General features: G+C 39.8%; 1 pseudogene; it reads right to left on the bottom strand.

Moving 5' to 3' along the window:
• Positions 1–21785: 21785 nt before the first annotated feature.
• On the bottom strand, positions 21786–41988 carry LOC132834204 (cartilage intermediate layer protein 1-like; annotated as a pseudogene).
• Positions 41989–72089: the final 30101 nt, after the last annotated feature.

The raw sequence follows: 72089 nt of genomic DNA, 5'->3' as shown, positions 1-72089 counted from the left end.
ATAAATGTGGGTAAGGAAATGGGTGAGAAGTCATAATATTCATTTTCAGATAAACACAAAAGAAATTTCTCCAAATCATTTTCTCAACGTCTGTAGAAAACCTCTGATTCTCCAAAAATATACGATTGAATATCTTGAAAGTGTATTTATATGAATGCCCCTGATAATAGCCATGATGCTTTTATTGGTACAGTAAATCATCATGCCAGAATGAGGTGGAAGACTGGACTCCAAGGTAACCAGACACTCCCTCAGCATCTGCACTGATCTGTGTGGAGACAGAGATCTGGACAAGTGTGAAGGCAGCATGACCCTGGCTAACAGCTGATTACTCAGTACTAGGAAGCTGAAAAGCCTAATGCAAATTGCAAGCCAAATCTTGGATAATAGCAGTTTGAACATTCACAAGACATATTGGAGCGTTCTGTTGCAATGTGGTCTGGAGCTGTTCTGCATTCCACTAAATGACTGTGCATCGACCCTTTGAGTGTTGTATTTTCCACAGACCGGAATGTCTGCACAAAATATTTTGCTTCAGTAGCAGCAGTCATACTATATGTATATATCACTGCAGTCCTAGTGTATACAGGGAACAATTCCAGCTCATGCTTTTGTCCACAGGTTTATAATCCCTGTTTTCCCCTTTGCCCGAACCACTTGTTCCTCTTGATTTTGTACTAAGTTTCATCTACCGTCTCCTTCTGAAACCAATATTTTTTTAAAAATCTCAAATAGATGGAGTCATCCTGATATTTGTGATAGAGGGAGTCAGTGATGAGAGGTTGATGATGAAGCTGGCTCTTCAAGAGACTGTTGACAAAGTTAAGGGGACCATATGTGGAAATCCTGACAACAAGATATCATTTTAGAAAAAAAACACTTGTGTGCCCAAAATGTTATTTGGCAGCTGCGATGTACAGTGCATGTCTGAATGAAGGGAGTCTTCAAAGAAGATTCATTTTCCCTTTGTTTCTAAGTAAGGAACTCTCCTTCTCTGGCTTATTGCTGCTGCACCGTTAGAATTCCAGTTGAAAAAGTAACACATTTGTTTCTTTCAAACGAATTGAACAGTTGACAATTAAACTTGATGCCCAGCTACACAGTAAGCAGTAGCAACAAATCTTTATGTGCTGCTGCTCCTGTAATGCAAGAAATGCCATCTTTCCAACCAATGACCAATTCAGGGGGCCAGTCTGGGCAGGGTACCCACTGTAAATACTTAGTTTGACCACGAGAGAAAATAGGTTCCGCTTTTCTTAAATCAAACCAGCAGAACCAACAATTAGAATTTGAAACGAATTTGAGGGTCTGAAATGGAGTATCTCATTTCCAGTGTCTTTGGGGTGACTAATCCAGAGTCAATCACTGCATTATCACAAATTATTACTGAATGTTGCTGTTTCTCGCTGAATGTGCAGTGTAGGCATTGATGCCTGCATTGATCTTGATTTTCTAACTATTTTAACACTTATGAATTGTACATAATGAAACACATGCTCTTGATTGGCATTGCAAAGTATGAGACCTGTGGCTTGTATATATCCAATGTAAAGTCTCAGCTATTTAGCTCTGCCACCTCCCTCAGTAGTTTTAGCTAACTATTGCTCACTTGGTGATATCAAGGTTGGACTGCTGACTCTGGAGTTGCTGAAACCTAGTTAGAGTGGGAGGTTTTGCTGCCACCTCTGGTTTTAAACACACTACAGCTATTCAAGAAGACAGCTTAACACTGCTTTCTGCAGGATGCTTAGGGATGGGCAATAAACAATAGCCTGGGTCATATCCCATGAGCAAATAAATTAAACATATCCCTCACAACAGTCATAAACGCAACTTTAACCTAATGTCCTATCAGGAGATTGAATGCACCACTAGATTCATATCCTGACCAATTTTACCCTCCAGCAGGATCAATAGGTATATCATGTCACATTGGATATTAGACCGAATACGGTGTTACTTTGGCCTCTTGACTTAGTTTAATAGTGGTTCTATTTTGTGTAAAATTTTAATTCTGAAAAAAAAAGTGCTTTTATATTGTTCTTTAGCTAAAGAATCTACTCCACAGTTTAAAGGAAGACAAATACCACAACCCTGGCACCTTTGAGAAATTTAAAAAGGGTGACTCTAGATTACTGCATAGATTCCTTGGGCAGTTGGGGTGGATACACTGGTGGAGCCAACTTCTGGACAGATTTCACTCCTCAGCCAAGAACTCTGATCTGCAATTTACACAGGAAAATTGACAGAATTGCTAAAACACTGCTCAAAAGTCTCACGTACTATAAACTGAATTTGACTCATTCACTCACAACAGAACAGAAGAAATAGCAGCAGTAGATGACCATCTGGCCTTTCAAGTCTACTCTGCTTTTCAATAAGATTATGGCTGATCTACCCATGGATCCAGTTCCACCTACCAGGCCGCTCAACATAAATCTTAATTCCTTTGCTGTACAAAAATCTATCTTTGCCTTAGAAACATTCAACAAGGCAGCCTCAATTGCTTCACTGGGCAGAGAATTCCATAGATTCACAACCCCTTGAGAGAAGAAGTTCCTCCTTAACTCAGTACTAAAGCTACTCCCTCTTATTTTGAGGTCATGTCCCTTAGTTTTAGTTTTGCTTGTCAGTGAAAACAACCTCTCTGTTTTTATCTTATGAAATTATGAAAATAATCGGTATGTTCCTGTAAGATCCACCCTCTCGTTCTTCTAAATCCCAATGAGGATAGTCCCAGTCTACTCAATCTGTCCCTACAAGCCAACCCCCTCAACTCTAGAGTCAACCTAGTGAACCTCCTGTGTACCCGCACCAGTTCCAGTACATTCTTTCTTCAGTAATGAGACCAAAACTGTATACATTACTCCAGGTGTGGTCTTACCAGCACAATAAAAGAGTGAACGTTGTCATTGAAGGACAAAAGTTTCATTGTCCCTTTTTCCAGCACGACATATCAAAATGAATCATGGCTCCAATCTTGGATCGTCCAGTGGAATTAATAGATAGAAAAACCATCTCTCTCTCTCTCTCTCTCTCTCTCCCTGTGTGTGTCTCTCCCCCGTGTGTGTCTCTCTCACTCCCTGTGTGTCTCTCTCACTCCCTGTGTGTCTCTTTCTCTCCCTCTCCCTGTGTCCAAACATGAGTGTTCCAAACATAAATGCTCCAGAGGAAGGTAATCAGCAATTTGTGAAAGAGTGTGGTGCTGGAAAAGCACAACCGGTCAGGCAGCATCCAAGGAGCAGCAGAATTGGGGTTTCGAGCATAAGCTGTTCATCAGGAATGAGGTGGTGGCCCAAGGGGGCTGAGAGATAAATGGGAGGGGTGGGGTGGGGCTCGAGGGATGCCTTTTGGATGCTGCCTGACTGGCCGAGCTTTTCCAGCACCTCACTCTCGACTCTGATCTCCAGCATCTGCAGTCCTCACTTTCTCCTAATCAGCAATTTGTGCCAGGGGTATCCACAGTCTGGGCCCTAATCTCTCAACTTCGCTCTTTAAACTGTCCTCGCTCTCAAGCCAGTCCTTAAAAACTTACCCCTTTAACCAAGCTTATTGTCATGTCCTATTATTTTCTTCTGTAAAATTTTGTTTAATATTGTTTTTGTGGAACACCTTACATTACATTAAAGGTGTCATACAACTGCAAATTATTTTGTTTGTATTATGATAAATAATATTTATCTAGTGCCTTTACACAGCTTATCTCTTGTAGATGTTCAGATGTTCCCACCCTGCCAACATACCCTCAAAGAGGTTAACACTGAGCTCGAGGCAATGAGACCATGCATGCTATATTGAACACTGTGGCTCTCCTACACTTAATCACCAGATAGGCAAATGCACACAAACTTTTCCCAGTTTCAGTCAACAGCAGATTGGTGTTTTTCTCTTCTAAGTGCAAATTTGTCAAAACAAAACCCACACTTGAGCATATGACACCTCTCAGTGTTTGTGTAATTGTCCTTTCTACACCCTCTTTTCTCTTCTATGGGTCTTCATCATAATTATGGTCAAATTACGAAAGGCAAATGTCAGCACATTCTGATGCCAAGCATTCCTTGGACACTGATAAAACACATTAGCTACAAAATCACGAATATGTCAAATGCAGACTTCAGGCCAGCTCAAAACAAATGTCAAATTACCTTTAACTGCTTTGTGGACTGCGTACAAGCTGATTTTTGAAATTACAAAGTGAATAATAAACTGCTACACTGTACGAGAGCACATTTATTCTTGCCCAATCAGCACGCCTCAGTTAACAGGCTACATTTACGAGTACTTTACCCAAACAATAAGCAACAATAGTCCTGAAGTCCAAGTGCGGCCACATACAGAGAGAAATTGTTTTGAACAGACCTGACTGAATCATATTTTTAAAAATCACGTTCTTGTATAATTATCAGAGAATTGTACAGAAGTAGGCCATTTGTCATACTCATGCAGGTTCTTTAAAAGGCACACCAAATTAGTAACACCTTCTTTCTGCTTTTTCCCCATAGCACTTCAAATATTACCTTTTCAATTACAAACCCATTTCCCTTTGCACTGAAGCACTGATTCTACTTTCACCATCATTTCAGGCAGTGCCTTCCAGATACGTAAGGCGATACGTTAAAAAGCATTTCTTCACATTTCCTCAGTATTTTACTCATTATCAATGTGTCATCTGGTGCCTGACCTTCCAAATGGGGAGTGGTGGCAGTGGTGTAGTCATTGGATCCAGACACCCAGCAATGTGCTGGGAACAGGCGTTTGAATCCTTTTGTCACAAATGGTGAAAATTAAAATTCAACAAAAATCCAGAATAAGTCTTCAGTGTAGAGGTGACTATATAAACACTAGTGATTGTCATGAAAATACATCTGGTTCACCAACAAAAACAGAAGTTATTGAAAAAGCTCAGCAGGTCCAGCAGCATCTGTGTAGAAAAATCAGAGTTAACATTTCAGGTTTGGTGACCTGATGAATTTTTCCAGCAACTTCGGTTTTTGTTCCTGATTTTGAGTTTCCACGGTTCTTTTGATTTTTATCTGGTTACTAATGTCCTAACCTATAATCCTAAAAATGTAACCACCCTCTTGCAAATTAGGGATTTGCAATAGATGCTGGCCCATTCAATGGTGCTCATATCATATGAACAAAGGAAAAGAAAGTTCATTATTTTAGTTTATCCTATTATCCATAATTTTGAACACTTCAAATAAAGCTCCTGTTAACTTTCTCTGCTCTGAGAACAATGTCAACTAGTCTCACTAGATTACTGAAAATCCCTCATCCTCACTTTCTTAAAACATTTCCTGATTCAAACACTCCCTGCATTGAACATCACTCAATTGTCAGTCCCTTGACTCAGGAACTGTATTTTTTTTTCATTATCAAAAATATACTTTATTCATAGAAATCTTTGGTGCATGTACAGTTGATGATGCCATTCAAATGTAGACTGTCTTTATTTTCCAAGATCAAATTGAGTCAATGTTCACAATTCTCTATTTTAATCGTCCAACCTCTTGGCATTTAGCTGAGGCATCAGCGGGGCTCCATTACTGAATGGATCCTGTTATTCTTCGGCAAAAGGACCTTACACAGTGAACTTTCCCCACCGCACCTTAGCAGTGACTGCCCCAAGCTTTAGCATGTCCCTCAGCACATAGTCCTGGACCTTGGAATGTGGATGTTTGTAACACTCAGTCAGGGTCAACTCCTTCAACTGGAAGGCCAGCAAGGTTCGGTCAGACCAAAGAGCGTTTTTCACAGAGTTGATGATCCTCCAGGCACAGTTGATGTTTGTCTTGGTGTACATCTCAGGGAACAGACCATAGAGCACAGAGTCCCACTGCTTGGGACAACCCTCGACAAACACCACTGCATCTGTCTGCAGACGCCCTTCGCATATGCACATTCCAGAAGGAGGTGTATGGACAGTCTCGCCCCTTCCACAGCTGCTTTGAAGGCAGCGTGCGGTGGTGCAGACAGTCCGGGCATGCATAAAGGATCTCACAGGCAGAGCCCTTCTCATCACCGCCAAGCAATGTCCTGGTGCTTTTGGAAAATTCTGATGATGATGAGGTATTCTGTAAAATGACTGACAGTCTGCGCAGGGAACCACTTGACAGGATCTGCCCTCTCCTTTCTCCAAAGGGTCTCAAGGATGCTGCATGCTGTCCACTTCCTGATGGTCTTATGGTCAAAGTTGTTTTTGCACGGTGTGCCTTGGCGTCAAGTTTCTGGAGCACATCAGAATGGTAGCCTGACTTCCACATCAATACTCTTTACAGAGAGAGTCACTGAGTAATATTCGAGTGCACAAGCCTTCCCTGATCTTTCCCCTTCTTTATTAATTCACAACTTGGAGATCATTTTTTTATATCCAACTGTTGTCCTAACAAAAATCCTTTGTGCTCATTCAAAAAAACAAAATTGGTAAATTCAGTTAATCTGACCTTTCAGCGCTCTGCTGTGAACGACACATGCCACTAGTTGAACCTAGCTGCAGGTTACCTTGGGCATTCACCCAGAGTGTTAGTGGGTCCTCCATATAGAGTGGTATAAACAGTACCTTTGCATAGCATGACATTGGACATGTCTCATGTATTAAAATGTTGCACCAAGACATACCTCAAGAAAATTTTGAAAATTTTAAAAAAGACCTGTTCGGATAAAGTACTGAATCCATTTGTAATATGCACCATTTTCAAATACTTTTTAATTATAAATCAGACTTGTGGTTAAATAGAAACCAAAACAATCAAAGGGACAATTTAAAACTGCAGTGTAAAAATTTCAGCATGAATTCTGCATTGGCTGAGTGCTCAAATTATCCATAGAAAATAATGTCTGGAAATTGGAAGTATCAAATAATATCAATAGGATTGACTGAAGTGTTGAATTCTGTAACATTTCTGATGGAAGCTCAAGATTGTGTTTTTAAAGTATTAATCAGGATCTACAGTTCAGTTGAAGAGGACAGAGGATTTTTGTAATACGTGTCTTGCAAACTTGCCACCAATATCTATTCTTAAACATTTGATCTTAGATATGTTGCATACAAAACACAATACAATTAGACATTGCATGCAAAGTAAACATGGGCTTTCTAACGAGCAATGATGGGATCAAACCTACTCCTCATCTCGCTGTGGATTTCCTCTGGCTGTTTACAGCTGGAAAAAAAGACCCCACAGTGCCCTCTAACTATCAAGGGCAACTCAGTCTAGGGTTTGACAAAGAGGCTAAAAAGGGTCTGTGAGATGCTTGACCTTTTTGGCCTGTCCTCAGGCCCTGAGAATATCTTTGCCTTTTTAAAAAAAATTCTGCTCCAGGGTAAGGATTCAGTGGACACTCTGTCCCCTGCACAAAAGCCCAGGAATGAAAGCAAGGAGTGGAGAGAGAGAGAAAAAAAAACTCAATCACAATCCTCTTATCAACACCTTCAATCACTTATCTGATAGCCGGTGTTTGGCTAGTGTTTGGCTGGAAATTAAAAAAAATTGACAGAAAAGATTTAAAAAATGTGAAAACAAAGCAGTGCTGATTAATGTGTGTGAATAGCCCAGCAGCAAATGTCAAGGCAAGTTATTGTAATTTATCAGATGTGGGTGCTGTCATAAAAAAAGGTCTGTGTTCAAAATGTCATAAATAGTGGAAAGTCAATTATTATAAAATGCAAAGCTTTTTAATTAGTTTACTACTTGGCTGATAGGCCACAAAATTCAGTCAACGATATAGTTTGCGGCTGGATATTAATCAGTTAGAAATCCCATTTTTTCCCCCCCAAAAAATAGAAGAAGAAATAGATTAACAAATTAGAAAACATTATTTATTTTCAGGATAACTGACAATTCTGCTTTATGTACAAAAGAATGGTAGTTATTCTACGTGTGAATTACCATTTAACTGTCTTCCCTAGAGATCATCTCATCAATCCCTTCCCCCTCCCTTCATCCCAGAATAAACAGATTATCTCACTGGTGACAGGGAGGTCCAGACGGTCTTTCACTTGTGCAGGAGGAGTATCATAACTCACAAGTGCCTGTGTCATTCACACTTGTGAAAGAACCCCATAACTCACCGTCATTGCTGAGATATCCTTGATGTCTTTTGCGGCCCTCATCGGCAATAAATTTCAGCAGAGCTCTAATTTCAGCACTTTGAATACTGCATCATCTGTAGTAATTAATTCAACAATAGGAAACAAGGTAATCAATAATCAACACAAAGATGTGTATCATAGATGAATAAGGCATGTCAGAGGTATCCTTAATCTTATCCTGTGCTGCATTTTTCACTTTCAAGATGCATTACTCTCTGATAGAACCCCTGTGTTACAAAAAAAATGAACTGAAAATAATAGCATGAGGAATGTTAAACAGGGGGAGGCTTGCAATCTATGGCCTATCTATTAGTAAGATAACATGGGGCAATTTGGAGCTTTTTAAAGATTGGATGAATGATTTGCTTTCTTCTGTAGCTGCAACACTGCTAAATGCTAATAAATTGGTCTTCCTTCCCAATCTTCACCATTCTATCCATCTGGCAAAATCTCCAGACGATAAAACCCCTTGTCTTGTGGCCTCCCTCTCCACTTACCCTATTCCCAGTGGCAAATCCTTTAGCTAACCTAAACCGACTGTTTAGAATTCCCCACCTACTTACCAACTATTTTCCATCTAATTGTTTTCCCTTAATGGCTCCTTACAATACTATTTTTTGGCTAAATTTTTAGTTGGCATCTTAATTTGTCTTCCCATCACCACACATCTATCTTCTGTGAATCACCTTGGAGACGTTTTTAGTTTTGAGCTAAAAGTGTCATGAAAATTCAAGTTGCTGCTCTCGAATGTCATTCTGTTGACCAAGCCATAAATTTCAAGAAGAGAGTTTACGACATATTACAGTGATTGGTGCTGGAAGAGTTAATCCCCTCATTCCCTCCCACTCCAGACAGTCGTGCTGTAGGAAATTCCGCAGCTGGGCTCACAAGTTTACAGCTAAATAAATGAATGCACACTTTCAAAGCAATCATGTTTTGTGGCTTTTAGACATGGTGCATCAAATTATATCTGGTAGTTACAGGGCCATCAGGGAGTATCATATATCAGCCTTCAAAAGAACTTAAATGCTAGATATGGTACAGTTTACACTTTTTTCCTGTACATGCCTTCTGCAGACGTTTTGGGTCAGAATAGCTAATTGTGCACCACAGTGGGCAGGAGCTTTGTGGATAAGTAATTAGTGAGAAAAATTCTCTTTCTTTTTCAGTTTTTGGAAAATGTTTGTGTTCGAGTGTGTGCGTGCATGCGTTAGTGTTGGTTGAGGTGTGTGACTGATGGAGTGGGACTGCAGAGTGAATATTTTATTACTTTGTACTCAGTGACAGCATCAAGATTGTCATGTTTGGCACAGGTCAGATGTAGTGTGGTGTTCCGTCATGTTATCCGAATAGTTGTTTCAATTCTATTTTAACAGTATATGAGTAAAAGAGAATGAAAATCATTAAGTGAACTCTTGCTGCTATTAACGATGTAACAATTTCATTCTTGGGGCTGCTGCAAGCATATTTTCATGAGTAATGCATGCCTGAGCTAATCCTCAATTAGTTTTAGGGAACTTTCAACGCGTGGTATAGGTCGGATGATGTAAGACTGCCTTCAGGAGTTAGCTTCATGCTGTTTTAACTTTGCACCAACCACAGGCGCACTCAACCACTGCATAGCTAAATTTCACAGGAGTGCAAATGACTGTCAGGAACATTTTGCAATCTTTTATGACTAAACCTTTAAAGGTAAGCAGACTATCCTAGCATCAGCTGCCTGTAATAGGACTTAACTAAAATTTGGGAGGTTCCCACACTCAATTTCATGATGAGTGGATGTTTCAGTATCAGCAATAATACTGCAATCTATTGGTTGCCCACCACCACTGAGTTGAATATCTCTGATGGTCTGTCATCCTTGCTAGCTCACTGTTCACACATTAGCCTGAGGGAGGAAGAATGAAGTGTTGACATTATGACATTGCTGGATCAAAATCGTGTAAGTTTGAACTGTTGGCAAAGCTCACTCTCAATATACACCAGCCACACCCCACTCCCAAGCACAGCATATACATTAGTTTCCCTTTCCAGATAAGCTAACCTTCAAAGAGTAAGATTGTCCAATTAGATCCAATTGCCTTGTATTGGAAGGACATTTTGGACATTGGCCTCACATCCACTGGGATCTGCATTAAGCCTGCTAAACTTGACTCAGATAGAAGCTTTAATGGACAACCAAAATAACTGACTGGCTGTCCATCTGACTTTGAGATGAACTTATTAGCTCAGTTCTAGAGGTTGAGGTCTCAGTTCACTGTCCAAGTTAATGTTTAGTTTAGAATACTTAGACCATTAGATATATGAGCAGAACTACACCATTTAGACCACCGAGTCTGCTTCCCTATTGAATCGTGGCTGACGTGTTTCCAAACCTCACAACCAGAAATGCACTCAACTTGGCTCTCCACAGTTCACCAGAGAGGGTGTATAGAATAATGGAGGTAATATAAAAGTTGTAAATATTGATGGTGAGATAATAATGCCAGAATCACTTGAGTTGGTTGAAAGTTTGGGGGAGGCAGGATCGAAATGAGGGCATGATGTGTCTGTACATCAGCTGTAAATAAAGAGTCTTGACATAGAAGACTCAAGGCAGCAACCTTTGGGAGATTAAACAACCCCAAACTTGATTACACAACAAAAGCACAGCAACGGCACAAAAGTAAGCATTCTTGAAGAGGATCTCAAGGTTAAGAAAGTAAACCAAAAAACTGAAGACATATGAAGATGTCAGGAAGCACATAATAGCAGCACAGTGAGTTGGACCACAGACTCAGAGACCAGGCAACAAGGAACAAAGACTCAAAATCGAGAACAGAAGTACAGGCACAGCAGGAAATGCAAGAATTCTCCCAGGGCTGACAAGAAACATGGAATCTAACCTAGCATTCCCACCAGAGTGACACAACATGCCATGGAATAGAAGAGAAGGTTCACCAGATACAGAATTACTTTAGGCATGGACAGGAAACACCAGAAAGTGGAGAGCAGTGTTTATTCTATGTTGTTACCATTGCTAATGATGTATTAACAAGACAGAGCATTGATGAGATTACAACTTAGTCTCAAGTGGCAGTATAGACACTTTGCTCATTTATCAGTGTTAGTTGGAATGTAATTATTGAACAAACAAAGTTTAATAGTTAGAAAGAAAAAGTCAGGTGAAAGAATAGATTTTTTTATTAATGATCTTTATCATTTGATGGAGACCTGCATTTAGGAAAATTTAAGAACAACATTAATTCCTGATGAACCACTGTCAAGGCTGCAGATGAAATGTTATCGAACTCCTGGAGGAGAGACTTTTTAATACTGGAGAAATCAAGTCAATTCATGAAGCAAACTGAGCTCAGGAAACAAAATTGGGCATGATTTTGAGTCAAAACTGAAGGCTTGTGGAAGAAATTGAGTGAGGCAATTCAATGTGTAGGCCTCAAAAGGGCAAGAAGTCTTGGTCCATCAAAAAGAGGAAAAACAAACCAAAAGGCCACATGACCAGGAAGAACGTCCAAGAATGGGAGCATAGCACCAAAGCTATTAACTAATTGGTGACTCACAAGCAGACTGCGAATCCCTAAAGCAACTGTTTGAATAACCAAAATGAACAGTCCAAGACTTTCCTGGGGGAAAAAAATGATACTGAAAATAAGTATTAAGACCTGGATTGATTAGAAGTTGATGGACATCTAGATGACTTTAAATTAGATCAAGGAGCTAATGTTTCAGTACTATCAGCTCAAGTTAAATAGCTCAAACAAATTACATTAGAAGCATCATACATTAACTTACATGGTCCTGGAAGAACTTCAACACAAGTAAAAGGCTCAATCATAAGAAAACTCCAGTAGAAACAATTAGCAATCCTTGAATCTCTGTTATTCAGAACAAAGAATTTTCTCTACTAAGTAGAAAGGCATGATTAAAGTTGAGATTAATCTCAAAAGTTGATGAATTTGTTAATGTCATACCTATGAATGAATTGCAAAGTGAGTCATTAAAATTTCAGGAGGAATTGTGTCAGTTATAAAACCAACTATCATGTTTCTCTACGAGGTTACGTTAAACCAAATTGCTTATTTACTCCACAAGCCAGGCTTGTCTGCTACTCTTAGACAAAGTGAATGTCAAAATAGAAACTATACACCAAAGATTCAGTCCATCGGTCACTTTGGCAACAAGATGGTGTCCAAAGATGGTTAAGATCTCAAAACCAAATGGCTCTGGGAGAATCTGCTTGTGCTTATCTCAATAGTGGGATGCAAAGATTCACCCAATAGCCTCATTGTATGAAAGCAAAACAAAACTAGTCAAGAATGCTCAATTTATCAAACTTGATGTGAACACCGGATTCTGGCAGTTATGTCTGGACAAAAAACAAAATCTGGATTGCAAATTACATTCATAACATCTCTTTGACACTATTGTTTTAATGGATTTGAAATTATTTCCCTCCAGAATTTTTTTCAGAGAATTACGTCCAACATATTAGAAGGCATTGAGGGTGTAACTTGCCAAAAATGTGATTTACTGATAGATGGATCTACAAACCAAAAAGAGTCAGAGATAGTTATGAAAAGGTTAATCTGAATTTGCCAAGTCATTCATGTCACTGCAATTACTATGGTTTTCTCAAAAGCAAAAGCTGTAAGAGAATTTCTGTAAATGAAGAATAGCAAAAAACATCAAAGATTCTTTGATATGGCAAATCAAATAGGTTAATTCCTGTCAAACTTTCATGATTTCAGCCAAGCCTTGAGATAATTTTATAGCAGGATTAACAATGGCATTCCAATTTGGACCAGCAAAAGTGATTTTGAAAAGATTAAACAACTCCTCACCTCTTCAGGAAATCTTGACACCATAAGATCCACAATTACTGACTATAGTAGAGTCATACAGATGTACAGCACAGAAACAGACCCTGTTGTCCAACTCATCCATGCTGAGCAGATATCCCCACCTAATCTAGTCTCACTTGCCAGCACGGCTCTTATCCCTCCAAATCTTTCCTATTCATATACCCATCCAGATGCCTTTTAAATGTTGCAATTGTACCAGCCTCCACTACATCGTCTGGAAGCTCACTCCATACACGCACCATCCTCTATGTGAAAATATTGCCCCTTAGGTCCCTTTTATATCTTTCTCCTCTCACCCTAAAGCTATGCTCTCTAGTTGTGGATTCCCCCACCACAGGGAAAAGACCTTGTCTATTTATCCTATCTTTGGCCCTCACGATTTTCTTCCAGGACAAGTGCAGGAAGAAGGTCAATGAAGGTTAGTCTATTGTGATTATTGATAGAGACAGACAACATTACACCACAACAACAAAAGAAGTCTTAGCAGTAATATGGGCATAAAACATTTTCAAATTATGTAATGGGGCCTATGTTCCCTTTAAGCTACAAGGCAGCTACTCAGAAGGTCTGCACGTATTGATCAGTGTGCTGATTAGCTCAGTTAGTTGAATAGCTGGCTTATGATGCAAAATGATGCCAACAGTGTCTATACAATTTCCACACTGGTTGATGTTACCATGGAGGACTCTCCTTCACAACTTTTCCCCTCACCTGAGGTGTGGTGACCCTTAGGTTAAACTACCACCCGTTCTCTTTAATAAGAGAGCAGGACTATGGTGACTTTATTTTTTAGTAGTTTTCGATTGAAGATCAGTCATACAAAAAGTTCTTCTACCTGCGATTCCTCAAAAATGGCCTGCAAAGACATTTGAGAATTACAAAGTGTTGGGGAACAATGTCAGTAATTAGGGATGAAAAGGTTCAAAGTCAGTCTGGTGGTCAGGTATCACACATTCTCTCAATGAAATGATTTTTAACTGCATTCCTCATGTAGTAAAAAACTAAGAACAAAGTAAACCATTATAACCTTTCTATTTCTCATCAAGGTCTAGGATTACCTGTAATGGATTACTTCAAGTAGAAGGCATGACTCTGCCTCTATTGGGGGTGGAAGACAAGAAGACAAAGAATTGGGTTATTTGAAGATACTGGTCATCTGCTTGTCACCTCAGCCAATCCTTGGTTTGACAGCAAATTAAGGCCTTATGTTATTAACTCATAGCTGCATCTGACTCTCAACTTGCCACCAGCCCAGTTACCCAACATCCTAGCAAGTAAGAAAAGTAACAACCTGTTAGGTCAACCTGTCTGTCCTATTGGTGGTTCTCCATTTGTCCCAGTATAGGTTTAATAAAAAGGAAAGAATTGGTAAACAAAGGGGTGGCGATAGAAAGCCAACCCCTTCTCCCCAACCCCACTGTTGCCTCCAAGTCTCTGGATTCCTATCTGTGACCCCTTCTTGTGAGTCCCAAAAGAAAAATGATCTTCTCATCTTTGTATTCCTCTGAAGACCAGAGTTCCAGCAATGATCTCTCATGATCAGAAACAGCTGGACTCCAATTGCCTGGCAGCTTCTAGCAAGGTGGGACTTCAATGTTGAGTCCTGTGATTCTCCAGCTTGGTGAGCTTTCTCATTGGTGGAGGTGGAGAGTCAGTCACCATCGCGCATGTTTGCCCTGACAGTTAGACTGCAAAGCCGAAAATCTCAGCTTACTGTAGAAGTCTTCATTATTGGTATAGATTGCTATTCAAGGTGGATTGAAGTCAATCATTCGTATCACATTTCAGTAGCTGCAGACAACGAATATCTCAGAAGAATTTGATCTACACATGATATACCAGACATTTTCACACCAGAAAAAGAACTACAATTTACAAATGAGTGACTTTGATATTATGCATATCACTCATTCAGCTCATTAATCTTAAGCAAATGGAAAAGCTGAGCGAGGTGTATGTGCAGTTAAAGCTTTGCAGAAGAAAAATGGAGACCTCAATCTTCTTCAATTGCTTGTTCCTCACCATTGGAGTCACGAATGGGTAGAAGATTGAAACCACAGCTTCCACCTCTTTCAAATGCATTAACATCTACACTTACAGAAAATGACCACAAGAAACTAAGATAAAGAACAAAGGAACAACCTAGCCTGAAACTGGTAGCATGGGGAGAAACAGAAGAACAAAAGAAACTGGACCATACTGCTTAGAAGGAGAAGAAGAAAGCTCTACAATTAGCTCTGTAGCCAACCAAGAGAAGGATACTTGCAGTGATTGGGAGAGTACAGAACATCCTCAATCTACAAAAGCAAATCCGAACCAGATCGGAAAGTTGACAGACATCAAACCTCTGATTTCTGACACTTTGTTAGGGAGGTATATAAAATGCAAATGTGACAGGGATAAGACTTGGGGAGATGAAGAGTAATTGGTTTAACACTAGAAAGATACATCATGATGATGTCAATGATCATGTAACAATGACGACAGAGGCACAGCTGTAAGTAGAGAGATCAGAAAGGGAGCAGAAACTCATGTGAAAATATTATATAGGTATATATTAAGCAGTAAGTATGGCGGTTTTTGCATAAAGTATGACTTTGGGAAATTAGACAAGCTACACAAGATAGGGAGAAGGATTTAATTAGCAGTGGGGAGTGTAAGGTGTGGCAAACAACTTCCTGAAATTTACTGAAAAAGGCAAATCCTGTTCCTTTTGACTCCTGAATAAATAGGTTCATTTTTAAAAAAAAGCAAACTTAGCTTTGCAGAGGCAACATTCCATGGTCTTCTTATGGACTTCTGGTTTGGACGCCAAGCACACAAAAATACAAACTGCAGTTACAGGAAGCATATTGCTATCAACCACTGGCAAATATTTTGGAGGAGGCTACAAGAGGCCTTAGGAGCCTTCATGTGCATACCCAAAGGCCAAGAGCATGATCTTCCCTCTGGGTTTCTGAACCTCACAATCAACCAGTGAGTCAGAATCACACATAACCCCTTTTCATGATAATGACCAATCCCTTCACATTTCAATCCTTATCAGGGCAGTCCAAGAGGTCTTTGTTTCTTCCTTGAAAAGAGATCAAACTAGTCCAAGTCCACAACCACCTTCCTCCACCTGGCTGAATATTGAAAAACTTCTCCTACAACTCCACTCACTTACTTCAAATATAACGCTGTTGCTGTGTAGATCAGCTTGGGCCCTGGCTCTACCTACTTTTCCATAGGATACATAAAGCTTTTCTTATTCACTCAGGCTCTTCTCCATTACTGTTTTTTTTTGGTATGATGATGATGTATTGGTCCCACTTCCAGCTCTCATCTTGAATTGGAAAATCTCATTGGCTCTAACTCCAATTCCCTTCCCTCTCCACTTCACATAGTCCATCTCCAAGTCTTCCTTTCTCGTCTTGATATCAACTTGTTCCATTTCTGGGATTAGGCTCACAAGTAATATTCAGTACAAGCCCACGGACTCCAAAGTTAAATTGGGTAGCTTTCTGTCAGGACAATTCCATTCTCCAAGCTTATCTGTCCCCTTCATACTTCTATGCTGGCGTGTTCAATCTGTCTTCCTTTTGCTTTACTAAAAGATTCTCGCTCTTAAATCATGTCCAAATAATTTCACACACTCTGCTCTCATCTCTTCCTCAGCTGAGAACCTCGATAAAGTCCCCATTCTTCTCACCTTCCATTCCAGCCACCTCTTATTCAATAGACCATCCACCACCATTTCTGCCAATTCCAGCCTAATGTCACCACCAAACATACTTTGCCCCTGCCCTCCCTTCTCAGCATTTTAAAGAGACAGCTTTCTCTATGACACCTTTGTCACCATCTCAGTCATTCCTAATACTATTCCCAATGACATGCTGCTATATGAGTCAGAGAGATGTACAGTATGGAAACAAGCCCTTTGGTCCAACTTGTCCATGCCAACCAGATATCCTAAACTAATCTCATCCCATTTGCCAGCATGTGGCCCATATCCCTCTCAACCCTTCCTATTCAAATACCTATCCAGATGCCTTTTAAAATGTTATAATTGCACCAACCTCCACCACTTCTTCTGGCAACTCATTCCATCCATGTACCACCCTCTGCGTGAAAAAGTTGCCCCTTATGTCTCCTTTATATCTTTCCCCTCTCAACCTAAACATATGCCCTCTAATTCTGGACTCCACCACGCCAGGGAAAATACTTTTGTCGATTTACCCACTCCATGTTTCTGGGTAATCCAAGATGGAGGATGACAAAAAAAAATGTGGCTGGAAGAGCTACTCCTTTTTTTTTGAGGTATTTGAGGTGTTGGAGCTGATTTCCTTGAATTCCAGGAGCAATAATTATGGTTTTATAAACTATTGGATTGTTTTGGATCTTTGGGGAATAAAAAGATCAAAACAATGGCACTTTAAAAACAAGGAAGAGACAATGGTCAGTGAGAGAGATAGACAGGGAGAGAGAGAGAGAGAGAGAGAGAGAGAGAGACAAAGTATAGAAATGCAACCAGCATTCCATCTGACTATTTTTGTCTGTCTACAGGAGCCCCAAGGTCCATGTGCGAACCTAACCGGAAGTGGATGCTGCAAACAACATGCCAACCAGATCGCTGAGTGCACACAACCTTGAGGAAGCATTGCATGCAGCATTGAATAGTTACAATCTATATTAATAACTCGGATGACAGAAGTGAATGCACTCTTTTCAGATGATACAAAAGTTAGTGGGAAATCGAGTAGTGAGGGTGGCACTAGGATTCTATAAAGAGATAGAGAAACCTTAAGTGGGTGGACAAAACTTGGGAGGTGGAATATTACGTGGGAAAATGTGAGGTCATGTATTTTGTCACGAAGATTAGAAGAGCTGAATATTATTTGAATTGGAAAAGATTGCAGAAATTTGCACCATTGAAGGATTTGAGGGTCCTTGTGCATTAATCACAAAAACCTGGCATTCAGCCAAAAGGTTGTGGAGGTCTGATAATGGGGAAGGCATGTGGACTATTTGCCCTTCGTTTGGAAAGGAATGGAGGATAAAAAATGGGGATGTCTTGCTAATGCTGTAAAAGGCACTGGTCAGCCCAAAGTTGAATTACTGTGAACAGTTTTAGTTCACTTGTCCAAGAAAAGATGCACTAGCAATGGAGGTAATCCAGAGAAAGATTGATCCCAGGTATAGTGCCTATGAGGATTTTCTCTGGGTGCTCCAGTTTCCTTCCACATTCCAAAGATATGCAGGTTAGGTGGATTGGTCATGCTAAGTTGCCCACAGGGTCAGTGTTGGGACCACAACTTTTCACTTCATACATTAATGATCTAGATGAAGGAACTGAGGGCATTCTGGCTACATTTGCAGACAATACAAAGATAGGTAGAGGGACAGGGAGGCTACAGAAGGATTTGGACAGGTTAGGAGAGTGGGCAAAGTAGCAGCAGATGGAGTACAACGTGGGAAAGTGTGAAGTCATGTACTTTGCTAGGAAGAATAGAGACATGGACTATTTTCCAAATGGGGAGAAAATGCAGAAGCCTGAAGTGCAAAGAGATTTGAGAATTCTAGTCCTTGGATTCTGTCAAGATAAAATTGCAGGTTTATTCAATAGATAGGAAGGCAAATGCATTGTTGGCTGGGGAGAAGGTAGCAAAGAGTACAATAGTTGGATGAGGGTGGGGATGAAGGTGATAAGTCAGAGAGGAGGGTGGAGCAGATGGGTGGGAAGGAATATTTTGCAGGTAGGACAGGTCATGAGGATGGTGCTGAGCTGGAAGGTTGGAACTGGAGTAAGGTTGGGGGGAGGGGGGAGGTTGCAGAATGAAGAAACTGGTGAATGTGGACTTCTATTGTACTCTTTGCTACCTTCTCCCCAGCTCCACCCCCCTCCCACTTATCTCTCCATCCTGGAGGCTGCCTGCCTTCACTCCTGATGAAGGGCTTTTGCCCGAAATGTCAATTTTCCTGCTCTCAATGGGCTGATTGGCCTAATTTCTGCTCCTACGTCTAGAATCCCTACAGTGTGGAGGCCGGGTGATTGATTATATTTAAAATGGAAATAGATAGGTTCTTGTTTGTCAAGGGGAGGGGGCAATGGTTACAGTGAGAAAGCAGGAGATTGGAGTTGAGAAATTTAGCAGCCATGTTTGAATAGCAGAGCAAATTCAATTGGCTGAATGGCCTTTTTCCTCCTACATCTTATGGTCTTCTGGATTTGTAGTTTGGGTGAATTAGATATAGGAAATGCAGGTTTACAGGATAGGGTATGGGGTGAGTCATCGTAGGATGTTCTTCAGAAAGTCTCTGTGGACTCGATGGGCCAAATGGCCTGCATTCCACTGTAATGATTTTCTGATTTTAACATTCACTCAGGGTACTTTCCCCCAAAGCAGACAATTAAAGGCCTCAGGAAGAATTCCATCACCAAGTCAGATCGGTGGGCAGGCTGTTGACGTTGGACAGTCAATCAAAGGCGTCCCAGCCTCAACACAGTGGCAGGATACCATGGCAACAAAGGGAAGGGCATATCAAAATGGAGACACCTCCTCTTCAAATAGTTCGAACTTTGGAGCTCGAACACCACTGTATGGGCTGGGGATCCTGTCTATAGGGAACAATATGTTTGCCCAATTCGGGCAAGTAAAGAGAGAGTCTCTGAGTTTACCTGGGCCATTGGTCCCATTCTGTGTTGCTAGAAGGGCCATCCCTATGCAGGGGAATACCAATTTGTTTCTGTTAACTAGCCCAAATAGGCTTTTAATTGGGTCCATTGGCTATGTATTACTTTCAGGTGTACCCTCCTCATCATGACATTAGGAAACCAGCCAGAGGTTGAGGATGAGTGCAGAATAGGCATGCAGGCTTCAAGTGTGAATTCTACTCTTGACTGCTGCTGGTTCCAGTCTCAATAAGGGCTAAAAATGTACCTCTACTGCCTACCTCGAGTACCTTTGTCCCTAAGATGGTGACATCATACACTTTTCACTGTACTCCTGCAGGGTAAAAACAATGACTGCAGATGATGGAAACCAGATTTTGGATGAGAGTGGTGCTGGAAAAGCACAACAGTTCAGGCAGCATCTGAGGAGCAGAAAAATCGACGTTTTGGCCAAAAGCCCTTCATCAGGAATACAGGCAGAGTGCCTGAAGGGTGGAGAGATAAATGAGAGGAGGGTGGGGGGTGGGGAGAAAGTTGCATAGTGTACAATAGGTGAGTGGGGGTGGGGATGAAGGTGATAGGTCAGAGAGGAGGGTAGAGTGGATAGGTGGAAAGGAAGATAGGTAGGTAGGACAAGTCATGGGGACAGTACTGAGCTGGAAGTTTGGAACTGGGGTGAGGTGGGGGAAGGGGAAATGAGGAAACTGGTGAAGTCCACATTGATGCCCTGGGGTTGAAGTGTTCCAAGGCGAAAGATGAGGCGTTCTTCCTCCAGGCATCAGGTGGTGAGGGCTTGGCGGTGAAGGAGGCCCAGGACGTCCATGTCCTCGGCAGAGTGGGAGGGGGAGTTGACATGTTGGGCCACAGGGCGGTGTGGTTGATTGGTGCGGGTGTCCCAGAGATGTTACCTAAAGCACTCTGCTAGGAGGCGTCCAGTCTCCCCAATGTAGAGGAGACTGCATCGGGAGCAACGGATACAATAAATGATATTGGTGGATGTACTCCTGCATCCCTGTACTTAAGTACATGTGACAATAAAACCTAAATCTAAAAGCCAAATCTAAATCCGTTTCCATGATGTGTACCTGGAGCTCTGTGGGAAACAATGAACATGACAGTGTGACATATTTCGTGCCAAATCAACAAGTCAATGCCATCAACCATATCCAACACCCTGTGACCACGTTTGCACCTATAATGCTATTGCATTTCTTGACCAAAATGTTAAGATATTCACTCAGTCAATTTCTACAAACCTATTGATCCTTATTTGCTCAAACATGAACAGCAGGGATAATATAGATAAAGAACTTAAAAGCGAATAATATGGATAGGGCTCAGATGGCATGAGTGTGACTTGGGCACTCCTGTTGCACAAGATATTAAATACAGCAACCCTAACCCTGCTGAAATGGTTCTGTATCCCTTACCTCACCTCGCTTCCAGCATTCCATAGAAGCTAATGAAATTTTACATCCAAATTTAAATTGATAGACTCAATTAAGTAGTCAATTCATTTAATTAGAAGTGAGTAGAAAATTAATCAAAATGATTAGATTTGCATAACGCATTGTAAAAACACTTCAAAAAAGTTTGATAGGCATTTCAATATATAGGAGAAACATGCCAATAACAAGGTTATAAGAGTTTCTACTGTATCATGTATCATTAGTTGAGACACTTCGTAGCAGTTTAAAAATGCTGTACATACTTCTGAAACCATAAAATGCTGAAACATCTTATAAAGGATTGCATGCATATGTAGATTTCATTTAGTTTATTATCCAATCTACCTTTGAATTTCATCATAGGAAACAGACTGAAATCTGTAGAATTACTGGGAATTACTGATAGAGTCCAGGAAGGATAGATTGCTTCATACCTCCCTCCAGGGATTTGAACACTAGAAAGAAAAACTGGTTATGCTGCAATAAGCCTTTTGTTTTTCAAGTTATTCTATTAGTGATATGACAGGAAATCATTATTAGAACTAGAGAGCAGCATTCAAATTTCATTGAAGCGCTCTGGAATTGGAACTGATTGATGTTTATCTGAAATAAGCCACATTGATTAAACTGGCAAATGTCAGCCCAGTTTCTCAGAGTAAACAGTTAATGTTAGTTTCCAATCCTAGTAGTTGAATTGCGCCCTATTTCCACTGAAAGTTATATAGTGATTACAGGATTTCCTGATTCATGAGAGCCTACAATAATAAGAATTTCACAATTGTTCCAACTCAGGAGGAGACTCTTGTTCCCATCATGTCTGTGTTGGCTCTCTGCAGAAGAAATTAACCAAATACTACTCCTCTGATTTCATCCCGGTAACCCTGCCATCCTCACCTTGTCTGACCTACATGTAACTCCAGACCCACAGCAATGCAGTTCACTCTTAACTGTCCTCTTGGCAGTTAGGGATGGGCAATAAATGGTTGGCAATGACAAGATCCCATAAGATAAACAAATAAATGGATTTCCTAAAAAACATCAAGTAACATAAACTATCAATTTCAAATTAAGGAAAGTCCTGCAAGTACTATAATTCTAACATAAAAATGAGGAAAATGGCTTAATATTTCAAATTGCACAGCATAGAACATTTAGAACATAGGTAAAGACAAAATATATTAAGAAAGTAGCTCACCTGATTTTTTTTTCCTTTTTAGAAATTGTGCATAGAACTTACATTTTTCATTTTTTTAATAGTACAGGTAAGTTCAAAGAGCAAACCAGTTGCATAGCATGTCAAAGGTAGGTTATGTTGCATATTCATAGTACCAAACATGTATTTCTAGAAGAGTAAACAAATAACATTCATAATAATAAGAAAAAAAAATACTGATAACAGGCTATAACTCCAAAATTTTCAATGTGCTTTTGACATCCTGCTTCTTTTGTGATAAGCTGGGAGGACGGTTTCTGCTGTTGGCAGGATTACACAGTCATTGTGTGAATTGTTCAGATATTGCAGTTAGTGCAACTCTGCTGGTAGCCTGAAAAATTTGCTTGTGCATACATCTCATTTTGCACTGGCCATTTGAAATATCAAGAAAAAAAAACTCTTGATAGTCACAAGAAACCTCTGGATGAAGGTTAACTTTTACTTATCGTTTCAGAGTGGCCAACTGCCCCTGACTGCTACAAGGAGCTTTTCGTTTCAGTTTGATATTGAAACTTCTGGCATCAAGAAAAAGAAAATCATGCAACTATCTCACCTCCTGGTTTTCCATTCAAGGATGAATCTGAGAAAGAACATATCTCTGGTCAGTAATCAGAAGTGACCGATAAATGAAGGGAACATATTGGCTAATTATCATAAGACTCATTAATAGCTTGGATTTTTTTAAACATGTCAACAGAAAACCCCTTGACATAAAACCTGCACCTCTACTAAACCGAAGTATACTGAACTTGTAAGAAAGATGATTTTCCAGAAGTTCAAATGGTTGAATGCCCATCTTCAAATTTGGAAAAAGGCTTTGTAATTTCTGCTGGCACAGTATGATATTGGGCTGACTGTGGGCATTCATTTTAAAGACATGAGATTTTCTCTCGAGAGAACCACAACCAAACATCCATTAATTCTGCTAGTAATGAAGATACTATTTTCTCAGAAAATTAGTTCATCTTGTTAACAATGAACAGGACTCTCAAAGTCATTTAAGAGACACAAAAGTCAAAATTTAACACTTTGCACAAGTCAGAATCCAACTTTGATTGGGACAAAAATATGAGATGACAAAGTAACTTAATTGGTTGTTTCAGAAATAATTGGCTGATAATTCTTTAGATTCTCCTTAGACTCATGGTGGTGCCACAGGGCTGAAGAATTGCATTTGGTTTCACACCCTTGTTCGAGAAAGCGAATAAAAATAAGCCCAATTACAGGCCAATTACAACCTGGTAGTGGGGAAGATTTTCGAAACATCAATTTGGGATAATGTTAATAGTCACTTGATTGCATGCAGATTAATAAGTAAAAGCTACAACCTGATTTGTTCAGGTCAAGCCATGTTTCAACTAACTTGCTTAAGCTTTTCAATGAGATAAAATTTTAACAGGAAAATAAATACAAATAAAGATAAACTATTTCCACTGGTTGGGGATTCTAGAACTAGGGGGCATTGTCTGAGAATTAGGGCCAGACCATTCAGGAGAGATGTTAGGATGCAATTCTACACACAAAGGGTGATAGATGTTTGTAACTGTCTTGCATAAATTACTCTGGATTCTGGATCAGTTGTTAATTTTAAATCTGAGATAGATAATTTCTGTTAGGTGAAAGTATTAAGAGATACAGGCCAAAGACATGTAAGGAGTTAACCACGGTTTGAAATTGATCTCACTAAGCAGTAAAACAGGAATAGCCTATTCCTGTTTTTAATATTCCTATGTTCCTAACAGAGAAAGTTAATGATGAGGGTGATGCTATTAATGTGGTGGACATGGACTTTCAGAAGGCATCTAATGAAGTGCCACTCAACAGGCCTCTGAGCACAGTTAGAAGTTGTGGAATTAAAGGGACAATATCAACAAAACTGAGACAATGTCAAAGAATTTTACAGCAAGACAAGTGGTAAATCAGCCTCTGGTATATGCTGGCTCTCTGAAAGAAACCCAGTTTGTCATGTTATCCTGTTCTTTCCTCATAGTGCCACAACATTTTTCTTTTTGTGTAGGGATTCCAATTTACTTCTGAAAATTATTGTTGAAATTTATTTCAGGTATCCTTTTGAACAGTGCATTCCAGATCATAAACAGTCACTGCATAAAACGGAATCCTCAGTTTTCTCTGAGTTATTTATTAATTATGTTAAATCTGTCCTCTGGTTCCTGATCCATCTAATATTAGAAACTTTTTCTCATTATCCCCTCTATCCATATCTATCGTAACTTTGACTATCTCTTTTTTATTTTAACTTGAACAAATCTGCATTTTGATAAATAATTTTACCGTCTCTTCTCTCTCCACATATCTGACACCCCATATCCTTGGTACCATTTCAGTCAATCTATGCCGTCTCTGAAGTTTTGACTTATTTTCTAATAAGTATTCCTCTTAAAGAATATGGGGCAAGGACAGGTATATGGGAGTTGTGTCATAGGTCAACCATGATCTCCCACAAAATGGGTTAAATGGTCAACTACTCTTCCTATATGTGCTGCCATGCATTGAACGCATTGCCCCTTTGAGGTCTATCTGATGTTCTTTCTCTGTATTAATGAAAATTGCTCCCTTTCAATTTTCTCTACTGTTCTCTTTTGAACTTTCCACTATTGCAACTGTTTCCACAATATTCTCAGGCAGTTCATTTCAGTTATTTAGCAAAATAATTGTTCGAAACTCATTTTATATTGATAACACTGCAAGGCAGATTCAGAAAGCACCATTTGTCAAGCTGGCTTAGCATTATTTAAACATGGTATTGTAATAACTTTCAAATGATCAACATTTAGTTGTACATAATAAATCAGGCTCATCCTTAAGTCATGGAACCTAAAGGTCCATTGTGCTCAGTTTGTGCCATTTTTCATTGAAAAGCAGCTGTATCAGAAAGCCATTAATTTTAAAGTCTCATTCTGTATCTTTTGGAATTAACTGTGTAGCAAAAATGTAGATGTTTCCCATCCAAAGATTCCCACACTTATTTGGCCAGATTTCAGGATGCTTTCAAAAGCTGGGAGTTTTCCAAGCAGTCATTAAAAAAAATCCAAGATTTCCCAATCAGCAGAACTTCAACAACAAACAGCATAAAACTCTAATCCTGAGTGACCTATATAGAAGCATTTGCTCATTAATTTAATTTTTTTCTCTCTTGGCACATTCCCAGAATACACCCTTAAAGCAACATGTCCTTAAATCTTTCAGGAATTAAATTCCAACATGCTTGATGATCAATACTAACGAAAGAATGTTAGATAGAAATCATCCCCAGATTTGTTCATGGTTTAATAAAGAGATGCAGCCAAGGTACAAGACAGCACTAGCTATGAAAGTGTATTGGGATGGAAGCTTAATTTATAAATCATTGTTTTAAAGTATAATTAGAACTGTTTGATAAGTCCCTCAAGATGATGTTATTAAGAATCTTTGGCTGTAGTTGTTCCACTGACTGGCCTCTGTGGAACATTGAGCACCACAATGTTGCAGTGTGTCACGCACTGGACAATCCTGGGTCAGAGGTCACAGGCATTAGTTTGCAACAACAGCAGCTTTAAAGGTATAAAAGACAGTGAGTGCACAGAATCATTGCACACTGTTCTGGGTGTTGGGTTTACACATCCAGTATGCTCAGCAGCCAGCTGCTGTAGCAAGTCTAGCCACAGATTAAAAACACTCATGTGTTAAGAATGAAAACAAATCTCTGCTTATGTGTTACCCTCCTGCAGAAACACAATATGAGATTCTCATCGTATGGATCACAAATTTCACCTCACTTTTTATTAAAAGCTGAAGCTCTGTGTACTGCTAACTCATTTTGCTTTCCTGTTCTCTGCTATTTCGAGATTTGGATGGGGCTAGAAAGGGAAGGGACTTGTTTGTTTCAGAGGATCTATTTGTTTGTGAGCTTGCCTGTGGACTTCGCTAAAACAACAAAATATAGGTCCAGAATGGGTGGGTGTCATGGGGGATGGATTGGGTGGGTGGTAATTGGGTGATCTGGCTGCATGTTTCACTTCAACAGCATTGTCTGTTCTTGGTTAGCTCTGGAAGTGGTCATCCACGGTTGATTTGAAGTCATCCATGACTATAGGGTAGTTCAGGGTATCAAAGTTATCTACTGACACTCACAGTTGTGTTGTGTTTTACTTATTCATGCATTGTCACTGCACTGTACATTGTTATTATTATTTACTTTATGAATGAGGAGCTTGAGTTTTGTTTCCAGGTACATGGATGGGATAGGTGTGGAAGGCTATCGACTAAACACAGGCAGATGGAACGAGATTAATTGTGAAAAGTGGGCGGCGTACACAAATTGGGCTGAAGGGCCTGTTTCCATGCTGTAGACCTCTACTCAAGCATGGTGATACCGAAACAACTTAATATCACTCCTGCAGGTTCTTGTTCTTTATTAAAACCTATAAACTGTTCATTAACTAAGTAACTGGATGGAAATGAGCTGAAGACTTCCAAGACCGATCACAAATGAAGTAAAAGATACCTGTCTTGTCTCTGCTATGAATGTTTGGCAAGAACAGTATTTCTTGCCGGCTCATTTTGATATAAAAATGTTTAGTTAATGCAAAGTAAACTGCCTTGATAGATGACGAGCAATGTGGCCATAATCTACACTATCTCACAATGTTCTCTCACAACTGATCCTGGATTTCATGTCAGGAAATCAACATGTTCTAAGATTAGAATACATAGATTTCTAACAATTGCTTTCAGCTTAGTAATTAATCTTGTACGTGTTGTAAGAAATTTGTTCCAGCAAATCTTAAAAATACTACTAAGCAGATGATTCTTCATATTAATTATTTTTCCCAAATTTCGACTGATTTGGTGTTTTGAATGTTGTTCCAAAAAACTGGTACAAATCCTTCCACTGGGCACCGCTATGGATCAAGTCAGTCAGACCACAGTGTTTAGTTTTATTGACCCAATCTGGATTCCATAGCTCCCCAGAGACAACAGGAACGTAAGGGCTACAGGTATTATCATTCTTTAACCTTTATGCTATAGTAGCAGCTCATCAAAGATTAATTTAAGCTGCAATTTTGTCTGTAGCTTTTGCAAAGGAACATACAAGTCAATACTATTTAACCAAACATTTTGTTTAAGTGTAAAGCTTTAGAACCCAGCTCTTTTACCAAGCTTTCAGTTTGCACCATTTAATATTTCCTTCTTTGGTTTTCCATTGATTTTTATCAGATGTTACTATGATATGCCCTGGGACTATGCTCTCAGTTAATTGTGCTGCATGAATGCAAGTTTTTATTGTTTGATTTATTTATTTGTACACAAACATGCTATGCCATTTATTGCATAAAATCAGATGAATTTCAGTGCGTGTCACAAATCAATAGCCCGAATTTTGATATTTACAAATACTCATCTTCATCTTGTTCACCAAGTTTTGGATTTTAGCCAAAAGAAGTACGAAATTTCAGCTATTAGTATAAATACTTTTAAAACGTAGGTTAAACAAAGAACTTACATTTAGAAGCCTAAGGGGAGGTGGTGTTATGGTAAGTTTACTGGCCTAGTAATCCAGAGACCCAAATTATTGCTGGAGAGACATGAGTTCAAATCCCCTTACGGCAGATTATGAAATTTCAACGTAATAAAATTCTTGCTTACCTAATGATGAAAGTGTAACCATTGTTGGTTGTTGCGAAAACCCATCTAGATAATTGTTGCCTTTTTGAGAAAGAAATTTGTAATCCTTACATGGTCTGGCCTACAGACCATCTCAAACCTGTCGCTGCTTAATTGCCATCTGAAACAACTCAGTCAGTTCAACAGGCAATTAGAGATAGGCAATAAATGATCAAAAATAAAAATAATCCACAACCTCAAAACATCCCAAAACACTGCACCATTGGTAAGTTACTTGTCATATTTAGTTACTGCTTCTACATGAGAAAGACTAACTTTGGGTGTATGAACAAGCAAATAAGATAATCTGACGTTTGTTCTCTTCTATTTCTAATGTTGATCAGAATGCAAGAAGCCCTCCTGGCTCTTCTGTCAGTAGCACTCTCAAACCTTTATTGCATGGTTTGCAAGTAGATAGAGGTTTTCATGTGATCAGGTGAAAAGAGGGTTATTTGAGGTTATCTAATCACTCAAAAACATACACTGCTTGAGTCCATGACTTTCTTTTACATAAGAAATCTTTAGTTATGACACCAGATCTATATACATACAAGGACCTTCACCTGAGTGTAGTGCTTCTGCCTCTCTTCAGATCTCCCGAGATATCATTACATCTTCAGCATGTATCAACTCAGGAATCTGTTCCCCTGATACATATCCAACCTGCATTTTGGATCCACCAGCAGATCATGAGGAATCCCACCACTGTTATCCAACAGAATAGTTTAATATTTTCCAGTAATGTTGTTAACCTCATTGCTGTACAAACAGTGCTCTGCTTTAGCAGTCCACCTGAAGTACAGCACACCTGACAGTACAGCTGGCCGTCAGTGTTACCGTCAGTGTTATCAGCACTGTCAGTTCAGTTGATGCACTGGAGTTGGATTTGAATGCACAACCTTCTGGTGTGGATGTTACCAACTGAAATTAAACTGAGAACCTGACAGAAAGCTTTGATGAATTAATAAAATCTGATTTCTCTTTCACACAATTAAAAAAGTATGCTTTCTATTCTCTCTTTTAACTAAACAAAACAACGTGTTTCTATATCAGAGATATTTCCACATTTAAAACATTCCTCTTTGTAGCAATATTGCTCTTAAATTTATAATCTTGTTGATATATATTAAATGTGGATTTATTCAGTTCAGTTGTATCAATTACTCACTGCACCTATTAAGGAAACAAAATCTTAGCAAAATATTTCAGTGCTGTATATTTACAAAAACATTTGCCACCAAAATTAAGTATCAAAAGGAGTTTTAAATAGTGGTGCATTTATCCAATTTCATAACTGAGAAATTTTAGATAATGTTTGGATTAAATATAAACCATCATTATTAAAGGTCTCTGTCAAGAGGGTAGATTTAATCCAACAAAATATATAAATATTAGCAGTAGCACATACGATTAACAAATAATATTGAGAATTATGTAGCTGTAAAAGTCAGGCTCAATGAGCTCTCGTTTTATTTTAGGTTTAAACCATTGATTACTCCAGATTAGATTGGGCTTCAAATGTATTTTTGCTTTTAATAAATAGTGACATCTGTGCGATGGAATGCAAGGTGCCCTTTTACATATATGTTCTGCTGCATTACACATCTGACTGTCTATTGATCATAAGGCTGGCATCAAAGCAATGAAGTTAATTATAGGAAAACATTAAACTATTCCGTTGGATAACAGTGGTGGGATTCCTCATGATCTGCTGGTGGATCCAGAATGCAGTTTGAATTTGTATTGGGGGAAACAGATTCCTGAGTTGATACAGACAGATATCATGTACAATGGATGTGGAAACATCTGTGAAGAAGACAGACGTAACATCTCAAGTAGAATTTAGCATTTTCTCCATCTTCCATTACCCCATTTCCAAATGACTATAATTAAAATGTAAAATATTAGTGTGTGCATACAAGCCACATGCAATTCCACAGTGGGGAAACTGTCCATTGATAGAACCTTCCAACATCCAATAACCTTACGTTTTAGATCCCTCTTTTTCTTACCATAATAATGCAGTCTGGTTGAAGATTTGTAGCTCGGGTGTCCGTTGTTGTGGTTCTGTTCGCCGAGCTGGAAGTTTTTGCTGCAAACGTTTCGTTCCCTGGCTAGGGAACATCATCAGTGCTATTGGAGCCTCCTGTGAAGCGCTGCTTTGATGTTTCTTCCGGTATTTATAGTGGTACCACTATAAATACCGGAAGAAACATCAAAGCAGCGCTTCACAGGAGGCTCCAATAGCACTGATGATGTTCCCTAGCCAGGGAACGAAACGTTTGCAGCAAAAACTTCCAGCTCGGCGAACAGAACCACAATAATAATGCAGTTATGGGTGGTCTATAAAAAGTCTCCTGGTCAAACAGGGAGGCTCTGCATCACAACCAATGCTTTTCTGCCCAATTCCATTGCTATTTTCATAAAACTTAAGAATGAAAAAGTGTTTTTCAAATTTAGATTTCACCATTAAGATTGGCTTCACTTTAGCATGCACACATCACTATTATTAGCGGAGACTATCTAAATCAAGGAACTAAATGTTCTGGCACAAGCTATGGGGTGCCTTGCATTGATGCTTGGGTGGGAGTTAGGGACATTTTCTTTCTTGTGGGAAAAACAATGTTGTGTTTTACTATTGATTGTTTGAAGGTTTATGTTAGTGTTGGACTTGCCTCTCTGTTCGACATGAATGATCCTGCAGGTTTTACCATGACCTTTTCAAGCATTGTAAGGGACATTTCCATATGGTTTTGGTAATTTCAAAGTCTTGCAAAGACTCAGTCAGGTGACACCCTGTGATCATTCTTTCACATGCCCAACAATCATAACTCCAGCCACACCCCTTTCTGTACCAGCTGCTTTCTCTTGCAGCCTTCCCTCATGCCATTGGTTCCAACAAAGAATACCACAGCCTCAAACACATACACACAGCTGACTAGTACAGGCCACCTTTAACAGATAGTGAACCAGATGCCACAAGATTTGCATGTATCGTTCATTTCATCTTGAAAGCAGGACGTAATTGACAAAGGAGATATTTTTACCAATATATATTCACAGCAAGCAAATATTTCACAAGCACAAATAAGTTGGCCAGCATGAGGCATGGCCCACCTCAAATGAGCTACTGTCTATATCTCTGCATCTCAAACCTATTGTCAGGAAATCAAAATATCAGTTCTTGTTGAATTCTGTCACCCCCTGCTCCCCATTTCCCTGTTTTTGGAAGATTTATAAAACTCTGCACTATCCACCCCCTCCCCACAATGTGTTTAAAATGTGGATCACTTCAGTGATGATGACTGTATCATTGCACCATGTTTCTAGAGGAATAAGGCATAAGTTTAGAAGTTCATGACAGACCAGATTTCTTTAAGAAAAGAGTTGTTATTGGAAATCTAAAATGCATTTCAGCATGTCAAAATTTGAATGTTTAAGATGGGTTAATGTTTCATGTTTTAATGTTTCATGAAGTCTATTATCACAGGGGTGTTAATTCCTGTTATTTCCCATCACCTCTTTGGTGCTCAGGTATTCTGTTTAAATGGCAGTTATCGGTTTTAGCAAAGCAAATTTCACTGGTCAGAAGTTTTGCCATCTATTAGCTGTTGTGGTGGGTAATTCTTGAAATTGCCGGTCGGACAGTTTTAAAGATTTGTGCAATTGCTGAGAAGGCTCATTAAAAATCCTAAAGCACCTGTAATGTTACCATTTGTAAACGGATAACTGGGTTTGTGATCCATTTTTTTGTTAATGGCCTTAAAGATGGTCACAATATTTCTCTTTCTATCAAGTCCTATAAGCTTAAAAAAAAATAATGGTACCACACAAAACATTAAATATACTTTAATGGCAGGCTGTATAAATTTCATTTTTGGGAGGGTGTTTAATCATGATTTAAAATACAGAGGAGACATAGTATCATTTAAGGTGATATTTATCATTTATTTTTTACTACCACAACCATCAAAAAGGGAAAAATGACTGAGTGCACTATGCTGATCTATGATAATAGCAATGTGTCATGCAAATGAGTGAGATGACATATCAGAGGTACTTGTGTATCTTAATAATTCATATGTGATACACTGAGTAAGGGACTTGCTACCATCCATCAGTGACAGGACAGAAAATGATTTAACTAGAAAAATCAGCCGGAAAAGCTTCAGTGACCACTTACAGCACAGTGAATAATGAAAACTAGCAGATCAAAAGCTAATATGTTACTGGAGACAGTGGAATAGAATAGACACTACCAGGAAAGTGATGTCCCCTCTGCCAAAGTACAAACACAATGCTAATCAGTCCCAAGCACAAGAGGCTGGCGCAGTTGTTAATCACATTTGTTTAGCTTTAGTTGGACAGTGGCTGCCAATGACCTGTCTGCTCCAAAAATGTTGCATGTTTGTGAATCACGATGGGTTAACTCCCCAGTTCCCAGCCCAGATGACCATTTTCTAAGTCATGTATTGTTTGTTGACTATCAGCTTAACTCAGCTGGCTTTCTGCCACTGGGTGGACAATTAAAGCCAAAAGTATTGGCAATCCTGCCAAAGACCAAGGGTCAAGTAGCAAGAGGACGCCTTGATCTGTTTTCTCAGGCCAACATACCCAGTCCCTCGGCACTCAGGTTTCATAAAAGCAAATCATTAATGAAGTCATTTATCATGCACTGAGATGTCACCCAAATTAAATATCGGAAGGAATATTGTTTCAGTTTTTTTAACAGTAATGCCTTTTCCGTTTTCATTACTGACAAGTTTGAGGTAGCATTTTGAATTAAATAAAAACCACAGTTATTAAATGAAACAATTGAGGACTGTTTTAACCCAATACCTGCATGCAAAAATGTTAGTGCTACCACAACTGGCAAAGGATTGAAAAGCAATTAAGTTTGATGTAGCAGTAATCAGTAAGACTAAATTAACTCTTGTTTTATTTTGTTTCAGACTCAGATGCTCCAGATCAGACTCAGCTTTAAACTTGCTTTCTGCTTCTGTTAAGTATCATTACTTTTGTGATGAGGTACAGATTGCTTTTTGTGTATTATCACCCTAACCAACTGCCTATTGAATATAAGGCTGTCATTGCAGCAACGCAGATAATTGTTGCAAAGCTAAAAACCTCCTCAGTGCAGCAAAAATTGGGATTCCTTGTGTTCTACTATTGGGTCTATGCTGTATTTTCAAGTGGTATGTTGGGAGAGACAAGTTCATGAGCTTTGGGGTCTGTGTTCACTGCCAGACTCGATGGTTTGAGTCCATTCCACTGATCCACGTCAAAATGTCCAAAGTAGAGCAGGGTGTGTGTGTGTGTGTGTGTGTGTGTCTCTGTGTGTGTGTGTGTCTCCGGACAGTGTATTGACGGTCTAACTAGGCTCATAAACTTGCACGCAGTAATCAGCATTGACCTAAAGGTTCACAAGTAGCTGGATTTTATTGGCAGTGATTATAAAACTGCTTCCAAAAGAATGTTTCCCAGTCTCTTGAGTTTAAGAAGGAACTTTTATGTTGGGTGTGTTCAAAGTAATTACAGTCCAAACAAGTCAGGGTTAAATCAATTTGTTGGGACAGGATAGAGGAAGCTTTGTTTTGCATCTGTACTGTGCTTTATAAACCTTGGAAGCTTTAACATGCTCAAAGTGTGTTGATGTTTGAAGGAGAGGTAATTTTCTCCTTTTGTTTTAGCCCCTAGATTTACTGACTCTCTAGTTTGAATGCATTATGACAAATAAACAACTGAGCTGCCAATCAGATAATGTGCTAATGAGTTGAGTTGCCCATTAACCCCATCAGCAGATGCATCAGTGTAGCTGTAGGCTGCAAATTTGAGTGCTAATGGAAGGGAGATAGTAGTAGAAAGCTCATCTTACCAATGAAATGTTTCAGAGTGTCGCATATCGTCTGACAGAAAGGTGAAAATGGGGATTGTTGTACATCACAAAACCCTGATTAAATTCATTATGAGTCTGTACCCCTCATTCAGGCAAGTGACACTGCTGACCAGCCATGGAGGAAAACTGCCACAGTTAGAACAATAGAGGGATACAGGACAGTAGGAGGAAGTCATCCAGGACCAATTTCAGGAGATCTCAGACCCAACTCCATGTAATAGACTGCCTCAACAATTAACAAAATACTTCAGATGATGTGAAACAAACATAGAGAATGCTAGAGGAACTCAGCATCCTGAAGATTCACATCAGATTTAAAATGTTAATTCTGTTTCTCGTTCCACCTATTCTGCCAAACTAGAGTCACAGTGATGTACAGCACAGAAACAGCCCCTTTGGTCCAACTCATCCATGCTGACCAGTTATTCTAACCTAATCTAGTCCCATTTGTCAGCATTTGGCCCATATCCCTCTAAACAGTTCCTATTCATATACTCCGCCTAGATGCCTTTTAAGTGTTGTAATTGTACCAGCCTCGACCACTTCCTCTGGCAGCTCATTCGATACATGCACCTTTTAAATCTTTCCCTCTCATTTTAAACCTATGCCCTCTAGTTTTGGACTCTCCTACCCTGGGGAAGAAAAATCTTGGCTATTGACCCTATCCATGCCCCTCATGATTTTATAAACCTCTATAAGGTCACTCTTCAATCATCGATGCTCCAGGGAAAATAGTCCCAGTTTATTCAGCATTCTCTTTGTTTGTTTTAATATCCATTTCAGTTTTAACCTGCCTTCTCCTGACAAGTTGCAGACTTTTTATTGCAAGACTCTGTTACTGGAATGGAGTTCATTGGATCTGATATGCTGCACCCTGGTATTTGGGACTAGATTGTTAAAGGAAGTCATGATTTGGAGATGCCAGTGTTGGAATGGGGTGTACAGAGTTAAAAATCACACAACATCAGGTTATAATCCAACAGGTTTATTTGGAAACACTAGCTTTCGGTGTGCTGCTCCTTCATCAAGTGGTTGTAGAGTATAAGATCGTAAGACACAGAATTTATACCAAATGTTTACAGTGTGATGCAACTGAAATTATATGCTGAAAAAGACCTGGATTGTTTGTTAAATCTCTTTAGAATGAACATGTTGGTTTCAGTTATTTCATATGTCAATGCAGAACTTTTTTAAAGTTACATTGTCAAGTGAAATTTAACAATTGGTGTCATGTCAGCCCAGATAATGCATTGAAGGTGTGAGGTACCCTGTGTGAGACTGTCTGTGCCCCACTGTACAGGCTGATTCTAATCTAAAAAAAGGAAGTGGAAGATTTAACAACAAATTTCAGCGGTTCAGGCAAATGTTTGTAGGCTTTGTCAGTAATGGCAGGTAATGATCGCAAGAACAGTGAGTTTCAGGGATAGAAAACTCAGAGGACAGCAGGACAAAGGTTAGGAATGACATGATTTAAAGATGAAAATTTCAAATATGTTGGAGGAACTGGGAACTATTTGTGAACAAGGAAGTACTGAGGTGACAGGACAGGAGTTAGAAGCAAATGTTGATCCCATAAGGACCACTGGTGGTGATAGTTACTACAAAAAGAGTAGGGTGAAGGAGGTTACACTGACTGCTTTCTGATTTTTCTGCAAATTTTGTTAAGGGGTATTTATTTGTTTGATGGGTCAAGACTCTATAAAAACTTCAGAGAAAGACCTTTCAGATAAGGGCGGCACGGTGGCACAGTGGTTAGCACTGCTACCTCACAGCGCCAGGGACCTGGGTTCAATTCCCGCCTCAGGTGACTGACTGTGTGGAGTTTGCACGTTCTCCCTGTGTCTGCGTGGGTTTCCTCCGGGTGCTCCTGGTTTCCTCCCACTGTCCAAAGATGTGCAGGTCAGGTGAATTGGCCATGCTAAGTTGCCCGTAGTGTTAGGTAAGGGGTATATGTAGGGGTATGGGTGGGTTGCGGGTCGGTGTGGACTTGTTGGGCCGAAGGGCCTGTTTCCATACTGTAAGTAATCTAATCACGATTTCCTTTACTTAAAATTGGAAAAATATTCACAGATTTATGCTTTCTGTCCTTCTGCTTGAAGAAGATGCCACATGCTGGTCCTAAGGGAAAAATGCATGACCGGTATCCAATGTACCTGTTCTGCTTACACTAACATCCATCTGACTTTTTCAGTGATGATGTTCCACAGATAGTAGACTTGTATAAAATGAGAACACAATATATTTCATCAGAATACAATGCTATAATTAAAACAGAAAATAGTTATTCAACCGACCGACTATAGATTTCACTCAAACGTCGGGAAAGCAATTTATCAGAAGAATTTGGCTTCAATCTCGGCCAGGAGGCTTGGATGGAGGAAAAGGAGACCTTTATCGATGGGGAAAGTACAGATCCCTGTCATGTAGGAAAAGCCACAACCCGGATTCACAGCCAACAAGCAGAAAACAGACAGCAGGTAGAGAAGCAGGGGATCCCAGGGATGGGCAGACTGTGGTCAGGGGAAGATTATTGTGGATGCTATGACACAATTTGGAGGGGGGACAGCAAATAAATTTCCTGAAAGATACTTACTGAAGAGATACTTATTAAAGGCAGCACAGTGGCACAGTCCCTTACAGCACCAGGGATCAGGTTTGGGCAACTCTCTGTGTGGAGTTTACACATTCTCCCCATGTCTGGGTGGGTTTCCTCTGGTTCTCTGGTTTCGTTCCACAGTCCAAAGATGGGCGAGTTAGGATGGATTGGCCATGCTAAATTTCCCATAGTGTCCAGGGATATGTAGGCTAGGTGGCTCAGCCATGGGAAATGCAGGGTTACAGGTATACACTGGGATATTCTTTGGAGGATCAGGGCAGATTTGATGGGCCAAATGGCCTTTTTCTGCACTGTAGGGATTCCATGATTCAAGGTGGAAAATATCATGGAAGAAGTGGTAGAATATGGGGTGAAGATTAAAGGAGTGAGCAATTGCCAGAAGGATTCTAAGGTAATCTTGCTAGTCTAGGCAGCACAGGGGGAAGTGGTTCTGCACTAGGATTGCTTGTAAACCATGTAGATTTGGCCATTTGTGATTCCATTCACCTGTTTAAAAAGATTGTTTTTGGGATATGAGCTTCTCTGGTGAGTCCAGCACTCACAGTCCATCTCTAGTTGCCCTGATCTGGTAGTAGTGAGCCAGCTACAATTGAATGGTTTGCTAAGCTATTTCAGAGGGCAGTTTGGACATGGTCCAGGGTGGTAGAATTGCTTCCCTGAAGTATATCTTCTTAGATTAGATCACTTACAGTGTGGAAACAGGCCCTTCGGCCCTACAAATCCATACCAACCCTTCGAAGAGCAATCCACCCAGACCCATTCCCCTACATTTACTCCTTCACCGAACACTACGGGCAATTTAGCATGGCCAATTCACCTAACCTGCACATTTTTGGACTGTGGGAGGAAACTGGAGCACCCAAAGGAAACCCACACAGACACGGGGAGAATGTGCAAACTCCACACAGATAGTTTGCCTGAGGTGGGAATTGAACCCAGGTCTGTGGCACTGTGAGGCAGCAATGCTAACTACTGTGCCACCATGCCCCCCTTCTCTTCATTTCAAAAATACCCATTATTCACAAAAACATCTTTATATGCTTACATAGTCACAAATGCAGTTCAGTTCTCTACAATAGCACATGAAGAAAAATTTGAGCACTTCAAAAAGAAAAGATGAATTATCTCCCAGCTCAATGGATTAACAGAATTGCCTTCCTTCTTCAGGAAGGGTTGATTTTGTGGTTGACTAATCAAGTTTCTCAAGTTTGGCTGTTTGTTGGGAAGAGTTTGTTTAATCTAGGGCACTGGAACACAGGTCCTTGTGCCATTTCTTTCTGCATGGAGCTACTCTCTGCTTTCTATACTTTTTAAATTGACGAAGACTAAACAAATGATCTCTCTGCCTCTTTCCTCTCTTTTATCATCCCATGCTCATGTTATGATTTGGAGATGCCAGTGTTGGACTGGGGTGTACAAAGTTAAAAATCACACAACATCAGGTTATAGTCCAACAGGTTTATTTGGAAGCACACTAGCTTTCGGAGCGACGCTCCTTCATCAGGTGCTCCTTCTCTACAACCACGTGGTGAAGGAGAAGTACTCTGAAAGCTAGTGCTTCCAAATAAACCTGTCAGACTATAACCTGGCGTTGTGTGATTTTTAACCATGCTTATGTTGTTCACCTCAGGGCTTCTTGGGGAGCTCTGTAGACTTTGGAATATAATCTTCCAGCTCTCCTGCTTCTCGTTACAATTAAAGGTCAATGCCAACGTTAGACTTCATGACTCTGGATACACTGTCTGAACTTACATGAAAACATCTCCCCAGTGCTATTTCTTTAGCTGTCCTGGATTCTGATCAGTTACTGTATAGATCCCATTGTTGTGGCCAAGGGGATCGAGTGGAGCCAACATGGTAAATTCACTTGAGTCATTGTTGACGGCAAGAGAAAGGTGGTTGACCAGATATTCCTGTGACATATTGTTCACACTTCCTCTGTAGCATTTACCTTGAGGGATAATCTTCACTAATGTGCGGTCAATGCATTCTTGGTCGTAGAACATTCCATGACACCTGATTCCAAGCTAACTGCAGAGATGCCCAAATGGTCCACAGCATGATAGTTCGCATATTGCGAATGCCATAAATTTCTCCAGCTGTCTGAGAATGGGACCGTCCTGTTTTTCGAGTTCTCACGGTGATCTCTTGAGGGCTGTGGAGTTTCACCTTTCTATAACAAGCTCTGAATTCCAGTGGCCTTGACCACCGTGCAAGATAATCTTCTGTTCAGCTCATTGGGTCATCCTCATCGAAAAGTATAGTGTTAAAAGCATAACTGTCTCCTTCACCTCTGTAAAAGCAGAAATGGCTTACACTAAATGAAGCCTCTTCACATCCTTTAAAATTTTCATAAGGGTAAATAAGACCATTCATTTCACCTGGGACAGTGGCTGTTGGTTTGGCTACATTTCTTTTAAAAGCTGTCTTTTTAACTTTGGCATCTTTGTGATCTGATCTTCTATACTGCAGCTTATTGAAGTAAGACTGCTGAACACTTATTGTATTTGAGTTCATATCTGGGAAAGATGCGACTGCCTCAAGTTCTTCTCCCCCTAGAGTAGCCATCACGTAGGCGGTGTAAGCATCTGGCTGCTGGTCATCACAGAAAGCGGGCAAGCAAGCTCCATTTGGACCAGTAATAACACTGTCAAACCGACCCCAAGCTCTGGGATTAGAGGAAAAGCCTGAAGTGGGTTCTACATTAATAAGTGATGCAACAACTCCTTTGATCTAATTACTTTGCTCGTTCGCTTCAAAATGTTCTAGCTTTAACATAGCACCCTCTGCTTTCAGGGACATCAAGGTTAAAAAGTCTTCTGTTTCGAATCTCCATATTGCCCACTAGAAACTTTCTGTCGTCTCATTTACCTCGTCGAAAGGGAGGACTGCAGATGCTGGAGATTAGAGTCAACAGAGTGGTGCTGGAAAAGCACAGCAGGTCAGGCAGCCTCTGAGGAGCAGGAGAATTGACGTTTCAGGTTAAAGCCCTGATGAAGCCCAGAAAAACCTTCACTTGTCCTGCATTGAGGCTTTCCTTTGTTATTTCATCTATAAAATCAAGAGAACCCATGCCATATGTCCTCAAAGAAAGAATGTCACCTTCTTCATGGGCTGCTGAGGCTAAAGAGACATTCCTTGGATCTCTAAATGTTACACTGGCTTTGACTAACTCCCTGTAAATATCTCCATTCTGCCTGAAGAAGGTGTTGGGAGGAATCTCCAATTCCACGATGGGATTTTGGCTTTTTACTGCCCCCGGTGAGATGGCATTGCTGACAGAACAATCCAAAGTCACTGCTGGCTTCTTCCTTAGAAGCTGAATCTCATGAAAGACAGAGCTGCCTTTTTTGTTAAAGGGAAGAATCTTTGTTGTGTTCACAAGCTTGCCATAACGCTCTACAAAGATGAGCACTAGCCGATCAATGTCTGCAGGAACCTGAATGGAAAATGTTCCCCTGTACCCAGTCATATTAGATTCAATTCCCTACAGTGTGGGAACAGGCCCTTCAGTCCAACCAGTCCACCCTGACCCTCTGAAGAGTTACCCAACCAGACCCATTCCCTCTGAATGACGCACCTAACACTATGGGCAATTTAGCATGGTCAATTCACCTAACCTGCGCACCTTTGGACTGTGGGAGGAAACCGGAGCACCCAAAAGAAACTCACATAGACACGGGGAGAATGTGCAAATTCCACACAGGCAGTCGCCTGAGGCTGGAATCGAACTCAGGTCCCTGGCACTGTGAGGCAGCAGTGCTAACCTCTGAGCCACTGTGCCAATACTAATCGCTTTCCCACTCATGAAAATCAGTCCAAACTGCAGACTTACCATTATCGGCAGCAAGTGCACAGCCGTGGACAATTGCCCTGGTTTCAACACACTTCTGACAATCACATTTGCTGACCACCTTGGTTGGAAGCACATAGTTGATGCAGGAAATCTTCCTTTCCCCTAGTTTCACTGCTCCACAGCAGTAAGCTGTTGAGTCTTTGCATCATGGCTCTGGTTCATGCTCACCACTGCATGTTGCAACAGAACATTTTCCCACATTGTAGTAAAATGACTGAGTCAGATTCTGGTAACTGTCATAAGGAAGCTGTATTAAGTGGCTCTCAGGTTTGGGATTGCATGAAGGAGCACCAAGGGCTGCCAAAACAAAAAAAACCATTGATTTTAAACCTGCATGTTTATTTTACTTCACATCTCTATGAAGAATCTCAAAGCATTTCAGATATGGTGACTGGTGAACACAGGAAGATTCTGTAAAAGGCTCAGTTTTTTTTAATAATGTATATTTTGAGGGTGGAATTCTGGTCACCATCACATGAGCATTTACTGCCGTCCTTCATAAAGTGCCATGATATTTTAAACATTCACCTGATCACCATGATTTATAAAATCATGTGGGGCATGGATAGGATAAATGGTCAAAGTCATTTCATTGGGGTGGGAGAGTCCAGAACAAGAGGGCATAGGTTTGGGTGAGAGAGAAAAGATATAAAAGGAATGTAAGGGGCAACTTTTTCATGCAGAGGGTGGTGCATGAATGGAATGAGCTGCCAGAGGAAGTGTTGGAGGCTGATACAATTACAACATTTAAAAGGCATCTAGATGGGTATATGAATAGGAAGGGTTTTGAGGGATATGGGCCAAGTGCTGGCAGGTGGGACTAGATTGGGTTGGGATATCTGGTCAGCATGGATGAGTTGGACCCCATGGTCAGTTTCCGTGATGTACATTTCTATGACTCTATGACAAGCAAATATTAGATTTTGACTCTATTCCATAAACAAACCAAAAGTATCTTCTTTTGTACAAGAATATATTTCCATGCATTTGAGGCAATGGGAGGGTCCTATAGCTGAACAGATAATCATTTAAGTTCATCAGGAAAACTCAGACGGTGCCCTTTCCCCACTGCGCTTTGGCAGCAGCTGCCCCAAGTTTTAGCACATCCCTCAGCATGTAGTCCTGGACCTTGGAATGTGCCAGTTTGTAACACTTGGACAAGATTAACTCCTTATTCAATTTAATGTCAGATCCCACCCTCTAGGTAATCCTTGTCTGCTGGAAGCCAAGCTTAGAAACTATTTGTCTCTTGTATGGTCAAAGTACCCTTGGTCCGCACTATTAAACTGAGTGGATTGCTGTTTAAAGGAAAGCCATTTGCCTGTGGTAACTATGACTTTCTCCCAAACAAGTTTACATGAGGTTATTGAGTCTTGTTGGTGTGGAATATTTTAAACTAACACAACCAACTGGGAACAGGCACACTGGCCATTTCACACATGATCGATGGTTTGGAAGTCAATTCCTGCAAAGGTGCAATCTGTTCAAACTCGGCTCAGTGCTGCCATGTAAATCTCTGCAAGCAACTTGTGCTGCATCAAAAATCTCTGATGCTATTAAACCGTGGTTTGTCTGACAATTGTTACTGATACAGTGTTTCATATTTATGCCAAACCCAAATAACAAACTTAGTTACACAAATACTGGGGATTCACTTCAATCCCACATACATTCAAACCCGTCATCTTGCATTCCCTGTTGTAATCTGTTTACATAGTTCTTAAATGTCAATGTTTTCTCTGTTAAGCCTATTGTTGAAGAAAAACTGCTCAAAGGATCTGTTGAGTTTTAAAACTCCTGAGGCATTAGGTGTGCTATTCACAAATCAACACTGCACCGATGCTGTCAACTGATTTGTGTGCAGTAAGGAGCCCTTTTTACAATCCTTACACAACCAAGTTTATTGCTCAGTGCAGCTAAATAAAAACTCATAAAAATGTGGTTCGATGTTTCAAACTCCAATTATTCATCACAAAGGTAGGAAGCAAGGTAGTAGTTATAGTTTGAAATTTAATGTTCAGGGAGTCATAGACAGTTCTGATTCTGAGAGCTCAAGGAGTATAAACTTTTACACATCTGAAGACTGGAGAATACTGGTTGGATAATTGTAATGCATGATTTTTATGTGTCTGTCTGGCAAGAGGAAGCAAGCAAGAAAGAACTTACATTTATAAAGCAGCTTTCATGCTTTCAGGAAGTATGCCTTTGAAATGTATGAGAATGGGAACAGATTATTCTTACCATTGTGCGCCCATCATATACATTAGAGTACCCGGCACAGTGCATTGATCAAAGTTGGATTGAGGAGGAATGTACATTCGATGTTGCCATAAGGCAATGTTTAATTGAAATGTATTGAAAACAAAGTGAGCTCCTTTATGGTCTTAACATCTTAAAACCTGAAGTTTTTCTATGACAGGGCTACCCAAACTGTCGGTCACAAACCACAGTAGTGTTGCAAGGCAAAACATTTGGATCAGATCTTCCAATGCAGCAATGGTTATCACGGAGCTTTGACTAACAATTACAAAACCACTGGAAAATTCAGAGCTTTATTTTTGAAAAATAGGGGCTGAATGACTGATAGGTTAGTGCTTAGGTAACCCTGTGATTTAAACAGCTTTCTCACGTCACTCTCACAGGTCTCCCATCCCCTCTCCTTTCCTTTCCCAACCATTCTGACAGATCTCTCCCACACTAACCCCTCATTTGTCCAGACCATCGACTTAGGGTCACAATGGGAAAAGGTTTGAGAATCATTGCTGTATCAACTGCACTCAAATGATTCATTGCAGCCAGATCTTTAATTAGGGAATGTCACTGTTTGATCTCTTGCTTTATGTAAATAATTCTCTTGCTATGGAAGAGCAGGACCAACATATGCTTTGTTTCCTCATTTCCTTTTCGAGACAATTTATCAGAAATTATTATGTAGAATTATACTTCCCTAATAGTTCCATGAAATCAAGGCAGGACCACACCTATTAAGAGTGCCAAATAGTGCCCAATGTCATGGCATTGCTTAGGTTATATATATATCTGCAGCAGCAGTGGCAATGAAACTGTCAGCATTAGCCATCACTCCTCCACAGAAACTGACACCAACTCTGGGAGTCTGCACAGTGCAGAATAACTTGTAAATCTAGAATATGATTTGATGTTTCTCAAAAGCTAAGCTGTTGAGGTCTACCTGGGTTGCGATTAAAGAGCCATTTATGAACCAATGGAAACTTTCACTCTGAAGAAGTCAAAGTCAAATTTGGCAATTATGCTGGAAAATACATATCTTTAAAAGTATTAAATAGACTTTAGCTTCTATATTAATCCTACCATAATCATTTATTATGTTATTTGACATTTTAAATTGAAAGTAAACAGCCCGCTGTTTTTAAATTCCTGAATTCCTGTCTGCAGGAATACTTCAGTCTAATTGGCTGCTTGTTCTGTTAACTAACCTGGTGCTGTTGCCTGGAGATCCCCTTGTCTCAATGCCAGATTTGAATTGGCATCAGGGAACAGAATGTTTATGCTGTAGACATCTCCAGGTCATTGAGGACAAACTTTCTTCAAGGTCAACAGTGAATGCCATTGTTTCGCCACTGGCTGTAAAACGCAAAGCAGCACCTTTCAAATAATTATTCATTTCACCTTGTAAACATTTTAAGTTAACAGATCTTGGTTTTCAGATGAGTTAAACTTTATAAAACAATGCGATAAGAAAAATATTTACAAAGAGGATTTAACTTAGGAAGAAGGCAAGCTGCCATTATAAACACCACTGGAAGATATTAGCTGTGTTTCCATCTCTAAGTAGCTGATATCAGCTGATGTAAGGCAACTGCTGACTGGCTTTCGCTGATGCATTTACCCTCCTGCACATTGGGTGAGGAGAGATCAGAGTCGTAAAGTATGGCGCTGGAAAAGCACAGCAGGTCAGGCAGCACCTGAGGACCAGGAAGAGATCAGTCTTAGTTGTGAAGCCTGTCCCAGTTAAATAACCTAATGGCACTTACTGGCACAGCTCGTGAGTGAAAAATGTCGACTCGGCACAAGTATCGGTCAGAGTCTGGTGTGGTTATATCACCACTAATTATCATTTTGTTTGGAATAAGGAAGAGGCAGTGAGGGTGCAGCTGAGATAAAAAAAACAAAATGGCAGCTCACACCACGTAGTTGGGAAACAAGCAATGCCATTCATTTTAATTTGTAAAAGATTAAATAATTTTCTTTGAACCAGGTCAATTTTGAAGCAATGGGGAGAAGAATAAAAGTTCTTCAATGAGGCTTTTCCTTTTTTAATCCGGTGCCTTCCAGAACATTTCAATAAACCCATTTGACACTAGTGCCTGAAGCTTAGTATCTCTGCTAAGGCACAAGTGCTGTCGTGTTCATCTTTTGCTCATTTTGCACAGTCCCAATGCCATACTTGTTCCCCAATGCACTCCTCCCTTTCAGTAGCATTTAACCATTTTGTCTCCTGTTTAACATGAACTGTGTTTAGCTAGGATTGAGGGAAGTTAAAGAGTTAAATAAGTAGTAAGCAAATTTCTGTATATCCTCAATCAGGCACACAAGAATTTAAAGACTTATATTGTGCTGTGCCATTCAAGATCAGCAACTGTTACCTACTAAAGAATTCCTTGGAGATTTAAAGCACCAGTTTCTCTGACAAGATAATGTGAGTTCTAGATACTTGATTATTCACATCAAGGCCACTTTTTATTTGTGTTGTATTGTTAGCAAATTAATCAGCACTGCTGTTAAATGTGATGCAAGCTATACACTGTATTTTTTTGATTTCATTAACATCAATAGTGCCCTGATCATATTTTTAATGGTCACGTATTTTATATCATATGCCTCACCTGACTAATGGAATATTCTCAGAGGTGTCATTGTGCCTGTATTAGACTGCACATCACAGATCCTGAGGTAGGAACAGTAAGACGGATTTCCTTCCCAGAAAATTCTTGGGCACCCTAGTTTATTTGACAAAACCTTATTATGGCAGATGGGACAATGTGGTCCTGGAGCAGTTGATGATGCCCTGGACATTGTAACATCAGGCACCCTGATAAGGGTTTATGCTGTGAAGAAGATAGGCCAAGAGGAGGGGGGGATCTCCATTTTTGAGGGGGGACGGTATCTGGTACAATGGCTCAAGTATCTGCTTGTGGAGCAAAGAGGGCACAGAAACATAGAAAATAGGAACAGAGATAGTAATTCAGCCTTTCCAGCTAGCTCCACCATTTAATATGTTCCAACTTAGTTCATTATTCTCATTATCACTCCATATCCTTTGATCCCTTTATTCCGAAGAGCTATGTATAACTCCTTCTTGAAACCATTCTTTGTGATAGTGAATTCCAGGCTCACTACTTTTCAGGGTGAAGGAATTCCTTCTCAACTCAATTCTTAATGGACTAGTCATTTCCTTAGGCTGTGATCCCTATTTTTGGAGTCTCCAGTCACCAGGAACATCCGTTCTACGTTTACCTTGTTAAAACTTCCTAGGTTTCCATGAGATTGCCTCTCATTGTTCTAAATTCCAGTGAAATAATCCTAACAGATCCAATTTATCATCATTCCTGCCATGCCAGGAATCAGTCTTATAAATCTTTGTACACTTCCTCCATAGCCGGAACATCCTTCCTCAGATAAGGAGATCAAAACCGCACACAATACTCTTGGTACCATCTCACCAAGGCTCTGTATAATTGCCGCAAGACATCCCTGCTCCTTTACTCAAATCCTCTCACTATGAAGGACCAACATACCATTTGCTTTCTTCATTGCCTGCTGCCCCCAGGCGTCCCCAGGACCCGCAGGGATCTTTCTTCTATTGGAATGCCAATTAATAAGCCACAGAGGAACAGAATGGGCAGCTGACAATTTTTGAAGCACTATCAATCCGGCAGGAGACACTAATATCATAGAGAACTTGTGGCTGATTGTCTACAAGGGCAGTCCCAATACTACCGGGCTCTTAAGGAGGGGAAATGAGTACCTAACACGTATTTTGATGCAATAGTATTTGTTATTTTTCTAATGAATGGGTACAATAGTTTAAAACATTGCTCTCACTGGCTTTACTCAGCATTTAGCTGTTTTCATTTTGAGGAATAGTAATAATATATAAATCACCGCCCACAGCACCCAATGATAAATAGATCACCACTCACGATTTTCAAAGAGTGCCATTCATTTTCTGGTATAAGGCAGGCAGCTAACATCAGAAAGGAGGAATATTAGTGTATTTTTAGCCTGGTCCCATTTTGTGCCATTATGCCTGGGTGTACTGGTTGCAATGACACTTACATACAACAGGCAGTTACAGAGTAAGCGTACGTTTTTGTGAGGTGCAAGAATGCAAGGATATGAATGAAGGAATACTTGAAGGCTGAATGTGTAACTCCTACAATGTGTGTCATAGGCTTTAGTAGCATTCCTTTCAAAGATTTTAACATTGCGCTCTAACACTCATTGTAAGTGATAGACATTCTGAGTACAGTGTGTTCTTGGAAAGTGCGGCTGGCTCCAGTTCTTATGTCTGATCTGGGAAGTGAATTAAGCTCTATATTAACATTGAGTAGCCGCATGTGTATGAAAGAATGAATACTGGCTAGCCCATCTTTGTAGTGCTCTTAATCATTCCTTGATTCTCCATTCCAAACCATTATCTGGTTCTTCTGTCTTCTGCTTGATTAGCTGTAATAAAGCTCCCACTGCTGTACCCAAGAAATGGAGGGTCTCCTAACCTGTGACTGATGATCTAGACTCTTGCTGTTCGTGGAAATTAATGCTATTTGAATGTTGGGGCAATTGGTGTTTTCAAGACTGAAATTAACAATTTGATGCCAAATTAGGTTTTCAATGGATATGGAAGAAAACCAGGTAGACAAAGCTAAGGTACATATCAGCCAAGATCTCATTGTGTGACGGAGCTAGACAGAACCGACTTATGACATACTCCTGAAACTATTTACTCTGCAACAAAAATAATGTAACAGCACATTATTTCCCAATATTAATAAGTGTGTCTAGATGGGGAGGCAGTGGCCTAGTGGAGTTATTGCTGCACTGTTAATCCAGAGACCCAGGATATGTTCTAGGGACCTGGGTTTAAATCCCGCCATGGCAGATAGTGGAATTTGAATTCAATAAAAAATAATTTGGAATTAAGAACCTGATAAAAAAACCCATCTGGTTCACTAATGTCCTTTAGGGAAGGAAACTGCCATCCTTTTCTGGTCTGTGTGACTCCAGACCCACAGCAGGGTGGTTGAAGTTTAACTGCCTTCTGGAGAATAAGTGAAGGGTAATAAATGCTGACCTAGCCAGTGCTGCTCTCATCCCATGCCAGAAAAACTGAATAGCCTGAAGATGGATAAATCAGCTTGACCAGATGGACTATACCACAGGCTTCTAAGGGAGATAGCTGAAGAGATACAGAGGTGTTAGTGGTGATCTTTCAGGAATCGCTAGAATCAGGGAATCCCAAAATACTGGAAAGATCTAACATGACACACCTGTTTAAAAATGGAGTAAGGCAAAAGTTGGAAAATTACAGACTGATTAGCCTAATCTTGGTTGTAGGTAAAATCCTGGAATCCATTGTGAAGAATGAGATATCTGAATATTTACAAGTGTATGGTAAAAAAAGGGCAAAGTCAGCATGGTTTCATTCAGGGGGCAGTCACGCCTGAGACATCTGCTGGAGTTCTTTGAGGAAGTAATAAGCAGGTTAGACCAAGGAGAGCCAATGGATGTTATCTACGTGGACTTCCAGAAGACCATTGCAAGATACCGCACAGGAGGTTACCAAGTAAGATAAGGCCCATGATGTTCAAAGCAAGGTGCTAGCATGGATAGAAGTTTTGCTGTCTGGCAGAAGGAAGAGAGTGGAGATAAAAGGGTCCTTCTCAGGTAGCCGGTGACAAGTGGTGTTCCGCAAAGATCATTGTTGGGACCACAACTTTTCACTTTATACATTAATGATGTAGATGAAGGAACTGAAGGCATTCTGGCTAAGTTTACAGATGATACAAAGATAGGTAGAGGGACAGGTAGCATTGAGGAGGCTAGGAGGCTGCAGAAGGATTTAGACAGGTTAGGAGAGTGGGCAAAGAAGTGGCAGATGGACTATGGTGTGGGAAAGCGTGAGGTTATACACTTTGATAGGAAGAATAGAAGCATGGACTATTTTCTAAATGGGGAGAAAATTCAGAAGTCTGAAGTGCAACGAGACTTGGAAGTTTTAACTCAGAATTCTCTCAAGGTAAACTTGCAGGTTGAGTCAGTAGTTAGGAAGGCAAATGCAATGATGGCATTTATTTTGAGAAGACTTGAATATAAAAGCAGGGATGTGCTTATGAGGCTCTATAAGGCCTTGGTCAGGCCACATTTGAAGTATTGTTCACAGTTTTGGGCCTAATATCTCAGGAAGGATGTACTGGCCTTGGAATGACTTCAGAGGCGGTTCACAAGATGGTTCCAAGAATGACAACTGGGTCTACACTCAATGAAGCTTAGAAGAATGAGGGGAGATCTAACTGAAACATACTAACTGCTGAATGGCCTGGACAGAGTAGATGTTGGGAAGATGTTTCCATTGGTAGGAGAGACTAGGACCTGAGGGCTTAGCCTTAGAATAAAGGGAAGACCTTCCAGAATGGAAATAAGGAGGAAATTCTTCTGCCAGAGAGTGGTGAATCCATGGAATTCATTGTCACAGAAGACTGGGGAGGCCAGGTCATTGAGTATATTTAAGACTGAGAAAGGTGAGTTCTTTAGTATCAAGGGGATCAAGAGTTGTAGGGAAAAAGCAGGAGAATGGGTTTGAGAAACTCATCAGCCATGATTGAATGGCAGGGCAGACTTGATGGGCTGAATGGTGTAATTTTTGCTCCTATGTCTTATGATATTATGGTCTTTATGAATAAAAAAATACTTAGTAATGTCCTTCAGTATTTAGTCAAAGGGTTTTGAACTGGCCAGTCATGGAAACTACAATGAAGTGAGCTCTCCTGAGATTGTTGGCAGTTCAGAGAACATTCACTGAGTTGATTTCTGGGAAGAAGGGTTTTCAGTTGAGCAATTTGGGTGGATGCCCATTGTAGTTTAGAACAACAAGAGCTGATTTTCTTGAAACATATAAGGTTCTGACTGTTGCTCATGGGAATATTTCAATGGGAAACACAGTTTCAGAATGACTTGTCTCTCATTTAAGATGGAGATATGAAGCAAATCCTTCTCTCAGAGGGTCATCAATGATTGGAGTTCTACACCCCAGATCTCAGTGAAAGGTGAGTCATTGAATGTATTCAAGGTTGAGTTGACAGATTTTTGATATTTAAGGGTTGCGGGGGTAGGCAAGAAAATGGAGTTGAGGCCACCATCAGATCAGCCAAGATCTTGATGAATGGCAGAGGAAGCGAAAGGCCAAGTAACCTATTTCTACTTGTGTTTATTATGTTCTTATGAGTCATATTCAACTATACTTTTAGACTGGTTTTCATTAAATTGGTGAGGGTCCTGGCACTACAAATTGCTGCAAATCTCAAAATGCATTTCAACATAGATACATGCAGAGTTTTAGATTTTGTTGACAGAAATAAGGACATCATCTATTACTTTAAAAATAATAAACTCAATAGTTTAGAAGTATACTGGGAGCTAGGAATAAACATACACAAATCACTCAACCGTTTGTTATAGGTTAACAATAGCATAACTTCTGCAAATCAAGCACTGCACGGGAGGTTTAGAGTTAATAAGTGATGTTAATGCTAAACCTATATTGAACCTTTTTTTAGCCTACACTGAGTACAGTTTTGATCATCATAATGTAAAAATAAGTAATGGATTGGATTGCCATGTGGATTGAGGCCCTTGATGTAAGCCAGAGAAGATATAAGGTGATGTATATACGGTACCATGGTGAAAAGAAATGGATGAATAGGTGAATATTTCACGTGATAGGTTTAACAGTGTTCAGCTAGGTCGTAGAACACTCTGAGTTACTCCTGAGTTAGACCTGAGTTGGGGATTGCAGAAATAAATACAGTTAGCAAAACGGTTTTCTACCAAAGTATAACACAACAATAATTGTTGGCACTGCTTAACCCTGTAGACAAGCACTCTGTCCATACAATACCTGGTCCATGACTGCTCAATCACTCTCTCATCACCAAATAAAGTCAGAAGTCACACGACACCGGTTACAGTCCAACTGTCGTATTTGAAATCACAAGGTTTTGGAGCATAGCTCGCCCCTTCATCAAACCCATTCACCTGACAAAGGGGCTACGTGCTGAAAACTTGTGATTTCAAATAAGCCTGTTGGACTACAACCTGGTGTTCTGTTGCCCACCCTAGATCAACACTGGCTTCGCCACATCATGGCTGCCAAATAAATGTTTCCATCATTTAGAAAACCTACATTTGTACCAGAAACATGCCATCTGTTCACCTGTTGTGCAGTACATGTGGTGGCAGTGTGTGTGTGTGTGTGTGTGAAACTATGCTGTAATGAAAGGGTGAGGGAGATGTAAATCAAAGGCTCTCGCACTATTCTGTGGAAACTAAAGGTATCATTATTAGTCAGGTCTTAATTTCCATTAGTCGCATTCATTATAAATCCCCTGACAATGTGTGGTTCCGTTTCAGTGTAAAATATTGAAATCAGACAAAATAATTAGAACAAGTGGCACAGACATTATTCAATCGCCACTTAAAAGTCATACATTCTTCCCTTAATTTCTATGAAACACTCTGTTTTATCTTATTACTTTGTTGCAAGAAATTGTTGATGAATTAGGTGACTACAGACTTCCGATAGTGAATTAAAAAGTAACAATTCAACTGAAGGGTTCAAATGGTGTCAAAACTCTCAACTGTCAAGGTGGTCATTTTGCAAAGTTGTAAAAGAAAAATACCACTGATGCTGTGAGTTTGAAATTGAAAACAAAATGCGCTGGAAAAACAAAATTCAGTTGATTTGGCAGCTTCTGTGGAGAGAGAAAATGGCCACATTTAACTTGGAAATTGAATGCTGCTTTTCACTCCACAGATGCTGCCAGATGTGCTGAGTTTCTGCAGCACTTCCTGTTTTTATTTATTTGTCGTTTTCCATCGTTTTCTGCTCAGTCTCTCACTGTCACGTGTACTTGCAAAAGTTAACCTCGCAGATTCTCAATGTGAATACTGTTGGTGAATAAATTTGACACGAATGGTTTTGTTTTTAAAACCCATCAATGTCCTCAAAACTTCCAGTAATCAAGAATCATACATAAAGATGGTGGATTTGCCTGATATTGATTGCATGTTCACACTGAACTGGGGTCGTTACATCCCAATTTATCTGAGCTCAGAAACTTTGGTACAGGTTCTCACTTTTCATATCTCCACTGTACATAATTTATAAGACACAATGCAACAGCTCATGAAGCTTGTATGCGTGTCTATCCTTTGTTTTCTGTCCATGTTTCCATTTGTTAGAACGTGGACTTTCAACATTTCATCCATGTGTTTGGGGAACACATTGCAGTAGGTTGGCTGACCGTAAAACTCTTACTGCCTGCACTTTTTAAAAATCATTCACGTGGCCAACATTTGGTGCCTAATCCTTATCTTAAGTTCATACCCCCTGGTTCTAGAGTCATCAGGCATGGGAAATATCCTACCTACATTTATTCTGTGTTGCCCGGTAGGAATTTTAAGAATCTCATTGAAATCTCCTCACTTTCTTCAAAGCTCTCTGGAGTGCGGATAGTTTTTGCAATCTCTCCTCATAAGACAATTCTGCCATCTCTTTGTAGGCCTCTTCAAAAGGTACTTCAGCAAGAAAAGAAAAGGCAAATAAAGGTAAACTTTTTCCACCAGTTGGAGACTCTAGGACTAGGGGACCAAGAATTAGGGCCAGACCATTTTCAGGATACGTGCACTTCTACACACAAAGGGTGAGCATGGTTTGGAACCCTCTTCCACAAATGGCAATTGATGTAAGATCATTTGTCAGATTTAAATCTTAAATTTATACTTTTCTATTAAGCAAATATATTGAGGAAGATGCGTCAAAAAGTCAGGTGTATGGAGTTAGGCCATAGATCAGCCATGATCTCATTAAATGGCAGAACAGACTCTTGTTTCAGTGGTTCTTACTATAAAGGGTTGGAGTACAGTTATGTTTGGGACAGAGCTGGTGGAAAGCAGATTTTAGTTAAGGCTCATAGAACAATCTAACAAAACTACAGGCAGGTTCAGAATTATAATAAAAGGTGAGTTGCGTTAAGCCACTGGAATAGCAATTCACAACCCCACGTTGACGTTTGAAGTACATGGGTTCGAATCTCACCATCGTAGATAATGAAGTTTAAAATATATACAAATCTGAAAAAAAAGACGAGCCTAATAGTAACCATGTAATCATTAATGAGTGTCATAAACCCCCATTGGAGTCACAAACGATGTTTAGGGAATGAAACCTGCCATCGTTACCTAGTCTGCCCTACGTGTTACTCCAGACCTTTGGAAATACGTGGCTGACTCTTAACTGTCCTCTGGGAAATGGAGATAGGAAACAAACTCAGGCCCAGCCACAATGCCTGCATCCCATGAATAAATTTTTAAAAATATATTTAGTTCCTGATAGATTTCTGATGACCAGTGGTGGAAAAGGTTGTGGGGTTGGAGCGAGTTAAAGGCATTAAAATCTTTGAAAGCTATGATCCTATTGAATGTTTGGACATACGCAATGGGCTGGATGTCTACTCTTGCTCCCATCTCCTAAGTTCCTTTCCTTAATATTTGTATGTTTACTCTAAGAGGCAAGTTGGGTGGGAGGTGCATGAAAGATTTTGGTGTGACCTATTCTGCTTGTGAAAAATCCAGTCCTTGTGTTTTGCCAACTCTAAAGCTGCTAAGTATCGGTGGCACAGTGTTTAGCAGTGCTCCTCACAGCACCAGAGACTTGGGTTCAATTCCTGATTCAGGCAACTGTCTGTATGAAGTTTGCATGTTCTCCCCGTGTCTGCATGGGTTTGCTCCGGTTTCCTCCCACAGTTCAAAGATGTGCAGGTTAGGTGAATTGGCCATGCTAAATTGCCTGTAGTGTTAGGTGAAGGTGTAAATGTAGGGCAATGAGTCTGGGTGGGTGGGTCGGTGTGGACCTTTTGGGCCGAAGGGCCTGTTTCTACACTGTAAGTAATCTAATCTAAGTAGTTTACATCTTAGTTTGAGTCCTGGGAATTTTTATAATGATTTGAAAGTTGATTAGAAACTGCAGGAAGAAAATGTTTGCAAATGACGGGATACATAAGTAAGTGAAAAAAATTACAGAATTTTTAAAAAACTCACTCATGTCCAATTTTTGTATTTGGTATTTCAACTTAGTCTGTTGAAATCAATGGACCAATTTCTGGTAAGTACCTGCTACCATTTTACATCTTCCCCCAAGAGCAGAACCAAGACTGAAGATTTGTTATGTAAGGAGCTCGGATATGAACTCATGTTCCACCATTACAAACATTTATCTTGGGCGAGCTGTTGGAGAGGATCGGCCACCTCTTCTAGATTAAGTCTGTCTTCACTGAATAGATATTTTATGTCTTTGACACTCTCAGTATATGCAAGAAATTTGAAAGAAAGATACTCCAGGTGGATTTAACAAAGACGACCTTCTCCACAAATAGCATTGTCAATATTTCAACAGCTGAATTAATGCTTTTGTGCTTTTATCTCTAAGGTCCTTGAACCTATATTCAGACCTCAATGATCCGTAATGAATAGTACTGTGGAGTTCTTTTCTTCACAGAGGGCTGTTATATTCAAGGCTGTGATTCTTAATCAATAAAGGAATCGAGAAAAGTGGAGTTCAGGATTATCAGATCAGCTGTGACCTCATTAAATGGTGGTGTAAGCTTGTGGACTGAATGGTCAATTCCGGCTACCTTATCTTACAGTCTTCTGGAAGATTTGCGTCATTAACATATAAATGTTAGATTAGATTACTTAGAGTATGGAAACAGACCCTTCGGCCCAACAAGTCCACACTGACCCTCCGAAGAATAACCCATCCAGATCTATTCCCTTACATTTACACCTTCACCTAACACTACAGGCAATTTAGCATGGCCAATTCACCTAACCTGCACATCTTTGGACTGTGGGAGGAAACCGGAGCACCCGGAGGAAACCCAAGCAGCCACGGGGAGAATGTGTAAACACCACACAGACAGTCACCCGAGGGTGGAATCAAACCTGGGACCCTGGTGCTGTGAGGCAGCAGTGCTAACCACTCTTGACTCTGATCTCCAGCATCCGCAGCGCTGACTTTCTCCCACCCAAAGGGAACCCTTGCAGACACAGGGAGAACTTGCAAACTCCACACAGAAAGGAGGCCGGAACCAAACCCAGGTCCCTGGTACTGTGAGGCTAACCACTCAGTGAGTGTATCACCCTGTTAGAGATGGGTTAGTGGAAAGAAGGGCAGTCCTTTTTCACATGAGGCTGTGCTTCCCACCAAGCTAGCCTGATTATAACCCCTGGTTAGCCCTATAGCAGTGCAGTCTGGGTGAAAGAAACACCCAGTTGAAGGTCAGTGGTCTTCTGCACTTCACAAGTGTGAATCCCCCAATCTTCTTTCTGCTACTTTACACTTATTCAGATGCTGTCATTATGAATAAATATCTCACAAAGATTCATGGACTATAACCCTCATTACTGCATGACTCATTTCCCCTCAACATATCTACCTCACCTCATCCTCTAAAGTACTGACCTTTCCTGTTTTCTGTACTTTATCCTCATTCACTGGAGACAACACTCCTTCTCTTTCGTCACTAGTTTTCCATTCAATTACATCATTGTCAATCCCACCCGCCCTTTGTTTCATTTCAAGGGAAAAATGGGGCATTGATTTTGAAATCAAAGTTAAACAAAGTTGGAAGTTAGTTTATCACCCCTCATCAATGTTATACAACTCAATCTAACTTCAAGGAAGCTTGGATTTGTATTGGGAGGACTCAACAATTAAGTAGTTCTCATCCATTTGTACATCTCTCAATTATTGTCATAAATGAAAAGTGAGGAAAGTATTAAGTTCACACACAAACTTGAAATTGTTCATCATTTTGCATTATTCTTTTACAATTTCAATCTCTGAAATTATCAAAAGCAGCACTCACTGACATGAGTCTTCAAACATCCACAGTTGATGTAATTTTCGTTAAAATACAGAAATGGCACTGGAAGTCTCTCAAAGTTTCTGCCAAAACAGCAGAGGAGGACAATGTTCAGCATAAGAGATCAAAGAAATTTGAGTGTGATTCTATATGCTTATATTTACGCTATTGCAAACTGTCCTCATCTTTTGTGTGGATTCTGCTAAACGTCTGCCTTCCTTTAGCTGAATGGTCTACTCTTGTTCTATTTCCTAAGTTTCTACACTCAATATTTGTATGCTCCTTCTTGGAGGCAAGTTGGGTGCAAGCCATGTGAAGATCTTGGTCGGTCCTACTCTACTTGTGGAGAATTCAGTCCTTATTTTTAGCCAAGTCCAAAGCCGTGAAGGAGTTTTCATCTTAATTTGATTTCTGGGAATTTTTATAGTGATTTGAAAGTTGATTAGAAACTGCAAGAACAAATGTTTGCAAGTGATGGCATACAGATGTAAGTGAAAAAAATTACAGAATTAAAAAAAAACTCAGGCCCAACTTTTGCATCTGGTATTTTAAGGAAGTCTGAAATTAATAGACCACTTTCTAGTAAGTACCTGCCACCACTTGGCATCTTCCCCCAAAAGCAGGACCAAGACTGAAGATTTGTAATATAAGGAGCTTGGGTATGAACTCATGTCTTTACATTGCAATCATTTATCTTCACAGGGCTGTTAGAGGAGATGTACTACCTGCTTGAAAATTTGAGCCATGTTTTAGCATTATCCCATCCAACCGTGCAAAATTGTAACTCATATGAAATTTCTGGCAATTCTAAATTAACTGAAAGTTTTTGTTGAATAGCCTGAAGTCATATTTATGGCATTTTGCTGTGATTGTCTTTATTTCTCCTTACTCTAAAATATATCTTCAGTATCTTATAGCATCAGAATAATCTATATCAAAAATTGAAAATCTGCTATGTATTTTCTGAAGCAATTGTGTGTGACTCCTGGACATGATAGTTTGTTGACGTCAAATTTGATTAGATTCCCTACAGTGTGGAAACAGGCCCTTCAGCCCAACCAGTCCACACCGACCCTCCGAAGAATAATCCACCCAGACCCACTTCCCTCTGACTAATGGACACCTAAAACTATGGGCAATTTAGCATGGCCAATCCACCTGACCTGCACATCTTTGGACTGTGGGAGGAAACCGGAGCAAACCCGGTGAGAATGTGCAAACTCCACACAGACAGTCGCCCAAGGCTGGAATCAAACCTAGGACGTTAGTGCTGTGAGGCAGCAGTGCTAACCACTGAGCCACCATGCCACCCCTTTAATATTATTTTTGAAGTGCGATACAAAGAAAGACTATTTCCTAAGATCAGGGTGGCACAGTAGCACAGTGGTTAGCACTGCTGCTTCACAGCACCAGAGACCCGGGTTCAATTCCCGACTCGGGCGACTGACTGTGTGGAGTTTGCACATTCTCCCAGTGTCTGTGTGGGTTTCCTCTGGGTGCTCCGGTTTCCTCCCACAGTCCAAAGATGTGCAGGTCAGGTGAATTGGCCATACTAAATTGCCCACAGTGTTAGGTAAAGGGGTAGGGGTATGGGTGGGTTGCGCTTCGGCGGTTCGGTGTGGACTTGTTGGGCCGAAGGGCCTGTTTCCACACTGTAAGTAATCTAAACCTTCCTTGGGATTGACTGTGCCAGTTTAGCCTTTTAGCTTATTGTAATTGTCATAAATTTTTTGCCAAACTGAGCCAAGGGAGAAATCACTGTAAAATTCATTTCAACGCCAGTTCAGGAAATCCATTTTGTTGCAATCGAAAAGAAACTATTACATAATATTTAATCAGATTATATTTTCAAACCACCAGCTATTGTGCATTTCTACATACTGTTCCACAGAGTGATGACGCCACCGTGGTGTGGGATGATTGGGTGGCTTCAGAACGGAAAGAATTTTACAGATGTTGGGTGAAATTATTTTCTTGTTAAAGCCGAGACATTTCTGGCAAATACTTGTTTCCAGAAGCAACGGCAAAATGACAGCTTTGGGAAAATAAGCACCAGAGAAATGAGAAGATCCACATTTTATTTTTAACCTTATTTTGCTGCTCATTTCTGTGCAGAGTTTAGCTATCAGTAATGAATGATAAAAAGGACAAGTTGTCTGCAGAGGTCACAATTTATTGCAATGACATCATTCTTCACTATCATCACCCATGACAGCTTGACCTTCCAGATTGGAAGTGAAAGAGTATTGTGGAAAGAAAACATTTTTTTTAAAAGCTTTTCTGTGTCCTTAAACAGATCATCAGGAAGATTCAAATACTGAAGATTAATGTACGTTAAATATATCTATTCTCATTAAAAATTTGGAACAATTATGCAATCAGTTTCAACTGATCATTGGTCATCACTGGAGAGTGATTTGAGAAGCATCTTGAACCTTTTTTTTGGTTGTAATTCCCTGTCGACATGTTGACCATCCAGTGAAAATCATGGTTCCTCTCTGTTTTGATCAGTCCCCATCATAAAGGTTGCTTGGTACTCAATTTTTCTTGTTGGGCTTTTGAATTTGTTGATATGTTGTACATGAGAGAAATCAAAGAAGAATTAAGCAGAGAACAAAATGGACAGAAAGGCAAATCCCATTGTCCTGAATCAACATACCGAGATACAAAACCATTGATGAGGGCAGGTTAGTTAAAACAAAAGTTTGTGGAGAAACTCAGCAGGACTGGCAGCTTCTGTGGAGAGAGAAGCAGAGCTAATGTTTTTGAGTCAACTGACTTTTTTTTAGTACTCCAAAGAAGAGTCATAATTGACTCAAAATGTTAACGCGATTTCTCTTTTCCCATATTTCCAGCACTTTCAGTTTTTATGTTAGATCTTCAGCATCCACAGCATTTTGCACCAAATTTGAATGAGAGCAAGCTTATCGTTTGCTGCTGTGGAGTGGGTTAACTCATTGAAAAGAGACCCAACGTTCTTGAATGTTGGAGGTAAATGACCACATGGCATAATGCAAAGAACAGGGAGTTCTCCTAATGTCCTGGCCAAGCACTTTCTCCCAAAACTAACACCACCGAAACACTCATTGTTTGATCCAATCGGTCAATGGTCAGCCTAATCTAACTGATCCAGAGATAAAATGTACTGACACAGTTGTTGCACAATGGGTTGGTGATCAGATATTTTATATGTCATGGAAAAGGCACTAACCGATGATATATTGCCTTATATGGAAGTTCAAACACAAATATTCATCCAATATAGGATGGCTCAACTTCACTGGGTAGGAAACACACCTTACCAGGCATAGAATCAAAGAAGGAAGAGGTGGAATTGAAAAAGCAATGTGAAGACGAGGTGGATTAATTTTGTGCCCCGAATTGTTATAAGCTGAAAGGTACGAGCTGACGAGTGGTTGAAGCACATTGAAAAATTGATTTGCAAAAGGAAATTGAATAAATATTTGAAGCAGAGATCATTGAAAAGCCAATAGGGAAGTGCAAAGAAGTGAGACTAATTGCATAGCTATTTCAAAGGGCCCGCAGAAGTATCATAGGCTGAATGCCTTCCTTCTATCACTGTGTGGTTCTGTGATTTTCCATCTACTCCTAGCAAAAGATAATGGGTGGAATTCCACATCAAAATGCTAGCACTGAGCTCAAGGGATTGGGAGGAAAATTGCAGTCACACTACCATCACTATTTCCCTAGTTGCCTGCAATACAGATTAGAAGATGGTGCCCTTAAGATACCTGGCATTGTGTGCACAGACACCTATAAGGACCATGCCGACATGAAGCTTCTGGTTTGAGAGACATTTCAAACCTGTAATTGCCAGCATTAAGAGTTCGCACCATCAACTTTACATTGAATTGGACCCATACCAAATACACAGGTGACAGAATGTTAAGTGTTGCAGAGGTTACTGGTTACTTGGTCGATGACATTGCCTGAAATTGACAAGTTGCCTGCCAGAAAGCGGATACTGCAGGTTTTAACAAGTCTTATGCAGTTAGTAAAATTTACTGTCAAAGCATTTTTGTACTGACGCACAGGCAAATTCATGAAGGCATCACAGAAAAGCTGGATAATCTAATTTTTTTTTGCCTTTAAGCAAGGCACAAGATCTGAATGAAATCTTTGGAATTGCTTCGTGGCTTGTCACCCTCCTTTCACCAGGAGTTTGACATATAGCTGCCAGTGTCTACTTTCAGAAACATGTTTCTGTTTGTACTGGGTGCACATTATCTGCCACATATAGCCTTGGCATTATAGTGAAGTCAACACACAGTGGCTCCAAGCAATGTGCAGGTATGTAGCACGGTGCTGGAGATAAGATTAGCTGTTCAGCGAGGTCTCTGACTCAAACAGCTGCGGATCCTGATAACCTGAGATGTGGCACAAATGCTGCATTTTTTTTTCATGTTTGTTGGCAAACATGCTGGAGGGGCCCCCAAGGAAAGCAAAGGCCTTCAGCAAAACAAAACCAGCTTCATCTTTCTGAAGGGGAGCATCTCCCCCACCTGGTCACGATCAGCAACCCTGAAGGTAACCAGGGTCGTAGGTCACACTTGTCCTGAGAGGCCATCAGGGATTGTATTCAAGTCTTCATGGCAGTATGCATTAATTAACCTGTCCTATGTTCTGTTTTTAATCGATGAGAAAGGGTGAGGAACACTTTTAAAAGCATTTTTAGGAAGAATATGCTCCTTCAGCAAAAATTTGGATGCATCTCCAGTAAAAAAAAACATGATTTTAAGCATTAAACTGACTTCTTTGTTCCCATAAAAATGCTGCTAGGTTTTGTCATGAATAAAAGGAGATTAGTACTGAATACTAACAGTTTAGAAGGAATCCAGATGATTTCAAGTTTGGAGAGGTTAAAAGTAGGGGGAATAGATGTCTGTTGCTGCTTTCAAAATGTGTATCTGTTAGCTGTCTGGATGAATCAAGAATTATAAGTTTTTTGTGTGTGATGATAGAACCATTCAAGTGATCGAGGGTGAAGCACAGATTTCTCCCATTTCACATTCTATATCACTTTTCATTTCCTCTTTCTTTCTTTACAGAAGTAGCCAGAACTTGCCAAACAGGCTCTGGGAGTGAGTACTGTGAGCTAACAGCTTCGCCAAATTCCAGCTTCATTGTTATGACAGCCTGCATATCAGCTACAGCAACAAGCAGTGTGTGGGCGTTTTGGGAGAAAAGGAAGATGGACTTTATATAAAAAAACACACACACAGATTCGTTGACAAAGTGAGAATAGAATAAGACACAGCAATTTTCGAAAGTTTCAGCTACATGTAATCTCCTAAAAGACAGCTTAGTACTGGCTCCACATGACTTAATAACCCATTGCTTCATAGAAGTTCCCACTTTGAATTAAAGACTCTTGACCTTTGCCCACTTGACAATTGTCCTGGCTCTTTTGCAGCATATTAACAAGCCTTTTGAAGAACTAAAATTGGTATATCAGAACTGAAGCAGAGCAACCAGCTAACAGGATTGTCAGAGCAATTTATCACTTTGTGTGTTGTTGCCAACACCCAGTGTTGTTTCAGAATTCTTTTTACACTATCTCACCAGTCTGTCCTGCACAGGGTAAATCTTGTCATTTTGACACCCTGTAGTGTCTGATGCTTAATAATCAGTTAGCCTTACTGTTCAACTTCTTTTACAGAGCCTACTTTTCTATCAAATGATAATCAGATCACAATTTTAATATAGTAAATGTTTTCCATGAAAACTTGTAAAGTTGCACATGCTTTGCTACTTTGCCTGACTTTCATAAGTGTTCACTAGCAAATAAACAGTCTCAGGACTGATTCCTCAACTGGTGTGGCCGTTAATTCTATCCAACAGTTTGTAAAACAAAGAATAATTGCTCTGTCACAAGCAGGTCATTGAATCCCTAAAGTGTGGAAGCAGGCCATTTGGCCCATCAAGTCTACACTGACCCTCTGAAAAGCATCCCACCACATCTGTGGGACCCTGCATTTTCCATAGCTAATCCACCTAACCTACACATCCCTGGACACTACAGGCAATTTAGCATGGTTCATCCACTTACTTTGCACATCTTTGGATAATGGGAAGAGCAAACAGACTTGGGGAGAATGTGCAAACTGCACATAGTCACCTGAGGTTGGAATCAAACCCTGGTCCGTGGCACTGTGAGGCAGTGCTAACCACCGAGCCACCATGCCACCCCAAAGATGACATTAATCTTGCTATTACTCAGAAATTGTGTTTGACTTCTGCAATATTTTCTCAAATACATTTTCTAATGGAAACTGCCACTGTGATTCAAAAACTTCTTATCAAAAAATAAGGTGTATTTGACCTACATTTTAGGTACTGTGATCATATAGTCTACAGGCCATAACAAAGGAAACAACTCAACAGTATCATGTTAAGCTGATATAGGACTGAGCAAAAGTGTCAAATGAATGCATGAGAGAAGCTACACTGTGAACAGCTAATATTACATTACTACTCGTCACTATTAGATTTGGTCTGAAGGAATTGTTTTATGATTTTAAATGGTGCAGCACATTGAATGCAAACAGCAATTTTGAAGTTAAAAATCACATAACACCAGGTTATAGTCCAACAGTTTTACATGGACTCATGCAGTTTTATTTTAGTCAAAAACTGCATGAATCCATGTAAAACTATACAGAGGGTTTGTCAATCTGAAATAGCATTGGGACACAGACAGATTTCACACACCTATTGTTTAAAAAGCTGAGCTAACTTGAGAATGTAATTTAAAAGAAGTTCTGGGATTTACATATCAAAGAACAGAAACCAGCATATCCCATTATGAAAGTTGAAAGTTTTAATCAAAGATTGTTTACTGTACCACACAATCCATGACACTGGACTCTGTTGGCTATAAATTCTGTGAGCATGATCTTAACCTCCACAACCACCTGATGGAGCGGCGCTCTGAAAGCTAGTGCTTCCAAATAAACCTGTTGACTATAACCTGATATTGTGCGATTTTTAATTTTGTCCACCCTAGTCCAATACCAGCACGTCCAAGTCTTAACAATTTTGAAAGGATCATCTGATCGTAACTGACTTCCGACACTTAATAAATTGTGAGGAGTATGCACATATGTACTATCAATAAGATCTATAGTATGTGGTAAAATCTATATCTTGAATAATAATATTATAATGAACAGATATATTTTAATTAAGGGTATATTTTAATTAAGAGATTGAACTTTAATATAATTATCAACAATTAATTGAAGTTTACTGCAATGAGGGAGGTTTTTATTTTGCTTAGTGATACAAGATTGAAGTTATTATGAATTTAAGAGGAAAAAGACTTTATTTTATTGACCCACATGTATTTTGAACAAAAATAAATTCCAAACATTCATCTTACCAAATATGTCTTCAGTTCTTCTAGAGGTATATTCTTTTGACATACAATACTCACATTTTTTTCCTGTGTTATCATCTTCACATATTGTTAATGCATCAGGGAATGATTCAAAAGGCTGAATGACTGGTTTGTTTAAGGTATGCTGTGATAAAAAATTCCTCTGATTTAATTAGCCTTCATGACAGTTCAAATAGTTTGGGTTATATCAGAATCTTTGCCAGTAAAGTTAATCTGATAAGAGATTGTCAGTGCTCAGTCAATTATCAAATTTACGTAAATATCTGGGCTCCTGTCAATAAGAGTTTTTACTTTGTAATATTGTTGGCAACAGATGACATAAATAATGCACATTAATCTGACTTTGCTGTATTTTGTGTTAATTGATTGAATAACTAATACCAGAACCTGATTACTGTCTTACAAATTACACACTATACACTTTAATTCTGTATATAAATGTAAATTAAAATATTTCACACTCAATCTCATCCTTATATAATAATTGACCCTCGTTTTCTTATCAACACAAGTGGCATTTTGGTAAAGTATCATTTAAGGCATTTTTGTAAGATCTTATTGGTGCTGCCTTATTAATCATATGCAAATAGGCTCATCTGTCTGTGAGCTTTCTGGTAATCTTTGGTCACCTTTGTTGGTAATATTGTCTGCACTCACCTGTGGAGCTAATGCCCTGCTAAGTATTCACAATGGACATAAAAACCACAAGTTAATTTTGGAGCGTCTGATGTCCATTTAGAACATGCCAAATCCAACAAATAAGCATTGGTCAGCCGAGCTCAACGGCAACATCAGTCCTGGACACAGAAGTTTATCTGTGCCAAGACTTTACAGATCAACTTTGTCATAATTTACAGATGGTGCCCATAATACACTGAAAAGCAAAAATGTGTGGGAACTAAGACTGAGTATGTGCCAAGGTTAGGAGGCCAGGAGCAAAAAAGGTAAAGAAAGATATTGTATTCATGGAGCATTTGTTAAATTTTCAAGATGTACAAAATGGAAAAGAAATACATTGATTTATATCAAGCCTTTCGTGATCCCAGGACTATACAAAATTAATTTTAAAACTTTTTTTCTATTTGTTATCACTTCTATAAAATTCAACAGCCAATCTGCACACAGCAACAAGATAATGATCAGTTATTTTGTTTTAGTGATGCAGTTTGAAGAACAAATTTCAGGCAGAGCACCAAGGAGCGGTCTCCTGATGCTCTTCAAATAATATCATGGGATCTTTTACATCTGCCTGAGACAGCAGACTTAGTTTAAGCTCTCATCTGAATGACTGCCTCTAACAACGCGGCACCTTTGCAATATTACAATAAAGTAGCACAAAATCATGCCAAAGAGCAGTCACTGTTCAGTTCATTGAGCTTGTTCTGATTCTTTGAAAGAACTATCGATTAGTCTCACTCCACTGATCCCTCTCCAAAGCCCTAATAGAGTTTTAAATACATCTTTAATTTCTGTTTATAAGTTACTGTAATATCTGTGCACTCACAAAAACAGAGAAAACAGGAGCAGGAGTAGGTCATTTGACCTTTTGAGCCAATTCCGTCATTCAATTTGATGATGTCTGATTATCCAACTCAGTACCCAGTTCCTGCTTTCATCTTGTAGCCTTCTAACCATTTAGTTGTAATCACTATATCTACCTCTTTCTTGAAAACATTTAAAATTTTGGCCTCAACTACTTTCTGTGACAGAGAATGCCAATGGGGTCATCACCCTTTGAGTGAAGAAGTTTCTCTTCATTTAATCTCAAAAAAGCTAACACTGTATCCTTCCATTATGACCCCTGGTTGTGGAATCCCTGGTCATCAGGAATATCCTTCTTGTATTTATTCTGTATAAGCCTGTTTGAATGTTATAGGTTTCCCTGAGATTCCTTCTCAATCTTCTAAACTCCAGGGAATATACTACTTACTGATCCAGTCTCTCTTCATAACTAATTCTGCGATCCCAGGAATCAGTCAGGTAAATCTTTGTTGTTCTTCCTCTGTCCTTCCTCAGATAATGAGACAGAAATTCCAAAAAGTACTCCAGGTGTCCTCTCACTAAGGCCTGTATAATTGCAATAAGCCATTCCTGCTCCTGTAATCAAATCCTCTCATTATGAAGGCATGCCTACTGCATCTGCAGGCTAGTTTTCAGTGACTGTTGTATAAAGACAATCAGGTCATAGAAATATAGAAACAGTAGGCCATTCAGCCATTCAAGCCCGCACTACTATTCAATACAATCATGGCTGATTATGCAATTTCAGTATCCCGCTCCCATTTTCTCTCCACGCCCTTTGATCCCTATAGTCACAAGGTAGTGGAAGGACATTGTGAAACTTGAAAGGATTCAGAAAAGATTTACAAAGTTGTTGTCAGGGTTGGAGGGTTTGAGCTATCAGGAAAGGCTGAATAGACTAGGGCTATTTTCCCTGGAGTGTCAGAGGCTGAGGTTTATAAAATCATGAGGGGCATGGTTAGGGCAAATACACAAGGTCTTTTCCCCGCATTGGGGGGAGTCCAGAACTAGAGGACACAGGTCTAGGTTGAAAGGGGAAAGATTTAAAAAGGACCTAAGGGGCAACTTTTTCATGCAGAGAGTGGTGCATGTATGGAATAAGCTGCCAGAGGAAGTGATGGAGGCTGGTACAATTACAATATTTAAAAGACATCTGGATGGGTCCATGAATAAGAAGGGTTTAGAGGGATATGGGCCAAGTGCTGGTAAATGTTAACTAGGTTAATTTGGGATATCCAGTCAGCTTGGACAAGTTGGACTGAAGTGTCTGTTTCCATGCTGAACATCTCTATGACTCTATGAATGCATGACCACGTCCAGCTCCCTCTTGAATATATCAAACAAATTGTCCCCATTAGCTTCCTGTGGGAGAGAAGTCCACAGGCTCACAACTCTCTGAGTGAAGAAATTGTTTCTCATCTCAGTCCTGAATGGCTTAGCCTTATTCTTAGACTGTGGCCTTTAGTCCTGAACTCCCCCAACATCAGGAACATTCTTCCTGTATCTAGCCTATCCAGTCCCATTCAGATTTTATACATTCTTATGAGATACCCCTCATTCTTCTAAATTCCAGTGAGTATAAGCCCAGTCAATCCAATCTTTCATCATATGTCAGTCCTGCCATCCTGGGAATCAGTCTGATGAACCTTTGCTGGACTCCCTCAATGGCAAGAATGTCCTTCTTCAGACCTGAAGGGCAAAACTGCACACAGTACTTAAGATGTGGTCTCAACAAGGCCCTGTATAACTGCAGCAAGTCTCATTGCACCTCCCATATTCCCAATTTATTGCCATTCAGATAATAATCTGTCTTCCATTTTTTTGCTACCAAAGTGCACAATCTCATTTTTATCCACATTATACTCCATCTTCCATGCATTTGACCACTGGCTTAACTTGTTCAAATCACACTGGATATTATGTACAATGGATTACAACCATTAAATAGTCACTTGGTACAGGTATTTCTGCTCATCTGGTTCTTTTATTACGATGGATTATGTGCTCAGGTTTCTGGCAAGAAACCTGAATCACATATATTTGACTGGAAATTGAGAGAGCTAACAATACAGACATTCCTTAACAAATCAACTGGAATGAAGAGTCTAATAATGACCATGAATCCATTGTCAATTGCAGGAAAACCCATCTGGTTCATTAATGTCCATTTGGGAAGGAAACCTCCATGCTTGCCTGATCTGGCTTACTTGTGACTCCAGACCCACAGCAATGTGGTTGACCCTTAGCTGCCTCATTAGCGATGCTCTCATCCCATGAACAAATGAAGAAAAAAAAAGAACTTCAATGTTCCCTCACTATTGTTTTGATAGACAAACGCAGCAACCAATCTGTGCACTGTTAGGTCTCGTAACTCAAAAGTGACAGTAAGCAAACAACCTGTACCTTTTCTAATAGCGATAACACGTAGCTTTCGGTTTAACATCCCGTGTGAAAGAAATCACTTTTAACAATGCAACAGTCCCTCAATGCATAACTGATGTATCAAGCCCTGGGCCGGACCTTGAACCCACACATTTGGACTCAAAGGCAAGATTGATATCATCAAGCCAAAGTGCTAAGTGCTTCTTTTTTCCAGTTTCCTGCCAATTCCTTAATGACATGGGCAGCTGTCAGACCACACATGCATTCAGAAGTCAGACACAAGGCTAAATTCCAGCGAATTCAGCATCTTTTTTTATATATAATAGATACAGCTTAAGAACCTGACACTAAAAACATTAATTGGGGTGGTTCATTTTCTGAACATCTGTTGCTATGATTCACAAAGGCAAAAACACCCATTTCAAAATGTGCCATAATAAGATGTAAATGGCTATTTGACCTGTTGAGCCTGCTCTGCCATTTAATGAGGTCATGGCTGATCTGATCATCCTCAACTCCACTTTCCTGCCTTTTCCCTATAACCTGCAATTCCCTTCCTGATTAAAAACTGTAAATCTCAGTCTTGAATATATGTAGTCACCCAGACTGTGGTAAAGAATTCCACAGATTAACTACCCTCTGAGAGAGGATAACTCTTTAACTCTGTTTTATATATGCAACCCTGAGATTATGTTCTTTGGTCCTAGACTCATCCACAATCTTTCAGCATCCGCCCTCAAAGGATCACTATTGACAATACAATTCAAAACACAATATTTTGCACAGTTCCCTGTTGAATTTAATGGTTTAATGGTAGTAGAGTGTGGAATCTTGTTTCTTGAGAGTAGGTGGGGAGACTGACCTAAAGGTAGGACGTATACTTTCTTGGCGTAGGTCAAGTTTTCTCATACAATTATGTTCATTCCGAGTTCATTACACACGCATGTGCAGGTAAAATGCCATATTTCATGCACAGCTGGACAGGAGGCTCTAGACCCATTAGGAGGTTACTGGGATTCAACTTCCTGGTGTCATGTTTAAAAGGCATTTTGGATAGGAAGATAACTTTGACTGTCTGTGATTCAATCACTCAATCTTCACTCATCAGAATCAGCCACTCTGGAAATGTCTGACAGCAGGCAAAAGACATGGCACCACACATTAGTGACATTTCCCTCGAGGTTGTTTTGAAGATTATAGAGGAGAGACTGGAAGCTATGTTCTCTAGGGATGGCAGCGCAGCATTTTTGCCTCGCTAGATTGCTTCCATGAATGTAATCCCAGTGTTCTCTTCATGGGTCTTTATGTGCTTGTTAATGAATGCAGAAGAGATTCCTGACCATTGAGATCAAGAAAGCCAACCTGCCTGGAAGGTTCTGAGAAGTTGATACCAAAACCTTAACCTGCCATCAGGAAACTGAATTTAACCCAATTAAGTTCCCCTGGCTGCCTCTTAAAATCTCCAAGTGGGTTGGAAGTTCCTGCCTTCAGTTTTGAAATGAATTTTTTCCAATCGCTTCAGAATGAATGCTGGCACAATAATGCCAGTAATCATGGTTTTCTAAGTGAAGAATGTTGACTTGGAGTTTTCAGTGGTAATGACAGTGAAACTGTCAGCAGTCACCTTCATTTCTTCACTGACTCTAATATTACCTTTGAGAGTCCACAAGGGCATGCAACTCCAGAGGTCGCTGTTAGTGATGCTGCCGCTGCTCACTGTTTTGGTCTCCCTAGACCTCAGTCGATATAAAGTGATTGAATTATTGAGGACTTCCACTCTTATTCTCTTAGCCTCAATGCCAAAACCTTTTTACTCGAACAGTAACATATCATTGAATAAGATGTGACCGGATTGTCAACAGTTGTCAACTGACTTCACAATTACCTGTAATTACTCCCATTGGATCCGAAATGCAAATGATATATTAGTGGAATGTCAAATTTCTCCATTGCAATATAGAAAAAAAACAGCTTTAGAAATAATATTTTACACGAGTTGTTTGTGACACTTTAATTTTGACCTGAATTCAAGCAATAGTCTTTTATTTTGCGATCTGCCATTTTAAATTAAAAGTGATGATAGTGACTGCTTGATTTGACATGATGAGGAAACTTCAGTGTGAATGTTTCTGTTCTGCACTGACATAATTGGTGGTACATGCCTGGCGACACTTTTGACTTGGTGCCAAATTTAAACTGCCAAAAGGAAAGGGAAGCCTCACAAGGTTTGCTTGATCTTTGTGCTGCTTTCTCTAAATGCTCAGCTTCATTCCTACACCACTACTCCCAAAGTCCAAGACATTATTAGAGAATGCTATTGCAAATGATAGCTCCCAAACAATCCAGAAAATTTTTAACCTTAAATAATTTTAATTTGTGAGGTTGTTTGAAACTTATCAACGAAATGGGATGGCTGGCAAATTGGAATTAAACAATATGCTCAGATATTGTTTTGTCATGTATAGCATAAACTAAATGGATTGCAGAGATGACGTCCATGTCATTCTAACAATTGAAGTCAAATAGTAGCTCAGAGGTATATTCAATAACTAATGGGTTAATTATTCATTGACTGCACAATATTTCCGACTTTTCTCGCTGACAATAACTTACCCAATGGAAAGGTCATGCCTGCAGTTTTTACAGAATGGACTGCAATATCAGAAATCTATGACATGCTTATCTGAATCTCATTAAAACATTTTCCAAGTTTTGCTCTCTTTCTTCAATCCTATCAGGTTCAGTTTTTTGGGGTGGGGGGTTTGGTTCTGCCCTTGTTAAAGACCAATTACATTGTTGAGTGGGCTTCTGCACGGTGGAAATGGCTGCATTAGATTTAGATCACAGCAACGTTGCTGAATTTTTTTGAAATCCATTCAGGGGAAAGGAATATCACAAGACAAAAAAACCCAGCTTTTATTTTCAATCACTAACTGCCATTGTGAAGTTGGTGAGAAGCCATCTTTTTGAATCTAATCCATGTGATGCAGATCCAGTCGCATTGCTGTGAGAGAGCAATTCCAGGTCTTTGACCTGGCAACGGTGAAGGAATGGCAATAGATTTCCAAATCAGTGTGTGGTTTAGGAAGGAACCTGGAGGAGGTGGTGGTCCCATGTCTCATATGCCCTTTTCTGTTGGGTGAGTTTAAAAGTTTGGAAAGTGATAGAATATTGTTTAGAAACTAATATTGGATTGGTCTTTAAAATGTTATCTCCGAGGCCACTTAAAATAATCAAAAGGGCACTTGAAATCAAATTTAATGTTGACCTTGCGCTTTGTGCACTTTCTCTGCAGATGTGACATTGCATTCCTTGCTCTATTCTATTACCCTAATGCACTTTGTATGGTATGATCTGCCTGTATAGAATGCAAAACCAAACATTTTCACTGTACCTTGGTACATGTGACAATAATAAATCGAATCAAATCAAATCAAAATCATTCTGTCTGCTCTATGGTAACTAGACTATTATGAAGAGTATAGATCTTCATAAATATGCTCGTTAAATGTTACTTTGTTCTGTTCACAAAGTATTTGTGAGGAATTTTGTGAATTCACAATTACATAGAATAGAAATATTAATGTAGGTAACTGAAAATACTGAAAAAGAAGCAGATGATGCCCTAACTTTATGGAAAGTCAGCAAATTATCAAAGTTCTTGCTAACTGCATGTGGCATAATTCACTATTGGAATGCTTGAGTTCCTGATTTCTCTAATTGTAAGCCACCATTACACATTTCTTTATAGTGATTATCTGAGGCTGGCTAACATTTTAAGAACTGTGTCACTCAAGGAAAGATGTGAGATATTCTTAATTTTTGGTCAGTAATTTAAAAAAAAAACTGGATACAAAAAGCTGTTAAGGTTGCAGCAGCAACTCATGTGACTTTTGACATTTGGACCACAGACTGTGAAAAATTTCTGGTAAATTCCTAATTATAAATAATGAGCAGGGGGAGGTCCCTCACAGCCATCTATGGAATTTACACATTGCATTGCTTAAGAATGAGCCAACACCTAAAATTAATGGAGTTGCCATGTCTTGTCTCTAGAACAAGTAAGTCATCAAAGACCCCTAGTAAAATTGCAGTCAATGGGAAGTAGGGGGAAAATTCACTACTGATCAGAGTCATACTCAACACAAAGGAAGATGTTTGCGGTTTTTGGAGATCAATCACCCCTGGGGTATATCTGTATGTATACCTCAGTGAAGTGTCCTAGGTCGATCTATCTTCAACGGCTTCATCAATAATCTTTCCTCCATCACAGGGTCAGAACAGGAACTTTTGTTGATTGTTGCACAATGTTTAGCACCATTCACAAAACCTCATATACCAAAGCAGTATGTATCTATAAGTAGCAAACATGGACAGATAAGTGACAAGTAACATTCATGCTGCACAAATGGAAAAGGACAACACAGACAAGAGAGAGTTAAATCATTACCCTTGACTTTTAGTAGCACTACCATTGCTGAATTCAGCATCATCAACATCCTGGGGATTACCATTGACCAGAAAGTGAACTTGATGAGCCAAATAAATATTGTGGTGAGGAACTAGGAGAGGTTGGACAAGCTAGAAGATTTTTTTCTTTACAGTGTAAGAGACTCTGGGAAATCTTATGGAAGTGTATAAGATCATGAGAGGCATGGATAGGGTGAATACACTCAGTTTTTTTTACCCAGGGTTGGGGAATTGAGGTCTAGAGAGCATCAGTTTAAGGTTAGAGGGGGAAGGATAAAATGGAACATGGGGAGGGGATAACGTTTTTACACAGAGGATGGTAAAAATATGGAATGAGCTGCCAGTGAAAGTGGTTGAGATAGGTACATTAACAATATTTAAAAGGCATTTGGATAAATACATGAAGAGGAAACACTTAGAAGGATATGGGCTAAGTGCAGGGAAATTGGGTTAGCATGGATGCACATTCTGGTCAGCATGGACCAGTTTAGGCCAAAGGGCCTGCTTCCATGCTGCAGGACTCTCTGACTCTAATATGGCAGTGACTGACTCACCTCATGTCTTCCCAATGTCTGTCCACCATCTACAATGTACAAGTAATATAACATAATTAGTCACAGCCTATGAGGGATAGACAACTCTCTCAGTTAGAGAGACAAGTGGATATGTACCAAGAGGTATCATTCTGCTTCAGATTGCAAGAATTGGAAGCAGCCCTGCATGAACTACTGCAGCTGGTTCAGGGATTGAACTCACACTGTTGGCATTGTTCTGCATCATTCTTTAGACATCTAAACAAGTGAGCTAACTA

The sequence above is a fragment of the Hemiscyllium ocellatum genome, chromosome 39 (genome assembly GCF_020745735.1).
Source record: "Hemiscyllium ocellatum isolate sHemOce1 chromosome 39, sHemOce1.pat.X.cur, whole genome shotgun sequence".
Taxonomy (NCBI): domain Eukaryota; kingdom Metazoa; phylum Chordata; class Chondrichthyes; order Orectolobiformes; family Hemiscylliidae; genus Hemiscyllium; species Hemiscyllium ocellatum.
Note: the sequence above shows the minus strand (reverse complement) of the source record. Positions and strands in the feature narration are given on the sequence as shown.